The sequence below is a fragment of the Tasmannia lanceolata genome, unplaced genomic scaffold (assembly GCF_043159265.1).
Source record: "Tasmannia lanceolata isolate RefF3 unplaced genomic scaffold, GAP_Taslan_0.1 ptg000015l, whole genome shotgun sequence".
NCBI lineage: Eukaryota > Viridiplantae > Streptophyta > Magnoliopsida > Canellales > Winteraceae > Tasmannia > Tasmannia lanceolata.
This window is the reverse complement of record NW_027518692.1, coordinates 27,247,470-27,319,558: the sequence shown is the minus strand read 5'-3', so window position 1 is coordinate 27,319,558 and position 72,089 is coordinate 27,247,470. Positions and strand designations below refer to the sequence as shown.

The window sequence follows — 72,089 nt, the reverse complement described above, 5'->3', positions numbered from 1 at the left end:
AAGAAAGCATCCTTTTGGTTTTGATTGCGTCGGTTCGAGTCGGATTAGAGTTTATTTCTTTTAATGATTATGGCTATACACCATTGATGGTATTCTCTAACGTATACTTAGGTTCGACTTGTCGATATATTCTATTCATAAATTGAAATGCTAATAGTTGCCTCTCCTTTTGGATTGCAATTGTTGCATTTTTTTGCAAGTCTGCTAACTTTCTTTTCTTGTATATATTTTTCTTTTTTTACAAAGAAAATCATTTTAAAGTTACAAAGAAATTAAATTTAGTGATTCAAAGCTTGGAGAGTTTGCAATGAATTTTTATTTTCTCAACAATATTGCTCAATGTTCGTGCCGTAAGTGCTAATAATCTCTTTACATATACATATACATATACATATGTGCAATTGCTCAAACTTGATGCAAGAACTTGCTTTTACTTCTTGATACAGAGTCCAGAAAGTTTATCTGAAAGCATCTCAGTGGATAATATGGATTCGGGCAATAATGATGCTAGACCTTCTGTTGAACCATCAACCAATATCGATTCAACTATTATTGCTTCTAGACTTCTAGTTGAAGCATTCACAAACGCTGAACCATCAATCCATATGGATTCTTCCAATATTGCTCCTACACCTTTGGTTGAACCATCAACCAACTTTGCTCGTAGTGGAAATGCTCCTACATCCGTCAGGCGCATAAATTCCTCTAAAAGAAGGCGCCATACACCAATGCCACCCCCACTTGCAGTAATGCCACTTGCAGCAATGCCACCCCCACTTGGACCCACCACGATACTTTCTTCTACCATCCAATTAGAGCAGTTGGTCCCTATGCCCTCTATTGTGTTAACTGGGGCAGCAAAAATGGGGAGACCTGGACCACCAGTCGGATTGGTGAATATAGGAATCGGTAAATACGCCTATATTTTTCAAGTTGCTTTACCTGGCGTTTCCAAAGATCACAGTAAGTTGGTTTTCCTTTCTTTTTATGTTCATCTTTATTTTTGCTAAAATGCATGTAAGTTTATATGTACACTATATTTTCACTTCAATACATTTACTCCACCTTACTTTTAGAAAATATATATTTGAAAAACATAACCCGCATAGCTGAAATTTGCTATTAATTCTATGGACTTGCTAGGAAATTTTGTAGAAACCATTTTGCAGCTCACTTTTTATGGAGAACAGACACCTAAGATGAATTAAATGAATAAGACAAAATCTGCCACTACGTGTATGTTCTCTCCTGAAGAAGTGAGCCGTGAAGTGGCTTTTTGCGAAATTGCTTTGCAAGTCCCTTCTTTCTAATATTCCAAATTTCTGTTGATTTTCATTTGCCCCCTTAACCAATAAACTGCATCACTCTTCATCTAAGCAGGTCAGTTCATTTGTGAGGTCCAGAATGATGGGAAGGTCAAACTACGGGGCTGGACACTAACTGGCGAAAGAGTCCTTCGTAGAGATGTTTCTGGAGAGCCCCAAGTGTTTGAGATGAAAACACAACATCTCTGCGAGTCCGGCTCGTTCAAAGTTTCTTTCTACTTACCAGGACCGGTAGATCCTAGGCTTTTCAAAGTAGATTTCTGTGATGATGGCATCCTTCATGCCATTATTATGAAAAAAAACCAGCGAACCAACTCTCTAAGGTGCGTTCCATATACAAGGTGGAATGGGAATTCAAAGCCTTGGATTGCATCTAAATTCTCCATAAAACGGAATAATTTCAAACTTTTCTTCTCTATGGTGTACTGTAGGGTTTATTTTTATTTTTTATTATTTGAATGATACTGTTGGGTTTATTTGGACCTTTTTCCATTGCATAATTGCTTTTTTTGTTATTTTTTAGTAATAACAAACTTTTTTTTTTTGTTATTTTACGGAAAAAACGATTTGGTGCTTAAAACAGGACTTTTTGGTTTTTCCTGAAAGGCCAATGCTAAAAAGAAAGGTTGTTATTCTCCTTCACAATTAATTGAATCCTACTTCTGGCTCGTTTACGTGATCAATATCTCATGCATAGGATGTTCGTTGGGATGGGACCAAAAAAATGCCTTTTATTTCTCCTGTTAGAAGATAATTATGGTTTCCAAGTTAGAGTTGGGTCACACTTTCATTTTTCAGAGTTCGGATTGACACCAACTCTTTCCCTATTTGGATTATATCTTTAGGAGAAATTATACGGTGAATGCTCACCTTAAAAACTGCGCTGCTATTGGATCAAATATCAAGGGTGGTACACGCCTACACCAATCTACATGCGCATTCACCATATAAAATCTCTTATCTTTAGATAGATTCTCATGCAAACACGATGTATTTGAGGGCTTTTTTGGGAATGACTGATTTTATGAAAGCAAGCAAAAATGGATACAATAGGAGGGGACAAGACATTCCACTAAATGTATACCCTCCCTGCTAAGAAACACAACATGTAACACCACTAAAGAGACCCAAAAACAAACAGAAGTCATCTCCCTTAGCCAGCTTATCTGTCATAGCATTGGTTATGAGATTGAATTCCAGGTCATTGACCCCACATAAATTACGAATCTCCAAGGTCCATGGTCCACGCAGCCCATGTCAATGCATTTCTAGAGTCCCCTAAAATGATTAAAAATTAAAGGCCGGGATCTAGATTGAGTGAATCATTTTAGTCTACACAATAGACATTTGGCCTCCTCCTCGTAAGAGTTACAAATTCCGGCTGGACCCTAGAAGGGTTGAATCATGTTTCCTTTGCTATCCAATGGAGACATTTGGCTAACACCATTCTCTCCAAGAGGTGGCCACAAATAAAAGTATTTGTTAGTAGTTTTTCCTCTAAAGAAAATGTGTGCCCCGATTGTTTAGCGGGTAAACATTACTAGCTCTCCCCTTTACTTCACCATTGGATTTACAATGTTTGGAAATTTGGAGCTCATGGACATAACTAATATTTGCTTCTGGATAATTTTTGATGATTTTTGATGATTTTTCTCGATAATTTTAATATTGAATTAAAATTTTGATTAACATGGATTTTTCATCTTAAGAATCTTATTGAGTCCACTAATCAGTTTGGGGCTCAAAATCCAAAAAATAACAGGGCCTTCCCGGCAGAGAGGTTCCTTGCTGAGGGAGACTACGGTGCATGGGCAAAGCGGAAGCTGGTGCCCGGACTCACCCTTGGGCAGGTATGTTCTAACCTTTTTCTATGTCCATTCAGTTCCACTTGCTTAATTGCTTATGCCCTTTTAATTGTAATTCCTTCTTGACAGGCTCCAGCTGTCGATGTTGATAGAGATGCACCACCAGCAAAGGAGCCGGTACCAGATGATGGCCGCCTACAACCTCAAGTTGAGGGAGTTGGGAGAGGGAGATCTGCATCGCCTGCTGGGAGAGGGCGACGTAGATCCACCTCGACAGAGAAAGGGAAGAGGCCATTTGTAGAGCCAGCACCAGTTGAGAGCTTCCCTCCTTTTCACGAGGGTCCGTTCAGGATCTACGATACGGATGCTCCACGTAGGACTCCTGTTCCTCCACCATCCACTAGGCCTCTGACTACAGCTCCCACACACCAGGCTAGCTCGATCCATGTGCCTTCCACGAGCGCCAGCCAGCGACCTCCTATTGATGATACTCGCCGACCTTTTTCGGGTACTGGATGCCGCTCTTCTTCCATTCCACCACACCAGCCCATGCCAGACCGCCGTGTTTCTCTTGTCCAAGAGGGTAATTTGATGGAGGTGCCTATCCTCCTTCCAAACCCAGCTCTAGGATATCCAATCCCAAAGTCTTCACTAGGGGTAAGCTTCTTCACTCTCGAGCCTTTTCTTTTGCATTAGATATATGAGTTAATCATTCTGATCTCATCCTCTTGCACATGCAGCTTCCCCTTAGGCAGGGAAATGAGCTTCTCTTGATGGTTGAAGGCCTGAAGGCCAAGATATGTGAGATCCTTGTGGAGGTATGATATAATGTTTGCATTTCTGCTTCTATGCGTACATATTGCTTGCTTCCTGTCCATAACTCCTTTCTTCTACAGGGAGAGAGAACTAAGGCAGAGAGAGACACAGCAATGGCCCGTCTTGCAGAGGTTGTGGCGAGAGCCAAGGCGGTAGAGGATGAGGCTCGGGACCTGAGAGAGGCAGTGTCTCAGAGGGATGCGGCGATCACACTTCAAGAGATGGTACACTTTCTCTGCTTCCTTGCATTCTTCTTTGTAGATTCTGCCCTTTGTTTTATTTGATTCCTCTCTTTTTCAGCAACACCAGCTTCGCGATGAAGACTGCAACATGGGCGGAGAGGATTCTGATAGTGAGGCCACAATATCAATAAGACATGACGGGTTTGAGCTAGAGGTTTCTGATCTTGGTTATGGCGACAGTCAGGCTCAGAGAGACATCCCAACTGACACGGATGAGCAGCTCCACAATGATGACCAGGTCCTGATTGGTGATGAGATGCGGCCTGAGGATCAGTTTCCTATGAACGAGCATGTGCGCGATGATGATCTGGTCTCGGCTGATGAGCAGATACCAACTGCCAAGCTGGGACAGTTCGATGATCAGAGCGACAATCATGCTATTACTCCAGTGCCTACAAAGGAGGATACAAATCTTGATGGCTTTCCTCCGAGGAAGAAGAGGAAGATTTTGACTGTTGAGGATTTAGGGATCGACCCTTCTTGGAGATTGAGAGGCGGCGAGACTTCGGGCACTATAGAGTCTGAGCTTCCAGGCGAGATCATTCCTGCATCTACCACTGAGGAGCCTGCTTCGACCTTTATCCCCTCTACATACGGTACTGTTCCGATGACTGTTGAGGCCCTCATGACTCTAGATGACTTGTCGGATGCAGACCGAGCTTTTGCTGATTCCTTGTTGGTCCAGATGACTCCACCCTTTGACGGTCACACCCATATTTCTTCAATATCTGATGCGGTCCCTCCAGAGAGCGTGCCACCATCATCTGCTGCTGATCCACCGGTTGCTGCTACTCCATGTGCACCTCCACAGACCGATTCTCTTGCCGCACTGATAGCCTACGATGGAGGGGACTCTACAGAATATTCACCTTCCCTATGATTACATACATGTTTTTCTTTTATTTATTTTCTTGATGATTTAGCAGATTCTTTCTTTATTCTTTTTGGTTATATATACATTGGTTGATCCTCTTCTAGTGGATTTTATTTTGGTTATACACATGGTTACACATCTTTTTTATTTGATTAGTGCTAATAGTGCTCCTATACCATTGGTTAAAGCATCCACATACTCTAAACATAGTGGAAATGCTGCCATAGAAAAATGACCCTCTCAAGTCCTAATAAAATCAATTTCCTAAGAGGTAAAAGGGGTACTCTCAACTCCTAATAAAATTCTAAATTCAAAATACCATTCAAATCTTTTTTAAAATTCTAGAGAATATATATGATCTTTGGGACGTATGCCTAGCTTTTTAGAGTATAAGGTTCTATGTCCCTTAACTTAGTTGGAAACTCGATGAAATTTTTAATCTAAAGTTGGGAGATTCATAAGAGGTAACCTACAACTATATTTGATCCAATTTAAGCCAGAGGCTGTTGATTGGGGTTTACAGTTAATCCATTTGTTATCCACTGTGAAAGATTAAATATTAATTTTCATTTTGATTAGTTTCTTGACACTATAGAGGAATGATCACAAGTTAAGAATATGAGAGTGTCCATTATGTATAAATTGTGTCATTAAGTTTCAACATTATGGAGTTTGATGAAGATTTTGAAGCGAAATTTCTAGACTCGCTTAAATATATCAAGAATTGAAACGACAAAGATTCGAAGGGATAAATTGACTCCGTTAAAATTTGAATTGGTTGGCAATCATTTATGAATTTGAAAGGATAAAACCTCCAAACTTCAGGCACAATCTAGAATTGCATACAAATCGGAGCTCTCCACGAAAAATTGACACCATTACAACTCCGAATATTTGACACGACAAAGATTTGAAGGGATAAATTGACTCCATTATAATTTGAATTGATTGACAATCATTGATGAAGATTCTAAATGATGAGACCTACCAACTTACACGCACAGTCTAGGATGGCATACCAATAGGAGCTCTGTTGTGTCAAAATTACGGAAAATGAACGATCCACCCTAGCATCTACAATGACAACCGGAGAGCCCTCTATTGAACACGCACATGCACACACTCTTATTAACGAACTAAGAGAACTCTCCGAACTTCCCGGATTGACATAAACAACCCACACGTAACCAAAATAACACAACCTCATCCCTAGAAAACCCCTCGATAATTAGCGAAGTAACCTAAACTCCTAACTTCTCCAAAAAATGTAAACACTCCCCGAATAACCAAAATAACTCCATTACATATTGTATCAAAATAATAATTACTAATTAAAGTTCCACACTACATCTAATCAACATTCACATTTCAATTCTCTATACTCCTTGGGGACCACCATAAAATTTTGTATTCACATAGCAATCACTAATTGAAGTTACACAATACATGATCATCAACATTACTTCAAAGAGAGGCATATTGCCATTTTCATAAAAAGAGAGGAAGAAGTATATTGATCAATTTACTATACTCCTAGGAGATCATAATCAAATTAACAATAAGAGACATAGGGACCACCTCATAGTAATTCCTTCACCACAAGAAGGTCGTTTTGGTAATCAGCTTGCACCATCTTATCACACATCAGGTGCATTTTGGTACTTTTGACAATACACTAAATCCCCACAGGGGTGATGATAATTCGCACCCACTTTAGTATGATTTGCTCCCATGAAACGTGAATTGATGTGGCAGATTTAAACGCTTTTTCATGTTAAAGGGGTGAGAATTATCCTATAGTGGGCGCGAATTTATCTTAAGAGAAAACACGACTCGTCGCGTTTATAAAATAGAGAACAAAAAAACGTATCCAGATCCTGAAAATGCCAGAGAGAGTGAGAGTGAGAGAGAGAGAGAGAGAGAGACAGAGAGAGAGAGATACCGAGTCCTCTGAAACTTTATAGTTCCGGTCCGGTCATCAGATTCCGACGAAAAATCTGTAATTTTCTGGCAGGTGTAATCTTTTGTTCTTTTCTTCCTTTTAGCTCCCTTCCCCTTCTGCATGTCTCTTTTTATGTATTTTTACTCTCTCTCTCTCTCTCTCTCTCTCTCTCTCTCTCTCTCTCTCTCTCTCTCTCTATTAGGTTTTGTTTTCAGATTTTATTGCGATGAGTAGGATGCTTTGAGTTTTATGTTATGAAAGCCGAGAAATCTTCATTTTTACAGAAAAAATCTCGAGATCAGTTTCTCACTGCTATGTCATGTTGTTTGATTTCAAAATCTAGGGTTTGTAGCTGTCATGTTTAGTAAGATTTTTGTTTCTCCGTTAGTCTTTTTATTTTAATGTTGGTTCGAGTTTGTAGGGAGAAAATCTTGAGATTAGTTTCTTACTACTATGTCATGCTTTTTAGTTGTCTTGGTTAGTTTAATTTTGAACTCTAGTGTTTGTAGGTGTTGCATGTTTAGTAGGATTTGTATTCTTTGTTTTTTTTTTTTTTTTTTGTTCAAGTTTGCATGAGGTGTAGAAATGAGGATCTATTCATGGTTTTAAATTTCATGGATTTCGGACCGAAATTTTGGATTTCAGTTAACCCCGAAACCAAAATCGCAAGGAACAATTACCAATGGGGGACAAAAATTAGGCGGAATTATGAACAGGACCCATGCTTTTCAGAAATTATCAACAAGGGACAAAAGAGGTCTTGTCATTAAAAGTTGGACGAAAATGCCCTTTTCTTAAGCAACACGTTTTGCTTTTCCACTTTTCCCTCCTCTCTTCTTTCCCACTTTTTTTACTTCTTTCCCAACTTCCTAAACGGCAAAAAAGAAGAAGGAATTCACAGAAACAGGCTTAGTGGATCTTGTTAACAAACATCTTGAAACCTGCTTTTTTGGGATTTCTCATTCTCCGCACCCAAGAATGTAGGCGGAGAATGATTGCTGAACACAACCTAAGTTTCTAAAGTGGGACTTGTTAAATAGGGCAATTTATAACGAGTATCTAGTTTCTGAGCAGGTTGGGTCTCCAAGTTCGTAGGATTTGGTTGTTAAAAGTGAGTTTAAATAGAATGAGACATTCTTTTCTTTATAAACGTGATTGGCATGTATTCTTGTAGATAATGATTTGAATTGATGTTTCGTTAAAAAAAAAAAAAGATAAGGATCAAGTGATGTCTTTATTTAATAAAATAGAGTGTCTTAAGAAATATTGCATCAATTGTGTATGAATGTGTCTGCTATGAAAAAATATAGATGATTCTTTATTTTCTCTTTCCATTTCTTGTGGTTTTCCTTTTTTCCACTTTTCTTATCTTTTTCTTCTTTTATGTTTTTGTTTGGATTCTTGTTCGTGTCATTACAATACTATGTTTTAAAGGTCTTGCTAGTTTTGAACATAGTATTAAATAGCAACTACAACTCAACTCAACTAAGCCTTGGTCCGAAACTAGTTGGGGTTGGCTAGAGTTTGAATGGCAAGCTAGAGTATTAAATGGCAAACCAACTAAAAAATGACATTTTGCTAACTATGAGTAATACACATGCATGCATTTCACCATTTCCTTTCCTTTTTATTGCTTCTTTTCTTATCTTTTTATTCCACTTAATCAAAAGGGGTGGATATATCACTTCCCAAAATAAATAAGACTTTACAAATATGATACAACTCAACTCAGCTCAACTCAACTCAACTAAGCCGTTGTCCCAAACTAGTTGGGGTCAGCTAATGAATCCTTTCGAAAATTTTCATGAAGAAGGTGAAAGGATCAACACCGCTAAAATTGACTGAGTCTAATCCTGACACTAGTTGGGTTCATCTACATTGATCATTTTTTTCCATTCTATCCTATCCAAGGTCATGTTCTCTGTTATGTTCCTAGCCCCCAAGTCTTTCCTCATTGTTTCTACCCAAGTTGTTTTCGGTCTGCCCCTACCTCTTTTTACTCCATCAACTTGGCACGAGTCACTTCTTCTCACCGGAGCATCCAAAGGCCTACGTTAGATGTGCCCAAACAATCTTAAGAGGCGGTCTCTCATCTTCTCCTCAATTGGTGCCACCCCCACCTTTTTACGAATGTCTTCATTTTTAATTCGATCTAACCTTGTGTGGCTGCACATCCATCTAAGTATTTGCATCTCCGCTAGACTCATCTTTTGCACACGCTGCTTCTTGGTGGCCCAACATTCTGAGCCGTAAAGCATTGCTGGCCTCACAACTGTCTTATAAAACTTTTCCTTCAATTTGGTAGGTATTTTACGATCGCACAGAACTCCTGAGAGGCAGGCTTACTCTTCAACCAACTTGCTCTTCTTCTATGGTTAACATCCTCTTCAATCTCTCCTTCCTTATGTAGGATTGAACCAAGATAGTGAAAGATATCCCTCTTAGGTACCTCTTGTCCTGCCATATTTACTATGATACAATGGAAAATATTTTTTCATAGAAGGCACATTCGTACACAACTGATGCAATATTTCTCAAGACACTCTATTTTATTAAATAAAGAACATCACTTCATATCATTATACACAAGAAAACATGTCAATCACCTTTTATATTGAAAGCGTGCCTACTTCTATGTAAACTCACTTTCTAAAACCAAATCTTACGAACTTGGAGACCCTAGATGCTCAGAAACTAGATACTCGCTATAAGCAATTCTATTTAACGAGTCCCACTTTAGAAACCTATAATTCGGAGAATCATATCCAGCCACCAATTCCACAAATTATAGAATTTACTTATTATAGACAGTATGCTAAACACCGTGCAAAGTAAGGAAACACAATAAGACAGACACCTTTATAAGTTCTAGTGGAGAAGGAACACTGTTTTAAGGATATACTTGTAGTTGACACAAGGCAGATCATAGCCTCAGGATTGGAGTTATTATAATATCATGCAAACGAGCAAGTGGGCATGCATTAATGCATACACCATTAATCTACAAGATCCAAGAAAAATAGCAAAATGCCAAGGAGCCCTAGTCTTGTAGTGCAATCCGCTACCAGTGAATCCTTCCTTCTACAAGTTCTCGTAAATTGTGTGTTACCCTCATACCTGAATTCCTCAAATATTCAACGTTCCCAAAATAGATCAAGAGGAGGGGCAATTGCTTGTATTTCATTGTATGAATAGAATGTATCGATAAGTCGAACCTATGTATAAGTTATAGAATACCATCAATGGTGTATAGACATAATCATTGAAACAAATCAACTCCAACCTGACTCGAGTCGACGCAATCATTACCGAAAGGATGCTTTCTTTCGAAAATTAGAAAACTCCTAGCTTCTCTTTAATGGATGAAAGATTATTAAAACATAAATAAAAGACAATGAATATTAGACTTCTTTCGTTTCTCGATGGTGACTAGGACCAAGTTCATGAGCTTATTATCCTAGGTCGGAACAAGTTCATGATGGGATCCCCTTTTTGCGCCCCCACACCCTCCCGTGTGGTGACATGGGGTGCAAAAAGGAAAGAGAGGGATAGCTTTCTCACTTTTGGCATAGTGGGCCTCCTCGTGGTATTACTATGGTTTTAGTACTTTTTTTTTTGGAAAACGAAAGTGTTTGTTGAGAGCTCAGACACGTCACTGTGACATTTCGTCAGATGAAAACTGTGGGAAACCCTTTCCATGTTGATGCAACTAGCTTTAGTGCTTTATTACATGTTCGTTCATTTATTAATTGCAAATGCAACCTATTTTAATTGAAGTCCTATATTTTTGTCTTACATATGTGAGTTTATATTTTGTGCACATTTTTTATACCCATTTTTCTGACTCAGGACCATTATGGACACGTACTCTTGCCTGAAATATTTGTCCTTCCCTTGTGATAGGTTTTTTTTGTCTGTATATGGAGATGGAGTGAGGGAGAGGGAAAGACAGATTGCTATATCTGATTGTGAATTCTACTTATTTTAAATGAGAGAGAGAGAGAGAGAGAGAGAGAGAGAGAGAGAGAGAGAGATTTGCTATTGTTGATTAGGATTGCAACGTAGTTTAGTTGAGAGGGAGATTTGTGATTGTTTATTGCAATTACTTATTTTAATTGAAGTCCTACACTTTTTAGGGTGGGGGAGAGGGAGAGAGGGTGATGCTATTGTTGATTGGGATTGCAACTTTAATTGACAGAGAGAGGGAGACTTGCCTTCGCTAATTGCGATTGGGCCCCCGTATCCTGCACCTCGAGTTCATGATATCTACATTCAAAATTGTCTTGGAGACACGGTCGAAGCACGCATGTCCAGTGTGCTTCTTTCACGACATGGTTATTTTAATTGAAGTCCTACACTTTTTTCATATGCATATTTGTTTGTATCGCTTGCATCTTATGCATTTTTGGTACCATTTTTTCTGATGTATCTGAGGATCATATTGAACATGCACCTTTGTATGACAACATTTCCTACACTACTTTTTTTTTGTTTTTAATCAGTTTTTTCGGAGTTGTAATCTTTGTTAAACAGTTCGCTTTTGCTTGTCCTTTTTCCATTTGCTAGCTTTGGTCTTGGAGTGGATTTCTGTAGAAACATCTTCATCACATGTAAGAAAAGATGGAGCTTTCCATCAATGATACAGATCAGTTGGGAGGATGCCTGCCTATACTTTGAGAAAATGGGGTCATGTAACGTCATTGAGTTCGATGTGAAGGTCATCTTAAATTTTTTTTATTTACTTCTACAGTATATTAAGATAGAGTAGAATTTATCTAAGAAAGTACCATATTCAATAGCATATCTATGACCATCAAGCATAGTTCTTGCTTTCTAATTCTAGATTAGTCCTCCTCTTATAATAATGAGAGAAAGTAAAGACCATCTTGTGTGATTTTTTGCTATTCCACCATCCCAGATGGAGACTCTAGGAGGTCGCCGAGTTTCTTTCTTGCCAAACAGGCATGTATAAAGTCAAATGCACCATAAATATGAACAAGACAAGGGGAAAAAGTTAGAAGAAAGAAGTGTGACAATGTTAACGGTATAGGGCGGGAGTGAAAGACCACCTATCTAACTATTAAGACTCTAATACCTTATATAAAATATGTAAATGGTGTTAATGACTTTGGCTCAAGCTTCAAACCTGAATACTGGAACAGAAATTGTCATTATTAACATCCAAGAATGAGATAAGATAAGGTGAATGCCTAGAGAAACCTTCTGCAGAACCCAGAGTCTTTCCAGTTGATAAGATTTGCCATTAGTTTGTTGAAGAATCAGACATAGACCAACCCTCTTTTGTTTGACCTTGCTGTATTTGTATATAATCTTACTAGCAAAAAACCTCGTGCGATGCACGGGCCGACAAAGAATTGTACAGACCACATCATAGGTTGATCTAAACTGTTCATGTGATGGAACACAACTTAAATAGGTTGTGCCCGTAAAATAATTTCCATAGGCTGATCCTAGCCCTCCAATCTGTAGAGGTTTCCATAATTGTTGTTCCTCTTCAGGTGCCCAGAATTCGTCAATATTTTTACAGGTGTCCTGCATTCGTAATATTAAACTTTCCGTAATTTGACCCGCACATAGTGAATAAGGAAAAGTGGTTTTTTCGTCATCGTTAGGGGTGCAACTTGGGTCTCAACCCGACCCAACACGAGGAACCCATATTTTCCAACCCAACCCGATTTTCAATTCGGGTTGGGTTGGGTCGGGTTGACCCGATTTGATATGGTACCAATTGTTGACCACCTCAACTCAAGCCGGGTTGTTTTGGATTTTGAGAACCAATAGTGAGTCACCAATAATCAGTTTTTAACTCACAATCGGTTCTCAAAATCCAAACCAAACAGGGACTAACAATTAACAAAGGGAAATGTTATCCGCACTACTATATTTTGATGATCACACTCCCCACTTTATTAAAGTACGGTATGGCTCGCACCATAGGATTATCCAAACCAACCATTGTGGACTGTGGAGACTATTTCAATGTTGAAAAAGATAAACACATATACAGAACTTCTTCACATGGAACCCAAATTCGGGTTTCGGGTTGCCCGACAGCCCAACCCGACCCAACCCGATTTACGAAAAAGCTTAACCTGACCCAACCCAAATTCGGGTTGAACCCGACCCGCGTGGGAACATCCAAGTAACAACGATAGTTTCAAATTATATATAGTGCTAATGTCCTCACTACCATATTTTGTAATGGCACTACTCACCGTATTTTGATGATCGCACTCCTCACTTTATTAAAATGTACGGTATGGCCCGTACCATAGGATGATCCAAACCGTCCATTAGATGGGCCATTGCTTACATAGGTTGTGCCCCAAAAATAATTTTCATAGGTTGATTCGAACCCTCCAATCTATATAGGGTTATAGGTTGATCCAAACCGTCCTTGTGATGGAACACAGCATCAATCGGTTGTGCCCGTAAAATCATTTCCATAGGTTGATCCTAGCCCTGCAATCGATATAGGCTGATCCTAGCCCTCCAATCGATAGAGGTTCCCATAATTGTTGTTCCTCTTCAGCTGCTCGGAATCTGTCAATATTTTGCAAGTGACCTCCACGAGTAATATAAAGTAGTTTTGTCGTCATTGTCATATGTCTTTACCTCTTCTTGGTAGTTTTTTTTCATTGTCATAGACACAAGGTACCCATGTCGGTACTTTTCGTATGTAGATTAAGATTTTACCCTCAAATACATCAGCAAAGAGGTTAATGGTAAAAGAGTAATGCTGACGTGTAAATCCAAGATAAAAAGAAAAGAAATTTCTTTTTCCTCCCGCTATATTCGCTATATTGTAGTAGATATATGTAAAATGGTGTTGATGTTGAATATGATTATTTGCAAATAGTAGTTACAGTAAAGTAATTGTAAAAAATGATATGCTAACCGCTTCCACAAATAGCTTAATGTCCTATTCACAAGTAAGATATAAATTAAAATAATCCTATTTGCAAATAAGGACCAATTTTGGTGGCATCCCATGAAGCCCTAAGAAAGCTGTCTAGAATGTTGTGGCCTCTATCACCAAAAGTTTCATAACAACCAACAACTGAACAAATGATAGCGAACATAAACACTAGTGTAATATTGGGCTTTTTCTAACATGTGGGTTCTCAATCTGATTTGGGTTTGGGAATAGGGTTCATATTCTTCCAGATTTGGGTTTGGGATTAGGGTTCTTTCAGCAAGTAGTTGAGAAATTTCTTTCAATCTTCAAGTGTTTCTTCGAATAAAAAAGAACCCCCTTCTCGAATTCCTTTGAGATAAGCCACCTCCTCTCTCAACTCATTTTAGTCGTTCAACTGTTCGATTCTAAATAGTATCAGGTACACATCTTTAAATTCCTTTTTTTGCAGGCTTCTCAATCCTGATTCTTTTTTATTTTATATGTATAATTTTACCCATACATCTAAAATTTCCATGGATGGAGATTTCAGATAAGACTTTTTTTTTTTGTGTGTCTCGGAATCAGGGCTCTGGGAAGGGGTTTGGGTGGTCGATATTTCTAGGGTTTTCGTTTGATTTCCCTTTCTCTGGGATTGATTTTGATGAATTATATTGTAGATTGATGAGAATTTTACTCATTTATTATTAAAAATCAGATTGTGAAACACAATTGTGTGGAAAGGAAAAAGGATGTTTACTTTTGAAGACTTTGAGATTATTGTTTCAAATAAGAAAATTTCTGTTGGGGTGATTGGAATTAGATTGCAGAAGCATGATAGTGCGAGAGAACAATCTGCTACTGAGGTATAATGAATAATAGACTTAGGTCTTAGAATTTTGTCTTTAGATTGATTTAAAGAAATTGAAAGTTGTTGTTTGGAGTGTGGAAATCTTTTATATCTGTGATCAAAGCATGGAAAAACAATTGGATGGTTGGGTGAAACAAATAATTTATTTGGATCTGGATTTAGGTCCGAGGTTTCGTGTTTGGGATACTTTGAAGATTTTGGAGAATTATTGTTTGAATTATTGAAAATTTTACATGGTTGATTATAATTTGATTGAGATTTTGTAGAGTTACTGTTTGAATTATGTAAAATGTTATATAGCTGATTTTAAATTGCTTGCAGAAACATAGCAGCAAAAAATCATATTTGGGTGACTGAAAGATGAAAGTAGGATTTGGGGCTTAGGGTTCCTTATTTCTAAAATTTTGAAATTATATATATATATATGAGGAAAGTGTTGGTGAGCTTAAGCGCACCATTTTTTTGGTGCGCTTAAGTTGTTATAACGCCTCCCATTGGTGCACTTAAGCGGGAGCCAAACATTTAAACGAATGGGAGGCGTTATAACAACTTAAGCGCACCCAAAAAATGGTGAGCTTAAGCTCACCAACAGTTTTCTCATATATATATATATATATATATATATATATATATATATATATATATATATATATATATATATATATATTAAGAAAAATAATGTTTTGTGCGAGTTATGAAAGAATATAATCTTTGAAGTGATGGTCTCCCTTATTTATTTTACTTTCCTTTTTCGATTTAAAAATTATTTGCTCTAAATGTTTTCTTTGATGCTGCTTCAGATACTGTAAATCTCTTCCACCTGTGAGCAGGACCTATGGCATGCTCTTCCTGTCTGTTAATTTGTTAGCTCCTGTTATATGATCCTCAAAATATCTTTTTTAACTGGAACATTTTCAGGTATCTTCTTAATGCCTCTTAGGACACCTTTAAAATCTATTTGTATATAATCTTATATGCTGATGAACTTGAAGTATAAGTTAAGGCCATGTTTGTTTTGGATTTTTACAACCGATTATTAGTCCAAAATTTATTATTGGACTAAAAAATTACTCACAATCAGTTCTAAAATTCCAAAACTATCAGGGCCTTAATAATTTGCAAATAATGGTTATAATAGTGTTATAACTGATATAGCTAAAGGATTCCAAACCATTCAAAAAAAAATATAGTTAATGGCTTCCAAAGAGCCGAAAAGTCCCATTTTCAAAATAAGTTTTGGTTAATTAGAAGAAAAAATAAAGCAATTGGAGTGGAATCGATATTACTTAACACAACGTGTTGATAGACATGATATGTAGAAACTTATATTAATGGAAGGCTGTCATCTCCCTTTTCCTTTCCAGGCTTAAATTACCATCTTTAGGTCACCTTTTTTAGAGATTTGTAAATAAAAAAATCTTCTTCTTATTGAACAGGGATTGAGGGGTTTTCCCTATTTTCTGTTAAATTTAGCCCGATTTTAGGGACACATTGATTTTCGGATTGCCTCTTCTTTGGATTTTGTAATGTCAGTAGAATTTTGTGTAAATGTGTGGATTTTGCAACTTTTTTAGGAACTCATACTCCTTAGTTGTTGCAATGAAGTTATACATCTTTTCTCTGTGTGGTTGCTTTTCCTAATAACTATGCATGTACACCACCATAGGTCATCGTTTCTTCTTTCATTTTTTCTAACTCTTATCATGTTTTCTTTAAGACTACCATGTTCTATTTCTGCCTTCAGTCACTGTTTCTGATGATTTTATTTCAAAACTGTTACATTCCGCTTTTGTCTGATAGCATGTGATGTATATAAATGGATCAAAATTTTCGTAGAGTTTCTAATTTTTATGATGGAATTTAATATTTTTATGAATAAGCTAATTTTCAAGGGGAAATTGTTCGTGAGCTCGAGCTCATATAAGCTTATATGAGCTAGAGTGCCCAAACACATGGGTCTCACATTTTTTGTGGTGATCCGAACCATTCATTTGCAAGGCCCCATCATAGATAGGGTGTGTACCAAAAATCAGGTCCATTGGATCATCCTAACCCCTCCAAAATTGGAGGGCAAAAATGGGCAGATTTGTCGACGAACAGTGTCTGTCCATTTTTCCCTCCACTTTTGGATGGGTTAGGATGATTCTATGGACCTGATTTTTGGTACACACCCTATCTATGTAAAGGCCTTCCAAATGACCCATGTGATTGTGGCACTCTAGCTCATATAATCTATATGAGCTCAAGCTCACAAACAGGTTTCCCAATTTTTTTCAATATTAGTTTTTGTATCCCTCCATGTTTTTTATAGGAAGCTTATGTGTATGAAATCTCTGAGAATCAGCGGAAATATTTCTAATCCAAAATTTCATTGCTTTGCGAGGAAATCTCTGAGAATCAAGAGAAAAATTTCTGATTCGAAATTCCATTGCTTTGCGAGAAATACTGCAACTTAAGGCTGATGAAATACGGAGTCTTTGTTTGGCCTGGAGATCCAATCTTTCAGTAACAGAGAGCATTAGAATTTCAGTGGATTCTTTGTGAAGGATTGCTAATTTGGATAGTTTTTGGGAATGTTCTTATAATTTGGTCTTTGTATTAGAAATTTTATCCATCACAATAGTTCTGCTTCCATTCCTCAATAGCTGAACAACCCATAGAGAGAATGTTATACATGTGATGAATCAATTTGTCAAACCTAAGCAAGATAATTTGGGGAGAGATGAGAAAGAGAAGATCAGACCTGTAAATTTGAAAGGACTTTTGGGATGTGAAATATTTGGCTTTATGTGCTTCTCTTCGAGTTTGAGAGAATTTGGAATGGATGGATCTATCTTTAATTTTCCTTAGAATGACAACAGCTCAGTAGCTTGTATCACTATTCGTTTTTTTCATTTAGCTCATTACAATTAATTGAATTATTTTCCTGCATGGGCTTGGTTTGAGTTGGTGTGATCTGCTTTTTTGTTGAATTCTTTCTACGTCTAATCAGTGACAAAATGATTTTAGCAAGGGGAATATCTATGGCCTGTGGCCCAAGAGTTTTTGCTTCCTATTGGGTTTTACATTTGTTGTATCCCAATTCCTTTTTAAGGATTCCAAATCTGATCCAAGATACCGGGATTTTATTCCCTCTTTACCTTTTTGCTGTATGATTGAATGACTGTTTCATTCTTGGACCTTCTTTGTATTATTGAATTTTACACGAAATTGTATTTTTTATTCTTTTTCCCTGCAGACCAGATTTGTTTTACAGTGTTTTCACACTATTAGTTCAATTTAAAAAAGAAAACAGTTTTAAAGCATACTTTTTTGCTCACCCATGCCCCGTGCATCGCGCGGGGTGTCCTACTAGTGTGTGTGTGTGGGTGGATGGGTGGGGGAGAGAGAAGGGTTGTGGCGCTCGAGCACAGAAACAGGGGGGTGGGGCCATTTGGTGTGGGGGGGGGGGGTAATCCTAACCATTCATTTGGAAGGCCCCATCATGGATGGGGGGCCTACCAAAAATCAGCTCCATTGGATCACCAATGGGTGTCCATTTGTGGGGCCAAAAATGGACAGATACTGTTTGTCCACAAATCTGTCCATTTTTTGCCCCACAAATGGACACCCTAAGGTGATCCAATGGAGCTGATTTTTGGTGGACACCCTACCCATGAAAGGGCCCATCAAATGAATGCTTTGGATCCCACCCAAAATGTGGCCCCACCCTGTTTCTGTGCTCGAGCGCAGATAAGCTTATCTGCGCTCGAGCGCAGCAACTCTATTCTCATATATATATATATATATATATATGAGGAAAAGGATTGTACGCTCGAGTGCCCCAATCACATGGGTCCCACATTTTTTGTGGTGATCCAAAGCATTCATTTGCAAGGCCCTATCATAGATAGGGTGTGTACCAAAAATCAGCTCCATTGAATCATCCTAACCCCTCCAAAAGTGGAGGGCAAAAATGGGCAGATTTGTGGTCTGTCCATTTTGCCCTCCACAAATGGATGGGTTAGGATGATCCTATGGAGCTGATTTTTGGTACACACCCTATCTATGATAGGGCCTTTCAAATGAATGCTTTGGATCATCCTAACAAAGTAGGCCCATATGTGATTGGGCACTCAAGCGTACCATAAGCTTGGTACGCTCGAGCGTACAATCCTTTTCCTCTCTCTCTCTCTCTCTCTCTCTCTCTATATATATATATATATATATATATATATATGAGAGAACATTTCCTACACACTTGTGTAGGTAAGTTACCTACACACTACCTTAAAATACAGTGGGGGCCCACATTGTTTGGGTGATCCAAACAATTCATTTGAATGGTCCTCACATAGATAGGGTGTCCACAAAAAATCAGATCCATAGGATCATCCTAACCATTCAAACTATGGAGGCAAAGAATGGACTAATTTGTGAAGGTTTATACACGTCCATTTTACCTCCACAAATCGTAGGGTTGGGATGATCCTATGGATCTGATTTTTTGTGGACACCCTATCTATGTGAGGACCATTCAAATGAATTGTTTGGATCACCCAAACAATGTGGGCCCCCACTGTATTTTAAGGTAGTGTGTATGTAACTTACCTACACAAGTGTGTAGGAAATGTTCTCTCTCTCTCTCTCTCTCTCTCTCTCTCTCTCTCTCTCTCTCTCTCTCTCTCTCTCTCTCTCTATATATATATATATATATATATATATATATATATATATGAGAAAAGTGTAGCTACACATACGTGTAGCTAACTTAGCTACACCAACGGCTTAAAATACAGTGGACCCCACATTGTTTGGGTGCACATTGTTTGGGTGATGCAAACCATTTATTTGATGGGCCCTCATATAGATAGGGTGTGCCCAAAAAATCAGCTCTATAGGATCATCCCAACCCTACGATTTGTGGAGGCAAAAATGGACACGTAAAAACCTTCACAAATCTGTCCATTTTTGCCTCCACAGTCCTATGGAGCTGATTTTTTGGGCACACCCTATCAATGTGAGGGTCTATCAAATGAATAGTTTGGATCACCCAAACAATGTGGGCCCACTGTATTTTAAGCCGTTGGTGTAGCTAAGTTAGCTACACTTATGTGTAGCTTCACTTAACTCTATATATATATATATATATATATGCAGTTGCTCAAATTTGATGCAAGCATGGCTTTTACCTCTTATTTTTTGAACAGTATGAAAGCATGTTATATTTCGATCCATGAATCAAGTATGATTGTGTTATAATTAAATATCTACTTGGTTTTACTTCTTGATACAGAGTACGGAAAGTTTATGTGAAAGCATCTAACTGGTTAATATGGATTCAGCTAATATTGCCCCTGGACCATTGGTTGAAGCACCCACAAATGATGAACCATCAACCAATATGGATTCAGCTTACATTGCTCACAGACCTTTGGTTGAAGCATCCACAAACGATGAACCATCAACCAATATGGATTCAACTATTATTGATCCTAGACCTTTGGCTGAAGCATCCACAAGCTATGAACCATCAACCAATATGGATTCAGCTAATATTGCTCCTAGACTTTTAGTTGAAGCATTCACAAATGCTGAACCATCAACCCATATGGATTCAGCCAATATTGCTCAGAGACCTTTGGTTGAACCATCAACCAACTATGTTCATACTGGAAATGCTGCTACATCCGCCCAACGCAGAAATTCTTCTAAAAGAAGGCGCCTTGAAGAGATATCAATGCCACCCCCACTTGCAGCGGTTCCGTTGAGAGCTTTTGGTTTGGCTGGACCAGCCACGGTGCTTGCTTCTACCATCCAATTAGAGAAGTGGGACCCTACGCCCTCTATCGTGTTAACTGGGGCAGCAAAAGCTGGGAGAGCTGGACCACCGGTCGGATTAGTCGACATAGGCATAAGCAAATATGCCTATCTTTTTCGGGTTGCTTTACCCGGAGTTACAAAAGATAACTGTAAGTTGGTTGTCCATTCTTTTTATCCTCCTCTTTGATTGTATATGACCAAGATGCCTACTATTGGAAGTTTTTTGTTTGCCTGCTGAAAATATCATTCTTCCTTCAGTTAAACAGAAAAATTTAGACATTGTGAAATGGTATATTGTTTGTTTTCTTCTTTTCATTCAATATATACTCTTCATCTAAGCAGGTCAGTTCAGTTGTGAGGTCCAAAGTGATGGGAGGGTTGAACTTCGGGGCAGGACAATAACTGGTGAAAGAGTAATTCGTAGAGATGTTTTTGAAGGGACCCACGTGTTCGAGATGAAAACGCAGCATCTCTGCGAGTCTGGCCCGTTCACAGTTTCTTTCAGCCTACCAGGACCAGTAGATCCAAGGCTTTTTAAAGCGGACTTCTATCCTGATGGCATCCTTCAAGCCATGGTAATGAAAAAATACCAGCAAACCAACTTTCTAAGGTACGTTCCATATACAGGGTAGAATGGGAACTGAAAGCCTTGGATTGCATCTGAATTGTCCTTCAAACAGAATAAGTTCAAACTTTCCTTTTCTATGTTGTACTGTTGGGTTCATTTTTATTTATTTTGAATGGTACTCTTTGGTTTATTTTTGACCTTTTTCCATTACAAGCTTGGTTGTCTGTTTTTTGGTAATAAGAAACTTATTTCTGTGTTTTTTTTTTTTGGTGGAAAAATGGATTTGGTACTTAAATGGGACTTTTTTTTTTGTTTTTCCTGGAAGGCCAATGCTAAAAAGAAAGGGGCTGTTATGCTCCTTCCTAAAATGCAATTAATTGGGTCTTATTTCTGGCTCGTTTAAGTGATCAGTATCTCATGCATAAAATGTTCGTTTGGGATGGGACCCAAAAATTGCCTTTTATTTCTCCTGTTGAAAAGGATATGGTGTTTTCTTTTCTTGCATTTGAAGTCTCTGTTGTTACTTTTTTTTCTTATTCATATTAGAAGATGGGTAATGATGAACTGAACCTGGATCATCTCCTCCCTTAACCAGTTTTGCTTTTTTGTCTCAGCTGACATCTTGATTTATCCATGTTTCCTCCTTATCCACTCCTTTAGCCAGCTTATCTGTATCCTTGTTAGCTTGTCGCTTCGTGTGTTGGAAGGAAGGCTTGATCTGCTCCACCAGGTCTCTAATTCTCTAATTTCATTCTCTAATTTCAATCCGAAATGGGGCCCACCTCCTGAAGGCTATTTCAAACTCAATTTTGATGGAAGCTCCAAAGGTAATCCAGGTCCGGCTGGTTTTGGGGGCATCTTGAGGGATTCCGAAAGCAGAGTTCTCATGTCTTATTCGGGCCCGGCGGGCGTTTGTGATGCAAATGAAGCGGAATCAAAAGCAATTCTTTTCGGGCTGAAATGGTATGTGGACCACAACTTAGGACCATTGATAATTGAAGGAGATTCATCAAATGTTATTGCTTGGGCCTCAAATTGGTCGGGTGGACCATGGCAACTTTCCAATATTCTATCTGAAATTCGGGATTTGGTATCGGCGTTACATCCTCAACTTGTTCATAGGAGAAGATCTGCGAATTTCAAGGCAGACCTGTTAGCTAATGTTACATCCTCAACTTGTTCATAGGAGAAGATCTGCGAATTTCAAGGCAGACCTGTTAGCTAATGACGGTGTTTTTTAACCTCTATGGTTGTGTCGAGTTAGGAGCTTTTGGAAAGTGTATTGTAATTTGCTCTTTCGTTTTTGGGGGCTGTTTAAGCCTATCTTTGGGGGGACTTCTTGTCCCTGTTGTATCTCTCTCTTTCTCTGAAATAAAATGTTACTTTCTCAAAAAAAAAAAAAAAAAAACAAGAAGCTTCCATGGACGAACGGCTTTAGTGGTTGCCCATGCAATAACGTTGGAGGAGTCACCTTCAATAATGAGTAGACCCATTTGTTGTAAACCATTTCAGACCCCACAGTAATGCTTTTGCTTCAGCCTCATTTGTATCACACACGCCTACCGTCCTTGAAAAGATAGTAACTTCTGTACATTTGAATTCCTAAATAGTCCCCCAAAGCCGGCACGCCACGGGTTTCCTTCTGCACAGCCATCAAAATTTAGTTTTGTCCAAACTGGGAATGAGGAGACCACTTTGGAGTTATTTTAGTGGTCCTTCTCTTCTCACGTATTACTATTCTCCAATCTCTGAGAAACTCTCCAATGCTATAACTTGGTTCTTCTTTGCAGGTCCTCCATGGGATATTGGATTTGATGTTTTGAACAATTTCCTCACCCCTCTGATTTTCTTTGAATCTCCCATTGTTCCTCTTTCCATAGATTCCAAATCATGACAAAATGAACTAAGGGCCTGTTTGGATGCCGAGAAGATTTTGATTTGGAATTTCACATTTGCAGCCCTTTTTGCATTGACATTTGGATCCGGATCAAATCCTTGACTTTCCAAATCAGCTATTGACAGTGAAAAAAATCAGATTTCCAAATAAGCTGTGGAAAGTAATTGGAAATCCACAGATGTGGCAGTTTCCTTCAACCTCTTGGCTCCTCAACCTCTCCCAGTCTCCCCTGCAGTAGGAAGTACCCCGTTCCCTCTCTGTCTCCTTCATCATGAGCTGGCAGATCTATTCATTTTGTACTCAAAACTCAATTCCAAGTCCAAATACAAAATATGAGGCATCCAAACGGGCCCTAACTTCCACATCTCTTGGCTCATCTCGCAAATGATCCTCTGCTCCAGTCCACCAAGATATGCTTTATTGAAGGGACGATAAATTCCAAAGTTCTTGGTTATCATCATCCAAAGACCATAAGGAACATTGAACCATTAGATGTTCTAATGATTCTACGCATTTCTTACAAAGACGCATCGACTTGCTAGCTGGATTTTCCTTCTTTGTAGCCTAGCTATCATATGTGTTGATCTTTCTCTTAGCCACCATCCATGCAAATGCTACTACTCGGGGAGACGCCCGAGATTTCCATACGCGAATGCATTGAGCTTCTCTTCGAACTAATGAAGCCAACCTGTAGAAAAAATCATAGATTCCTCTCAAAAAATCAGTCATGTTGTTTTGATTTACTCTAATTGAAACAATTATCTTCTTTGGTTCTCATCCTTCTGCTATCTTCCTCTCTTATTATGAATCCGGAGTGCCTCTCATGGGAACAGGCTGATCAAACCCTCCTCAGTTGGCTCAATGCCACCATGACAGAATTGGTTTTCTCCCATAACTAGAAAACTTATTCACAGATGACAAACTTAGGGGTGTTTATATGCCCTCCATGCAAGGACGTTGTATTTAAGTGACACTTTTTAGCACTGCATTCCACACCCCTTTCATGCAAACACGATGTATTCAGGATCTAGATCGAATGAACCATTTTAGGCCACAAAGTAGAGCTTTAGCCTTTTGGCTTCGTTAGACCAAATTCCTGCTGGACCCGTGAATAGTAAGGCCCTGTTAAGATTCCAAAGTAAATGATTTTATTGAACCTAAAGATTTTATTTAGCTTTGGCCTCGGCTTACTTTGTGGCCTAAAATGGTTTCGGATAAAGATTTTATTAGGAGATAATTGTAACTCTAACAGGGCCTTAGCCTCTGGCAGGGGGATTTAAAAAAAAAAAAATCCAGAGATCAGCCCTGGTAAGTGGTAACCCTAACCCCAATGCTAAAGCGTTCTTTCTACCTTTGCGGAAAACAGGGAAATAGCAAAGCGGTCCTCTTTCCTTTCTCATTTCAGAGCTGTAGGTTGTCACTTATTATTTGTGGATACGGACACGAGTGTCGTGCGTCGAGTGTCAAAGTACATGGCAAAATCTTGAAAATTAAAATTAGAAACATAGACACGGCTAAAGTAAAAAAGTATATATTATCATGATTTGTGGACATGAATTTGTGTTGCGTGTCGACACGAATTCAAGGTGTCTAACATGGCAACCCCTAAAATCTAGAAATGATGACACGTCAATACAAGCGCATATACAAAGTTACCATTACTATCATAAGTTGCAACAATATAAATACTATATTCATTTAACAAACTAATAAATCTTTCGATTAATCAACTCTAATCTAGAACAAACATGAGACAATCAATTAACAATGGCTTCACCAAGTTAATCTAGTTCTCTTTCGTATCCAATTTGGAGCGAGAAAGAGAGACCAATATGATACACTGAATATAATATTGGATTTAGGATTTGTTAACGGTTTTAGATTTAGAGAGGGGTTATAACAACAAACATTAGTTAAAGAATAGCTAAAAAAGAGTTAATAATAAAAGAAGAGTTAATAATAAAAGAGGTAAACACAATATTCAATAATAATGGCATGGTACAAAAACGTCCTCTCGGCACACCCACATCAAGTCTGAAACTTCTAGCATTGAATTTAAAAGTGTCAAGAAGTGTTGACACGTGTGTAATGTGTTTTAATAAATACAATGTGTTGAAAACTTTGGGGTCTTTTATGTGCCTTGAACTTAGAGAAAACTTTGGGGGAGAGGATATACATCTAAAGTAATTCCCCTTAGCCATGGCTTCATGTTTGAACTCCTTAGGATTTGGCCTTGCTTGAGCATGCAACATCAAACTTGGACACTTCTTAGGGAACTCTAGCTTTTGCTTCATCGATCCTTGGTATCTTGCTTTAGCTTTGGCTTCGTTCCTTGATGAAGTAATGAGCATTGATCTTTGACTTTGGCTTACATTGATCTTCAACTTGAACTTTTGCTTCAAGCCTCCATGACTTCTTAGATCTTCCTTGAGAATACAACTTGAGCTCTCCTTGAACTAAATATGCATCACTTATACATTGAAGAGCATTAGTCCAAGTAGGGAATTTCCTTTTTGGCTATGACTTTGCTTTTAGTACATGCACAAATCTAAAACACACAAATCATTAGTACATAACGAATCATTTGTATTCAGAATCATCAAAACAAGATAAGAAGATTGCCAAGGATTGAACCATTTGGCTTATAGATGTCCATTCGGGATGCAACCAAGGCCATGTGAGTTGCTCATGATGTTCTACAAGATCAACAACCTTGATTATATATGTATATATATATATCACTATGCCTCCCTATAGAATGCACAAATTGCCCTTTACCATTGATTGTAAAAGTGACTTTATGTTGTTTTTCTTCTCTTTTGGAAATTGTAGTAGCTTTTAGTAATTAAGTAGAAAATTATAAGGAATTCTAGTAGCCTTTTGTAATTAAGGATTTCCTAGCTAAGAAATTTCGTGGAAAGCCAATTCGCAGCTCACTTTTGCATGACAGAACAGACACCTCGTAGGACTTAAATAATAAGACAAAATCTGCTAAAAAGTGAGCCTGTGTGGCCGGTCTCTCCTGCAAAAGTGAGCCGTGAAATTGCCTAGCAAATCCTTTGTAATTAATTAGAAAAGTATAAAATAAAGAAAGGGAAATGATATCAGCGACCATATTTTTATACTTTCGCTAACCCATCTTGTCTTTTAGTGGTAAAAGAGCAGTCAAAACTCAAAAAGGTTATTAAATTTCCCAAAAAGCTCTCACGAGCCAATGAAAGAAGAAAAGACAGCTGGGTTTGTGCCAATATCAACATAAGGTTGCACTGATAACATTTCCCTAATGAAAATGCCTTTTGACCCAATTAAAACAAGGGGTGTCAATACCATTTCCCTTTTGATATACACGTCAATACTGGGATAAGGATTTGGGTCTATCCTATGCCAGCCATAGTTCTTTCCAAAATAGTAAATTTAGATTTCAAATATCAAATGAAATCTGACCCAATTAAATAGTTTGTACGCGTGATTAATAGATATGCAATGTATCTGTTTAGGGGCAAAATCATTTGACACCATACCTAAATATGACGAATTGCCATACTTACTCTCCAGCTCCAAAAATTGGAGCTCTTGGTTTTGTTTATTACATTTTTGCCACTGGAAAACTCAGGTCACTCACTTTGGACTTTAGCCAAGCTAAAAAAGTGGAATAAGTTTTTACCCTTGTAATTAGAAGAAATAACTTTAAATACTGACATTTTCAAGAAGTAGAATAAAAATTTAAGCTTAATGATTATTTAATTAATCCTTATTCGAAGCAAAAGTCACCAATCATTTTAAAATTCCATTGAGATCTTTTTAAAATACCAGAGAATATATCTGACCTTGGGGACGTACGTATGCCTAGCCTTTTAGATTATAGGGTCAAATGTCCCTTAACCTAGTTGGCAACTCTATCAAATTTCCAATCTAAACTTAGAAGATTCAGAAGAGGAAACCTACAACCATATTTGATCCAAATTTAAGCTAGAGGTTGTTGATTGGGATTTACAGTTAATCCATTTTTTATCCGCTATAAATGATATATTAAATATTGATTATCAATTTGATTAGTTTGTTAAAACTATAAAGCAACAGTCACAAGTTAAAAATATTAGAGCATCAATCATGCCTAAATTGCATAATTAAGTCACAACATTAAGGAGTTTGATGAAGATTCGATGAAGATTTAGAAGCTTAATTTCTAGACTCGCATGTGAAAATCTGTCAAGAATTGACACGACAAAGATTCGAAGGGATAAATTGACTCCCTTATAATTTGAATTGATTGACAATCATTGACGAAGATTCGAAAGGATAAAACCTCCAAACTTACACGCACGATCTAGATCGCACACAAATCGGAGCTCCCTTGTGTCAAAATTACCGTAAATCATTTTAATAAAGTCATCGAGCCAATAGAATGATTCACACTAGCATCTATAATAACAACCCCCGACCCGAACACGTACGCACACACACTTATTAACAAACTAAGAGAACTCTCCGAACTTCCAGGATCGACATAAACAACCCACACGTAACGAAAATAACACCACTTCATCCCAAAAAAACCCCTAGATAATTAGCGAACTAACCTAAACTCCTAACTTCTCTGACAAACATAAACACTCCCCCGAGTAACCAAAATAAAATTGTCTCATCCATAAAACATTGTATTAACATAAAAATCACTAATTAAAGTTCAAAATCACCTCTAATCAACATTCACACTTAAAAGATAGGTCCTTTTGGTCAATTCATTATACTCCTAGTTGATCATAATCGACTTCACTAACACAGGTGACCCTATAGTAACTCCCTCCCAATATGAAGGGCATTTTGGTAATCAGGCTGCGCCAGATTAACTTATATCAGGTGCATTTTGGTACTTTTTCATAGTACAACAAATTCGGAAAGATTTGCAAGAGAAAAACATGACCCCTTGCCCTTATAAACAACGAACCAAACAAAACAAGTATTCAGACCCTGTAAATGTCATAGAGCTTTGTGAGAGAGAGAGAGAGAGAGAGAGAGAGAGATTGGAGGTTTCCATCTCGGGTCCTCTGAAACTTCATAGTTCCCGTCCGTTCATCAGATTCTGGCGATATCCGTAATTTCCAGGCATGTATACTTCTTTCGTTCTTTTCTTCCTTCTAGCTCATTTTGTTTGATTGGTTTTTAGCTCATTTTCCCCTGCTGCATGACTTTTTTTTTATATATTTTCTCTTTCGAATATTGTTGCAATGAGAAGGATTTGAGTTTTATGTTATGAGAGCTGAGAAACCTTCAATCGCGAGATCAGATTGTTATTACTATGCCTTGTTTTTTTGGAAGTCTTGATTAGTTTTGTTTCAAAATCTTGGGTTTGTAGCTGCATGTTGCATGTTTAGTAGGATTTTTTTTCTCGGTTAGACTTTTTTATTTTGATTTTAGTTCGAGTTTGCAAGGAGAAAATCTCAAGATAAGTTTCTTATTACTGTGACATGTTTTTTTAGAAGTCTTGATTAGTTTGATTTCGAAATCTTGGGTTTGTAGTTGTTGCATGTATAGTAGGATTTGTTCTCTCTATTAGATTTTTTTTTTGGATGTTGGTTCGAGTTTGAATGGCTTGTTTGAGTGGTGCTGTTTTGAAGCGATTGGGGTAGAAATTTGGATCTATTATATTTCTTTTTTATTCAATGTATTTTGTAGATTTTTATTTTTATTATTTTATTTATCATTTCTTTATTTTGCTAGGTTCCTCATTCGTGATTCTGTAGGTTATTTGACTACTATTCTTGACACGTGATTAGGTAAGAAAGAATGATCTGATGTTTTTTTCTCTCTTTCCTTTGAATCCATGTCTTGTGTTTTTTTTTCCATTTTTCTTATCTTTTTCTTCTTTTTTTGTTTTTTTGTTCGGATTCTTGTTTGTCTCTTTATATAGGGCTTACTGGGTGGGCCCACATTTTTGGGGTGATCCAAAGCATTCATTTGGAATACTCTATCATAGATAGGGTGTCCACAAAAAATCAGCTCCATTGGACCATCCTAACCCTTCCATTTGTGGACAAACAGTGTCTGTCCATTTTCCTCTCCACTATTGGATGGGTTAGGATGATCCTATGGATCTGATTTTTGGTACACACCTTATCTATGGAAGGGCCTTCCTATTTTGATGCTTTGGATCACCCCAAAAATGTGGGCCCACATGATTTATCAGCACTCAAGCGCAAGCTTTCTACGCTCGAGCTCATAAACCTTTTTCTCATATATATATATATATATATATATATATATATATATATATATATATATATATATATATATAGTTCCTGCGCAGCTGCTCAGATAGCTTATCTGAGCAGCTGCTTCAAAAATTCATGTGGCCCACATTTTTTAGGTGATCCAAAGCATTCATTTGAAAGGCCCTTCCATGGATAGGGTGTGGACAAAAAATCAGCCCTATAGGATCATCCTAACCCAATCAAAGGTGGAGGGGAAAATGGACAGACACTGTTTCTGACCATTTTTTCCCTCCACAAATGGCAGGGTTAGGATAATCCTAAAGGGCTCATTTTTTGTACACACCCTATCCATAGAAGGGCATTCTAAGTGAAAGCTTTTGATCACCCCAAAAATGTGGGCCCACCCAGTCCAAGCCTTATATATACATGGAGAGAGAGAGAGAGAGAGAGAGAGAGAGAGAGAGAGAGAGAGAGAGAGAGAGGAAAGTGCCTGCCAATCAAAAACATATGGGTCCCACCTTATGTGGGTGATGCAAAGCATTCATTTGATGGGCTTTAACATAGAGAGGGTGTCCACAAAAAATCATTCTCAAATTTGATGCAGGACTTGCTTTTGGTTGAAGTGAACAGTATGGATTCAGCAAATACTTCTCCTAGACATTCGTTTGAAGCATCCACAACCACAAACGATGAACGCAGTGATGCTAGTTCCGCCTGGAGCAGAAATTCCCCGAAAAGAAGGCATCTATTTGAAGACAAAATTCCAATGCCAATGCCAATGCTACCCCCACTAGCAGCGATTCTGTTGAGAACTATCAGCTCGGCTCGACCAGCCGCGGTGCTTCCTTCTACTCTCAGTTTAGAGCAGCAGGAACGTATGCCCTCTATTGCGTTAACTGGGGCAACAAAAGAAGGGGCAACTGGACCACCATCGGTCGACATAGGTATCAGAGAAGATGTCTATGTTTTTCAGGTTGCTTTACCTGGCGAGACAAAATATCAATGTTAGTTTTCCTTTCTTTTTATGCTCCTGTTTGATTGTATACCATGAATATAATATATATATATATATGCCTACTATTGGAATTTTTTTGTTTGCCTGCTGAAAAAATCATTCTTCCTTGAGTTAAACAGAAAATTTTAGACATTGTAAAATGTTATATTGGTTGTTTTCTTCTTTTTATTCAATATCGCACATTAAAGTTTGGGCGATGATAAATTCGCACCCCCTGTAGGATAATTTGCACTGCTTTAAAGGAGGGTACATGGCAAACTATAACACTTTTTAACGTTAAAGGGGTGCGAATTATCCTAAAGTGGGTGCGAATTTATCATTACACTAAAGTTCTTGTAATGATGATGGTTTTTGTGTTGATAGTTCTGCAATTAATATAGACTCTTCATCTAAGCAGGTCAGTTCAGCTGTAAGGTCACGAGGGATGGGGAGGTTCAACTTCGAGGGAGGATACAAACTGGTGAAACTGTCATTCGTGGAGATGAGTTCGAAATGAAAACACAGCACCCCTGCCCACCTGGCCCTTTCAAAGTTTCTTTTAGTCTCCCAGGACCAGTAGATCCGAGGATGTTCAAAGCAGAATTCTATGAAGATGGTGTCCTTCAAGGCATGGTAAAGAAATCCCAGAAAACTACCAGGAAACCCCCTTGCTAAGATACATTCGATATCCAAGGTAGAATTGGAGCTGAAAAGGCTTGGATTGGAGCTGAATTTTCCGCAAAAAATAATAATTTCAAACTTTCCTTTTCTATGTTGTACAGTTGGGTTTATTTTTGAATGATACTGTTGGGTTTATTTGGACCTTTTTGGTAATAACCAACTTGTTTTTGTTTAATGAGAAAACTTCATCACAGATGACGAACTTGGGATGTCAATATCCCCTCCATGCAAACGCGATGTTAGCACTATTTATTCGGATTTGATATAACACTCAAATATCTGATATAACAGTAGCCAATCTCCCAGGTCCGAGAGCCTTACCCGGCCCATGTCTTGTGGAGTCTCCTTTCAATGTTTAAAGACTAGGATCTAGAACAAGGGAACCATTTTAGGCCACAGAGTAGAGCTGAGCCTCAGCCTTGTTAGTCGCCTTGAAACTTAGACACGGCTAAAATAGAAAGTATATATAATCATGAATGGTGACACACCCATATTACATACACAAAATTATTGATAACTATCATAATTTGCAACAATATAAATGCTATATTCATTTAACAAACTAATAAATCTTAGAATTAATAGGTTTAATAAACTATAATCTAAAACAAATATGAGATAATCAAATAACAACGGATTCACCAAGTTAATCTAGATGCCTTCTGCCTCCAATGTGGAGCGAGAAAGGGAGACTAAGATACACTGAATATAATATTGGAATTAAAGTTTGTGTAGGGTTTTAGATTTAGGTAGGGGTTACAACAACAAACATTAGTTAAAGTGAGCTATAAAATGTTTATAACAAAAGAAAAGTTAATAATAAAAGAGAGACATGATATTCAATAATAATGACACGGTTGTCTCGGACTTTTAACATTACATTTAAAAGTCAAAGGGAGTATCTACACAATGGAAATGTGTCACAACACGACACAAGCATCAGCAATAAATTCAAAGTGTCAGCTAAATCATAGGTTGTCGCCAGTTTCGAGGTAAGGACAGCAAGGAAGTGAGGAGATGATGAAATCTCAAAAGTGAAAGTGGAGATTTCAGTATCTTCTTCGCGCTCTCTGCTTTACCAGCTATCAACTACTCCAGGAATAGGGGTGAAACTTGGATCCACAAGAATCCAACCCAAAGCACTTGCATTTAGAGTCTTCACTTGAACAAGAAAAAATAATCATGCCAAAACTGTGCCTGAAAAGGGCCTCAATGATGTTTCATGATAAAATTTAAGCATAGTCTTCATGGCTATTGTCAAGACAACCTTCAATTAAAACAGACGACCAAAAGCCCACCATCACCAATATTAACATTATCAAGGCATGTCAGAACAATGCAAACCGAAAATAGATGCAGTTGAGCAGTAGTGTACTTACATGAAGACACAAAAGGAAAACCCAACTACACCAGTGCTCGTTTTAGACTCTAGACCATAGCACCATGACAAATCGAGATCATTTACATAATTGATTGTGTGAATGGAAGTATGCCGAAGAAAACCGAACCTTTCGAAATTGAATCCAAAACAGAGATTATTTACAATGCCGTTCCTTCCATTCCTTGAGGGGAATCCAAACCAGTATATTATGCCTTAATGGGCTCATATTTTTCACCCATAGCACCCCCTTTCTGTTTCTGAAACTGAATATAACGCAATGTACTGGCAAAGAAAGCATCGGCCGATGGATCTGGTGTTGTGCTATCGCTTTGCATCTCAGTCATGATCAATTCTATCAAGCCTTGAATTACCGCACTCGTAATCTGGAGATTCTCAAAAAAGTATAGGTATCTGAGATCATGGCATGAGATGTTTGTGAAATATTCACCAATCAAATAATAAAGGAAGGGAAATTATATCATCACAACCATGTTTTGATAATTGCACAAACCTAGCTTGTCTATTATTATTTATAGAGCTGCCAAGGGTTACTATAGTTCCCAAAATAGCTCTTACAAGCCAATTAAAAGGAAAAGACAAGCTGCATTTATGCATTTATTTTTTATTTTTTTTAAACCCACATTTATGCATTTATTAAAGAATGGTCATGCTGATATCACTTCCCTAAAGGAAATATGATTCGGTCAAGTGATATTTACTTGTTCAGTATTTCGACAAATAGTGTGACAGGTCCACTACTACCGCGTGTTACACTGGCCATCTGTTGAGCAGCATTAGCAATCCTTATAGCACGCTTTAAGCAAAGCAGGACCCTGTAAATGAAGCAATGAGCACTTTTGGACTTTATAATTCAAACTGTGGTTTCCCACAACCAGCACATGCAATTACAATGATAGGTAACCTATTTGGTCCATGTGATGTGGTGGTTTCAACATGTAAATCCACATTGGAAACTGGCAATCTCTCTCCTAACATGGTATTAATAATATAACGACAGTTGAGAGCAATGAGACTGGTTATGGTCACAATCCATAGGTTGCAGGATCTTAACCATACCATATGAAACTAAACGGTGGTCAAAGTACCATTGAAGATGGAAATTGTATTAAGGGCTTGATAAATTTCATTACTCTGCCAAGTCACTGAATCTGAAGACTTAGATGATTGAACCACGAGGATCAGAATTCCAAAAACAAGTATCTGAATTAAGTTTTTACAGCTGTTTCAACATCCATCGATAGTCTGGAATATGAGATTTTTTTTTTTGAAAGGTAACAAATTTTCCTTCAAGCAAAAGGGAGGACCGAGATGGTCAACCCCAGAAATATACAAGAGCATTATAAACAAAGACAACAAAAGAAAAGAAGTAAAAAAAAATCAATCGAGTTCGAGGTTCGTGCAGTTCATCATGGAATATGAGAATGGTTAGGCCAAGTCACTGAATCAGAAGACTTAGGGCCTCTTTGGATACCACCAAAATTGGTCCTTATTTGCAACATGTTATTTTATAGTTAATCTTATTTGCGAATGGGAAATTAAGAACACTTTGGAAGCCAGTAAGTAGATAGATATAAAACTATTATAACAATTTTTGTGTACATTTGCATACAATTTTTGCGTTCAGACCCCTACCGGCTTGAAACTCTCATGGAGACCCCTAATAACAACGTTGAGTAGTAGTAACAATTTTGCATCACATTATACCTTTCTCCATCTTTGATGCCATCATGATCATCAACCCAAAAGAGATGTGAACAGGCATAAACTGCTCTGCATTGATCAGGCTTCTTTAAAAGCTTTGCAGAATACTGCCAAAGGAAAAAAAAAGAAGCATTGTCAGAGTTCCACAGAAGGAAAAACCTAAAATGTTCAATAAGGAGGCAATATATTGGATCATTACCCCTGTTGCCTTATGTGTCAGCGTATCCCTGTTCTCTACACCAAATATATTCATCCTCTGCAAAGTCCCTATTATAAGGTGTATTGCAGTGACCTGTGCTTTTGAATCCTGTCCACAAGACAGCTCCAATTGAGCAAAATCTCTATGGAATCTTAAATCTGAGAAAGGAGACACTTCAAGAAGGATTTTATGCAACCCATAAAAGAAAAAGAAAAAAGAAAAAAAGAGAAGCATGCATGTCCTAGTATCTGATCTAGGAGTGCAACTCAGGTTGGGTTGGGTCCGGTTGAGGCCAACCAGAACCCGACCCGAGTTCAAATCCGATGAGGTTCAACCCGATCCAACCCAAGCAACCCTTTTTTCCAACCCAAACCCAACCCGACCCGAGTTCCAACCCGGCTAAACCCGAGTTTTTAATTTAAAAACTAAGAAAGAAATGTTGGGTTTCATTAGGGTTGGGTTGCCCGAGCCCTCAACCGAACCCGACCCGAACTCAACCCAGGTTAGGATTTTCCAACCCGACCCGAAAAATACCCAACTGGACCCCATTTTTTCAGGTTGAAGCTGACCCGAGTTGCACCTCTAATCTGATCCCAAACATGAAAAGACTTCCAAACATAATCACGTTATATAACAAAGGGAACAATTATTCATTCAGTAGGAGATTTTCAGATTTCAATTACCACAATTTCTTCCTCGTACAGTATAAATGCTTGAGTGAAAAACTCATATGCCGCAGGTTCAAGATCACAATCATTGGCAGCCTGAACAATAAAGTCAGGAGCCACCTTAGCAAGGCAAATGGCTACCAAATGGGGAATGAGACGTTAAGCATAAAGTTTTGGAATACCTCAGCACATTGCAAGAACAACCTTAATGCCAGTTCTGGTGATGGAACAGATGATAGTGCCTCAATGGTCTGAAATAAATAGCAGGAATCATAAAATAACAAAAAGGAAGGGGTCAAAATGATTTATGAACCACAAATTAGAATATCAGAAATAACAACTGGTGTAGAAACATATAAAAATAGAATTGCATACAAAGCATAAGAATTTCATATTAACAACAAAGCAGCAAACAAAGAAAAAACGGGGGAATTTTAGCAAGGGCATAAACAGATCCATCACGTAGTAATGGGGGAATTTTAGCAAGGTCATAAACAGATCCATTACGTAGTACTTCACCTCTAATGAAACATATACTGGTAATTAAAATCCGGAAGAAGATACACTAAATAAACCACTGATAATTGTATCATGGGACTTGCTAGCCACTTTCGGAGAAAACCCATTTCGCGCCTGGCTTTTGCATGTGATGAGAGCCATGTCAGATGAATTAAATGAGTAAGACAAAATCTGCCAAAAAATCAACATGTGCAGCTGTCATCACATGCAAAAGCCGGGCGCGAAATGGCTTTCCGTGAAAGTGGCTAGCAAGTCCCTTGTATCATATATTGGTAAAGATACCAAAATTTGACCTTTCTGAAAGTCGTATGAATCTAACTTGAAAGAATGAAAGATTATTTTCTGTCATCTAACCAAACCTATTTACTAGAAAGGGAATTGATCTGACCCAGAAGACTCCGTAACTTGATCATAGGCTAAACAAAATCTGAGTCAAACCAACCCTCTCTAAACTTTTATTTAATGAATCCTGTCTTTCTTTTGTAAAGATTACCTGATGCAAAATCTGGAAAATTTTCTTTGGTGACACAGGCACCTCTTCTCCAACTACATCACCATCCTGACCTTGCAATCGCCTGACCAACTGCATGCCAATGCAATAGTTTGTAAGTTCTATAAAATCTTTTAAGAGAGAACTAGTACAACTACTGAAAGTCAGAGATTGATATAATTCAGGTGAACTTCCATAAGTTTGGTGTTTTATAAACTGAAAATTCGTTGTTAATTGTATTCAGAAAAGCCAAACATATGGAAGAAAACCAAGTTAATTTTAAAAGATAAAAAAATGAAGACTAAAAATATGCCACTATACACGACAAAATTCAACCTCTAATGAGAGTCAAGATTCGAAAAACAGCTCCTTGTTGCACTACACAGAATATAGGGATTTGCTAGCCACTTTCGTGGAAGGTCATTTCGCGCCCGGCTTTTGCATGTGATGAGAGCCATGTCAGATAAATTAAATGAGTAAGACAAAATCTGCCAAAAAGTCAACATGTGTGAATGTCATCACATGCAAAAGCCGGATGCGAAATGGATTTCCGCGAAAGTGGCTAGCAACTCCTATATATATATATATATATATATATATATATATATATATATATATATATATATATATATATATATATATAAGAGAGAGAGAGAGAGAGAGAGAGAGAGAGAGAGAGGAAATGGTTTGTGAGCAGCTACTAAGATAAGCTTATCTGACCAGAGCTCACAAATCATGGAGGGTTGGGGGGGGGGGGGGGGGGGAACATTTTTGGGGGGGTCCAAAGCATTCATTTTGAAGGCCCTTCCATGGATAGGGTGTGTACCAAAAATCAGCTCTATAGGATCATCCTAACCCTGCCATTTGTGGAGGGAAAAAATGAGCAGAAAGATGGACACACTGTGTCTGTCCATTTTCCCCTCCACCTTGATTGGGTTCAATCTCAAAAACACATGTGACCCCACATTTTCGGGGTGATCCAAAGCATTCATTAGGAAGGCCCTTCCATGGATAGGGTGTGTACCAAAAATCAGATCAATAGGAACATCCTAACCCAATCAAAGGTGGAGGGGAAAATGGACAGACACTGTGTGTCCATGTTTCTGCCCATTTTTTTCCTCTAGAAATGGCAGGGTTAGGATGATCCTATAGGGCTGATTTTTGGTACACACCCTATTCATGGAAGGGCCTTCCAAATGAATGCTTTGGATCACCCAAAAATGTGGGGCCACATGTGTTTTTGAGCTCGAGCATAGATAAGCTTATCTGAGCTCTATATATATATATATATATATATATATATATATATATATATATATATATATATATATATAGAGAGAGAGAGAGAGAGAGAGTGTATATATATATATATATATAGAGAGAGAGAGAGAAGGGTTCCTACTCCCGGGTGTAGATAACTTATCAACTCCTTAGGCTTAAAATACATGTGGAGGGAAAAAATGGGCAGATTTGTGGACAAAGAGTATCTGTCCATTTTTCCCTCCACAAATGGACACCCTAAGATGATCCAATGGAGCTGATTTTTGGTACACACCCCATCCATGATGAGGGCTTCCAAATGAATGCTTTGGATCACCCCCAAAATGTGGGCCCCCTATGGTTTGTGAGCTCTGCTCAGATAAACTTATCTGAGCAGCTGCTCACAAACCATTTCCTTATATATATATATATATATATATATATATATATATATATATATATATATATATATGAAAATTTTGAGAATGAAGGGTTGAGGCCTTAGAGTTTTTATTAAGAGATTCGAAGAAGGAAGGGGGTCGATGTTCGAGGGTCGAGCTGCTAGGGTTTTTATTAAAAGAGTACGGGTTGTGCTTTTACATTAAAAAAAAAAGTTAAGAAGAAACATTTTTAAAGGGAAAATATACAGGATTCACATTTTAAAAAGTGATAATGATGCGTCGGATTCGCCCGAAAAAATAGGATTCACGTGGGACATGGCTGCGACAAAATCTGGGTATGTCCCACGTGAATTCATGTCTGATTCACGTGTGGAAGACATGTCGACACTGATTCGGCATAGTGGGGGCACAGAATCCATGCAACACAACAGATAACAACTTTTAGTAGCCTGAAAAAACAGGATTCATGTGGGACATGGCTGCGACAAAATCCGGGTATGTCCCAAGTGAACTCATGTCCGATTCGCGTGTGGAAGACATGTCGACACTGATTCAGCATAGTGGGGGCAAAGAATCCATGCAACACAACAGATAACAACTTTTAGTAGCCCGTGACAGGAATCTTTCAGCAAAACTTTACATGAGCAAATAAAATAGATTTGAACTTTGAAGAGATGTCTTTAATCAGCAGTACACTCAACTTTTTTGGGATAATAAAGGAAATTTATTAAAGAAAAGAATTTGCAACCGGAAAGAGACGGCCCACAAAATATTTCCCAAAAGAATCCACTCTTAGTACACATTTCAGGCTGAAAATTCAACCACTAGATGTTACCACAAGGTGATTCATCTTGCTATGATATATTCTACTACATTCCTCAGCTAGACCAACATAGCCCCACCATAACTGGAAAGTTTAAGGTGCTTTAGGTTGTTATGATCCTACATATAAGCTATAGAGATTTCACAGCGAGATGAATCAAGGTCTCTAGAAAAGAGAGCAATTGTGTTCCTGGTAGACAAGTAATGAGAGCAAGTAATGAGTTCCTAGTGTTCCTGGTAGACTAAGTAATGAGAGCAATTCTTTTATGTATTTAGCCCACTTATAGAGATGTCGCTAGTCTAGACAATAGTAGCTAGAATAGGAAGCGAATGCGAGAAGCAACATGGAAAGCAAGGTCTCTAGAAAAGAGAAGCGGGAAGCACTAAGAGATGGGGAAAGCAAATAGGAAACATATAGGAAGCTTCATGCGAAATGAACATGAAGCATATGGGAAGCATCATATTTGGAAGTGAACGATGGTATATGAAGAGAAGGGGTTAGGGAGGGAGACAGAATGTAGAATAGGGTCATGAGTAAGTTAAGGAGAACTGCATCGGAAATTAGGGTTACATGCTCTAGGGGTTTATAGTTTTACATTTTGACTTCTTAGTCATTTAGATTTAATATTAACATAGGTTTATTTGAAACTTAAAATGAGTATTATTAGTTTTAAATACATTCCTAAAGGAGTGTTTTTAATCTAAAAGGAGCATTTCAAGGTTTAAATCCACTATGTTGGCATTCCCAAAAGGGGAAACGCTCCTTTAAAATACATATCACCAAAATATGAAGTGCACTCTTGATTAAGACAAAGAAGGCTCGTAATGCGCTTCTGGTAAATTTTGGAAACTAGAAGAATTTAGCTTCCGAATCGAGATTTCGAACCACCAACGGGATTTGATAACTATGAACTACACTCATATGGGGTAATTTTTTTGCGGGTGATTTTAATGAAAGAGGATTAGTCTCTTTGGGACCTACCATGTCACATCTTGTACTTTCAACAACTCGATCAAAAAACTTGCTTTCCCATTATTCTCCTTTCAAATACTAGAAATAAATTGCTTTCCCATTGTGCTCCTTTCAAATAACCTCAATTGCCGAAGTGACTTGTCACAGTTGATGTGTAACCAGGGAGTTAAATATCAGTGTAGATATATTAGATTTAAAATTAATGTTAGGAGATGAGAAACTTAAGATATGCTTTCAAAGAAATTATTATCATAGGTTTTATTTGAAACTTAAATAAGTTTTATAGGTTTTAAATACATTCTAAAGGAATGATTTTAATCTAAAAGGATAATTTAAAGTTTTAAATACACTATGTTGGCATTTCAAAAAGGGGGAAACACTCCTTTGAAAGAATTATCACCAACATATGGAGTACACATTTGATTAGGATGAAGAAGACTCGTAGTGTGCTTCTTCTAAGTTTTTGAAAACTAGAAGAATTTGGCTTCCAAAGCGAGCTTTTGAACCACCAAGGGGCTTTTGACAACTATGATCTAGACTCATCTGAGGTAGGGTGTTTTTTATTTTTTATTTTTGGCAGGCAATTTTAATGAAAGAAGATTAACCTCTCTGGGACCCACTATCAAAAACTAGACCAAAACTTGCTTTCCCATTATGCTCCTTTCAAATAACCTCAATTGCCAAAGTGCCTTATCCCAGTTGACGTGTAACCAGGGAGTCAATGTATTAGTTAAATGCATTGTAAGAGAATTTTTCCACATGAATTCATTCACTTCCAAAACTTGTTAGCATAGAAAATATGACATGGCATTTCATCATATAATTAGACATGGTCAAATACAAACCTTAAGGGCTGAAAATATTAGGGGAGGAACAGTGAAAGGAAGGCGCTTTGGACCTCCACTTAAAATATGCTTCCTCACAGTACAAATGATCTGAAATTCAGTGAACAAGACACTATGATTATATCACAGCAAGTTTGAACACTTGGAAAAAAATAAAAATTTAGAAAATCAATAGCAGTCAAGAAAGCAAGTTTCACTCATGCAACATGAAAGTGAAGATTGATCTACAACACCATGTTTCAAAGGGGCAGGTCGCTTGAAAATATTCCACATTATGTTCCTTTATAGGATCTAAGAAAATAGAATCAAACTCAATATGATGATAATTGTCTATTAAACAACAATACATGATTTAGATATGTGATTTTCCATATACAGCTAAACAATAAATAAAACTTTTCCAAAGATACGTTAGTGGTAATTAAATCAGGAAGCGGCACATTCAGTGATTAGCTATGCAATTCGAAAACCAGTGCAGTGAGGGCCCACGGACTGAACGGAACGACTAAACCAGTACGGGCACGGACACGACAACGGAGGGGGCGTGCAGCGCCTGCCGGAATAGGAAACCTGTACTTTCCGGCCATCCTCCGGAGTTGCAGATACGATCACTGCCGTCTTGTGTGCCACTTCTTCCAATTCATTGGTGTTTCCTTCCCACGATTACCCACCGTTCGGCAATAGAACTAGGCTCTACAGGAGGGAGGTGTTATCGAGTGCCCAATCCCTACAAGGGAAAAGCCTTTTACAGGAGAGGATGTAACAGCAGAACCTTCACATAGATGTTAAGAGAGATTTTAGCATCAATAAGTGGGATATTTTAGTGAAAATGTGCTTAATGAATAGCATCAAAGAAGACAAAAAAAATTCAAAAAAAATCTAATAATAAAATCAAGTTGAAGAGGAAGAGAACTAGAGTAAACCATAATAAACTCGATAGAAACGAAACAATAACAAAGAAAGTCTCCTTTTTCTCTTCTTTATTTTATATATAACCCTAGATTTGATGGCCCTCTATGTACTTTCATGCATGATTTTAAATTTTCACCGAAACAGATACGAAAAGGCATGTTTCTGTTTCCCTCCCGACCAAAACCGAAACTGGAACTGAAATGCAGACCGAAATTAAAATTAAGTCTATTAGTGGTATACTATATCAGTATGTGTTACATATTTATATATATATATATATATATATATGAATCGCATGTAAAATGTAATATATGTATTATGTATACATATTTATATGAAGTACAAGTGAAATGTGGTATGTATTGTATTATCAGACATGAACAACTAACACATGTCACTAGGTGCTCAATGTTGTTGAACTGTTATGGATGGTTTTCAAAATTCGGGGCATTGAGGGACTCAATTTACTCTGGGTCCTCTCCCCTCATTGATGTGAATCTGTTAATCAATATTTGCTCTGAATATAGGAGAATTTATATGATGGAGGGCCGTATGAACACGTAAAGGTGGGTATGATAAAGGTACCATCCTTGGGGCACGTTTGTTGCCAGGAATTTGCTTTCATGATAAATTGGGCATCTTCAAGTGGAGATTATGGTGGAGTCCCTGAAAATCAGGAAACAAGATCCCGGAAACAGCTGTCTCCATGATAAGTTGCTAAAAATTCGGAAAATGTTGATCCGGTTTTGAGCAGAGTTTTTTGTTTCTAATTTTTATCAACTTCTCATCACTGAAAACAGCTTTTTCCAGGATTTTGTTTCCAGATTTTCAGGGACTTCACCATCATCTCCACTTGAAGATGCCCTATTTATCATGAAAACAAATTCCTAGCAGCCGAAAGTGCTCTTGATATTTGATCCAACAGCAGCTCCTCAAAAAGTCAGCTGCTGTTGGATCAAATATCAAGGATGGGATGATGAATATGTGTTCATAAGGCCCTTCATCATATAATTTCTCCTGAATATAGTTATCTTTCTTAAAAAATATGGAGCAGCCCATAAGAGTGGAGTGTTTGCTCCCCTAGAGAAGAATAGGACGAGAAGGGAGACCTTGTATTTGATCCAACAGGTGGATCAGCGGAAGGGAGTGACAAACAGCTAGTGGGCATCGCCAAAGAAACACAAAATACTTTTTGATCAGTTTGCAATAATAATGTGCAAAGATGCATAAGCTACACCAGATAAGTCGACCATCGGAAAGTATTCCAATTATAAAGTATTCCATGAAAACAAGGAATCAAAAGAAAGGAGAGCACGACGATCAATATTGCTGAAGGTTTTCTTTTTGGTATTGATTGTCTTTCAAAAAACCGTATTTTAATGCCAAGCTTTAACTGGTTTTCTATTTTCCTTCTCGAGGGTTAAACAGGAAAAGAGAAACAATCTAGCGGTTGATCTCAAAGTCATGGGACCAATGAGTGGAGTTTACTTCTATGGTCTTACTAGTGATAATTGAAGCTGGATTTTTGCATTTGAATTTCAACTATTGAGAAACATGTTATATGGTTTAGGTGGTCTTTTAATTAATTTCCAAGCGGTGGGCTTTGCTTTTAGGGTCTCGGCAGAAAGAGAAATTTTGCTTTCTCAGTGGTAAAATGGTGAAGGCAGACTGGTCATCACCATCACGCCTAAACTAAGGTATTAGGAGGTGGGTGTGAAACAACCAGTTACTACAAAAGTTTAACCCGTTGGAGAAGGTGTCATTAAATCTTTCATAGTTTAACACTCCCCTTCACGTGTGGCCCCACTTTTTAGGGTCGGCCTACACGTGGCACATGTGGCTCCTCTTTTGGGTTTGGCCATTGCTTGTGGATTTTTGCTACCAAGGAGGTTTGAACTTAGGACCTTTGGCTCTGATACCATCTGAGACAACCAGTTACTCCAAAAGCTTAAGCCGTTGGAGAGGGCATTATTAAATCTTTTATACTTCAACAATGGGTTCTACTGCAAAGAGAAATTTTACTGTTTCAACGATTAAATGATGAAGACAACAAATCTACACTGGTTATCACTATCACAGCTAAAATAAGGGATAGGGAAGTGGATTCTACAGCTGGGATCTTAATCAGTGATAATAGATTGGGGTTAAAAAAAGCACCTATAGCGGGACGATTTTTTTCTGCGAGGGGTTCAATTTCAGGTTAGAACTGCCACAGTTCTGTATTCAGAAGGTTAACTTCTGTCGCAACAATTTACTTATTTATTTATTTTTAATGGATCTGTCACAACAATACGTGTATCATCATCAATAGCTAAAAAGATATATACATGAAACTCTTGCAAGCACAAAGAACTTCAACATGTTAATTACCTTTAACATCTCCTCAGAATCCTCATTAAACAGCATATGAATGAGACGGGCAACAGAATATTGTTCCTCCTTGAAGTCCTCCTCATCAAGCTAATGACAGAAAAGATGAAGAGACCATTTAAAAAGAATCACCATGTACAACAAAGAAGTAAAAATTATTAAAGTATAAAAGATTAAATAACGCCATCTCCAACAGCTTAAGCTTTTGGAGTAATTGGTTGTTTCACATGGTATGAGAGCAAAGGTCATGGGTTCAAAGCTCCTTGATATTAAAAATCCACATGTAATGGCCAACCCAAAAGAGAGGCCACATGTGCCATGTATAGGCCAACCCTAAAAAAGAAGGGTGACACGTGAGGGGGAGTGTTAATGTATAAAAGGTTAAATAACGCCATCTCCAACGCCTTAAGCTTTTAATTGTTTGTTTCACAAAAATGATAAGCAGTATCATTTTCAGAAAACCAATAGAAAAGTTTGGAAAAGGGGTATTATTTCCAGATAACTAATAGAAGAATTAAAAAAAAGCATTCTAAGCATTAAAAGAAAAAAGATTACTAATTTATCCATACAAAAAGGTAATGGAGGGAATTTCAGATCTGCACCTCATCAACAGGAGTGCCATCCATATCCTTTATGAGTCCCTTTATTAATTCAAATAGTGCTTCCACCTAAAATGTACAGTCAATTAAATTATGTGGAGAAGGAACGATATCAATTTGAAAACCCAGAATACTGAACAAAAACATACTTTATCAGCACTTGATATGCAAGTGCTGTTTTTCATGATGCTTTGAATAATAAGCACCGCCATGACTTTATTTGTTCCATTATCTAGGTGATCCATGACAAGCGGATAGTTAGAAAGTTTCAGTGCAGTCACAATATCATTGTATTTCTCTAAGGGAGCACTCAAAAGTGCAACAACTTGTTTTGTCGCTTTGCTGTCCTCAAGCTTTGCCTTGCCTGAAAGCTTCCTAACACATGCACCCTGTGGGGAAAAAAACAAGGGAAGAAGAATTGTTAGGTCAGAAAAATAGACATGGGCCAAAATGTAAGACATGAAGATCCAGTTATGGTGCCAAATTAAGTTTTACGGCTACACTTACATGCACACCAAAACATGATAATATGGGCCCACAGTTTTTGAAACTGGTCTCACATGAATATATCCTACCATGACCATGTAATATGCACATGGGTCTATGTTCTTGACAAACGAAAGAACCCTTATCATCTCATATAGACTTTTAAGGGGAGTTTTGATGAAACTATGAACCGATATGGCTTCACCGAATTAAGGAAGAAATAAAATTGATATAGCGTCTCTAGTATTCACATATACCTATACATACCCCTGTCCAGTATTTTGAAAATCTACTTGTAATCCAACAACATAGAAACATATACAAAACATAGCACACATATAATGCAACCTGGATATTATACATACCAGTACTTGATCCACATAATCAAGCCGATCAGGATGGACGTGTAGAGTAAATGTAAGGAGCGACACATATAAAGAAATAACTCCTACGACTGGCATGTCAAACTGTGCTTCTATCACCTGTCGCAAAAATAAAGATGATCAAATCTTAAATACTACAAACATTTAAAAACATAATTATGAAATTTACCTTCCCAATGGCATTGCTCAATTTGGTAAAAGCCTCTACTTGCAAGAATTCTGGTAGCACCTGAAGCAACAAATCATTAGGAACAGAACACCAAATCCTGGGCCAGGAAGCAGTATGTAGATAACTCACTTCTGTACTTGAATCAGCGTAATTTGATAATCTCTCCATTAGTTGAGATAATACTGTTTTGATGTCAACAGTCGGCTGCGAAACAAAAATTGAGGGAAAATATATCAAATTTATCGCCAAAACGTTTGCTCAAGTTTTCATAGCATTGAGATTTCATAAACTTAATTGCACACTCATAATCACAAAATCTAGAAAAAAAATGCATCTGGTGGGGTTGCTTCATCTTTGTGGTGAATTATTATCATCCATGGGAGGAGAAGCAACCCCCAAATACCAATGTTTTTATCCAACTACCGTGAAAATGAAATTTTGAATGAGAGGGAAATCAAAAGGATGGAAAATACCAAAAGGTCATAAATTATGAAAATAAACTCCTGTAAGTAACTAGTAATTAACAGGTCATAAACTATGGAAATACACTCCTGTATTTAACTAGTAGTTTTCACTGGGTATATCAAAAGCAAAAAAGCAATTCCCTGCATGACCTAACACATGAGACTCAAAGCATAGTCAAGTTCTCCATTTAGTAGATTGAGCGCCTATCATTTTTAAAAAAAAGTAGATTGAGAGCCTCTTTTTTTTAGTCAGCGATGAAGATTCAGCACCTCAGAGACAATGAATGCTGAGTTGCTGACGGTATATTTTTACAGCATGATAATAGAGTTATAGGTCTACATAAATAGTAAACTTTTAAAAATTAAAGGACTTTAATCAATAAGTACTTATGCCAATCGCCACATGATAGACTGGAAAGGACTATGCATTCAAAACTCAATTTTGTTTATGAATAAAGTTTACACCTAGTATGAACCACTCACGCACTATTATAATACAGATCTTATGAGCACTGTAATACTTGGATCCTTCAAAACAATGTAGTATGCAAGAATCCTTATTAGCCAACAAGGATACTCAAGGATGCTTCTAGTGGATCCTTCAAAATTATGTATGGGATGAGGATGATCAACCTTAGAGGATCCCCTTACTCAATCCATAAAGTATCAGATACTTTTCTAAATATTTGGGAGCATAAAAAACGTCTTAATGGTTATGATGAAATATGTCCAAGGGAAGAATTATCTGACGAATCTGGAAGCAAAGTAAGAGGCAAAATGGCCTTGGCTTCCTTCAACATTTCATAAACCTTGTGGAGATGATTCACAAGCTCGTTGAACACCATAATGTGTTTAATCTTCAGCCCGTACAACTGTCGCTCCAGATATAATTTGTTGGCCAAGCTTTTTGACATGTAAAGCTTTTCCAACATCTCCCATAACTTATGCGCTTCTTCTTCCATAACGTTATACATAACGTTATTTGCTAGACATAAACGAATTGTGTTGACCGCCTTTGACTCCATATCTTCACACTCGGCATCTGTCATCTTCTCCGACTTTCCATCCTTTCCCTTCAACGCCTTAGCCAGGCCCTATTGAACTAGGATGTCCTTTACACTCATCTGTCATAGGGTGAAACTGCCATTTCTTTCAAACCTGTCGATGTTGAATTAGGTAGAACTCGATTTTACCGCCATCTCATATCACCCTTGATGCAAAGCTCCACCTCGAATGAGAGTTTCTCAGACAACCTTTCTACTCTTCGATGATCACATTAATCGTGATCCAATCACACCACCCATGATCACTCCACCCGGCCTCAACGTCCGCTCCAGCGACAACTTTGATACCACTTATTGAGAAAATCCACTAGGCAAATCCGATCCAATCGTACACAGATAGACGAAAATGTAAAGATAAACACAAACCACAAGATGAACACCAAGATTCTACGTGGTTCGGACAAGATGCCTACGTCCATGGGCGGGAACACGATCCTCCACTATGAGAAAGAAAATAATACAAGGATTACAATGGATTATAGCCCCAAATTCACAAAATGCAACCCTTACCCTTCCTTCTCAACCAAGACCATACACAAGTGAAATTGAAGAAAAATTCCAAGAGAATTCCCAAGAGAAACCCGAGAAAAGACCAAAGAAGAACCCTCTTCCTCTTTCTCCCCCTTCTCTCTCCCTCCCTCTCTCACCTCACGCAATCATGGAAGAGAAAAACCCTCTCTTCACATTTCCACACTATGTAATCGCTACCCTAGAGAAATCACAGTCTCTCCTTTTAAATCTTATGTTTTTGCAAAACCTAAAAAACTTGACATTTTTTATTCTTGCCTTCCACGGGACAGAATCCCACTACAAATGGGAAAAAAGGCAACTTTCCCAACAGTCTACATATTTGATCTAGGCGGACTACCATGATGATGAGGCTAGTAGAGAACTTGAGGGTGAGTTCTTTTGAAGAAGGGGAAATGATGTGGATAGAAGGCCCAATAAGAGGATATTTGCCCATTTGGACTTTTAGGGATTTATTCCCATGGTATTTAGTTTCTAGGATTTTTATTTCGACATTTTTAGTTTTAAGGGCTTTTATTTTTCGTGTCATTTTATTCCCAGGTTATTTCAATTGCCTATATAAGGCCCTTGCATATTAAAGATTTTAGTTTTTGATAAAATAAGATTGATTAGAGATTCTCCCCTCTAGCCCTCCTCAGACCCCGCAATGGCTGGAGCCTCGTGCACTAGGCCGCCTTTTCTTCTTCCTCTCTTTTCCTTTCTTCCCCTCTTCCTTCTCCTCTTTTTTTTTTAATGGTAAAATCCATTGGCATTTGGGTTTCCTTCTTGTCTTTCTCCTCTTTCTTCTATTTCCCTTCCCTGGCCAACTGGCCAGAAAAGGTAAATAGAAGAAAGATAGAAAGAGAAGAGAGGGAGAAGAGAGAAAGAAGAAGAAATCTGAGGGGAGAAATTTTAGTAAATATTATTTCATCAAAATCTAATTAAAATTCAATGCAACAGGCCTATACATAGGCAATAAAATATCATGAAAAATAAAAACCCTAAAAGCTTAAAACATGGAAATAAAAAATCGTAGAAACTAAATAACCTGAAATAAATCCCTAAAAATCCTAATGGGCAAATATGCCTCTTATTGGGCCTACAATTCGCATCAGAGAGACTTTGAGGTTAGGAGGAAGGTACCAATCCCACTTCATATGTCTACAAACCAATCAAGAGAATTTTGCACCATCAGCACTCAGAAAATGAAAAAGAGAAGGGGAAGGAAAGGAGAAGAAGAACAATTGGCGCCGAACGGAATCCGACAATGAAGGTGTGGTGAGGGGCTACACGAGTTGAGGGAAGGAGTGATGGGGGGTCAGAGGGGCGGCGTAGGATAGTTTTGGTAGATGAGTGGGGGATAGAATGTGCCGCTAGTGGTGGCAGGAGGAGGTGGCTTATATGTTGAAATTAGAGGCAGAACGGGGGGCATAATGTAATAACAGTTTCTCGAGTCTGGTAGCGAGGGCAATCAGAAACAAAAAAAGTCACCAGCGGTGGGGGAGACGACACTGGATGGGGTGAAGGACACAGGATGGAGTGGCAGGGGTTGTCATCGATGTGGGTTTTCTGGTTTGTGCATGGTTCTTTCCCTTTCTTTTTCTTCTAGCTCTCTTCTTTTTTCCTAAGGAATACCAGGTGAGGCAACTTTTACCACCCCAACTCATAGAATGCCGCAAGAGGGCAAACGATGTAGTGCTATATTCCCCCACCTAAGGGGAAATTAACTTAGGTATATATGACTTTGATTCCCCTCTAAAACCATTCAAGACAGAATTGAAAAGATTTTGAATTTTGATCCATCAGTTTACAGAGATGTGGAAGACCTTGATTGGGGAACTTAGAACGTTGATGGGAGCCTAAATTATTTTCCCCTTTTAAGAAGTTTTGCCATAAGTGATGTCTCCAAGGCCCATTATCGCACATGTGACTTAAGGATATGCAATGCAACCAAGGTCCAGTAGCCACGGGGCACCAAGGATGTCAAATATTACTAGTGGTTCTTATTTCTACTCATAAAAAAGAATGTAAAAGTTGTATTCTCCTCCTAATAAAGATTGCAATATCATCCACAACAATCTAACACAAACAAGATAAATAATGACTAAGCCAAAAAGCATTTAAAATATTTACATGTTGCAAACTCAATTTACTTTGTATCATGGGACAATATGTATGGAAAACAGTGATCCAATCCTTCCAAAGATTTACTAGTTGCAAACTCAATATACTGTGTATCATGGGACAATATGTGTGGGAAAGGGTGAACCAGTCCTTCCAATATGTCGCATGTCAGCAACAAAACATAGAATAATGATTAATAGCTTTTAAGTCAAGGCGTAATCATTTCAGGTAAAAGAATCGCATTATCGTTAGTCTGCCTGGTAAATGAAAATGCCATAAAAACATGAGCAGAACTCTTGACCCCCTGTAGCTATTCAATAAAAGAGCCCCTTCCAAAAGAGTTTACAAAATGACTGCAACTATATATTTTAAATAAAAATAACACTAGTTCATTTCCAAAAAAAAAAGAAAAAGTAAACCAGTCATATCACCCACCTGAAGTTGGGGGCATGCACCCAATAATGTTTCAAGAGTTTGCAAGTGGTACTCATCAGGAAAGACTTGGATTATGCAATCCATCAGGTAATATTGGGCAAGCTCATCTTTACAGTTGACAACCTGTGCAGATTTCATCACATTAGGACTAGCGTAGTGAGTTGGCTAAGGTTTCTACAGTGTTAAGAAAAAAATAAAGAAAAGAAGGAAAGAAAAGAAAACAATAAAAAGAAGAAGTCATTTGGGCTTTTTTCTGGGCCTATTGGGGTAGCAGATGTGAGTGAAGTGGAGGTTCGAGCTGCTCATCAAGGGATTATTCGCCTCCAAAGGGATTATATGGACCGTGTGATCTTGAAAGGTGATTCCTCAATGTAATTAGATGGCTTAGAGGTGCTTCGGTTCCCCCATGGAGATTTGCTCAGTTCTTTGATGAGATCCGTGATAGATCGAAGGGTGCCTACTGCCTCTTTATCTTTGATGCATGTAAGAAGATCGGCAAATGGGATTGCGGATAGGTTAGCCATGGAAGGAGTAGATAAACAGAGTCTGGAGCTTTTTTATTTCGTTCCTCCATAATTGGAATGTATCTTTGTTTTATGGTTTTCTGCTTTGTATTTTTTGCTTTTGCTTGTTCCTTTGGGGTGTACTTTCTCAGTCTCCCTTTTATATCATTGAAATCTGATACCGTTAAAAAAAACAATTAGAAAAAGAAACAGAAAAAAAATATGACCTGCTCCAGGACCCTGGGAAGAACAGTCTCTTTGTATAATTCAAGGTCAACACCCTCTATCTGACTGAGCATGTGCAGATTTTTTCCAACCTAACAAGAAAAATCAGCCTCAGCAAAATATTTAAGTAATGCCATATGGATTCACCAAATAACCCATTGTTTTATGTCATCCATCATTTTAATCAAAAAATGATTTAGTAAAATTTAGCAACAAATGTCATAGGCTGATAGCAAGATCCTTAACCATACTCGATATTCCCATACCCAATTTTTTTCTCTGTACCAGTATCTAAGATTTCACGGTATAGAGACCAGTATCTAAGATTTCACGGTGTAGAGAATTTGCCTTAATCTTTTCCGTAACAGTGTACTCAATGCCTGTAACCATACCTGGTTACATATACTAGAATTATTAATAACTTCTTTGTAGTGCCGTTAACAAGTTTGAAGTTAGTGGTATTTACAAGGTCGCGAAGCTCGTTCCTTTCTTTCTCCCGTTTGTCTTTTTCCCGAACAGGTCCCTGCAGATCAGAAAGCCCGATTTCGAGACTCAACTCAGGATCACCTAACAGAATGAATGATCAACAATCACTATAAACACCTGCATGACCATCACATTATTTTACAGAATCATGCTCGCATGATCCATGTTTACATATATGACATGAATGTCATGGACAGTCATGCATCCAAACATGAGAGCAGGTCATGGGCAATCATGCACCCAATCATTGATGACATGCATGTCATGGGCAGTCATGCCCACATGATTCACTGATATTTCAACCAACCTGATGCTGCATGCGGACCCAGAGTTTATTCATCTCCGTGAAGTTTTGGAGTACAAACTCCACAGCATCCATAACAGTGTCAGCACCCCTGCAGGAAGACAATGGAAAAAAAAATCCTTAAATAGTAGTTATAAAACTAGGAAAAAATTACTTAAATAGTAATTATATAAAACCAAGAACAAGTAAAGTACCAAGGTTCAACTCCAAATCATCAACCTCATCATAAGTTTGTTAGCCAGATATAAAACCATGAAAAAAAATACTTAAATAGTACACAACTCAACTCAACTAAGCCTTTGTCCCAAACTAGTTGGGTCGGCTAATGAATCCTTTAGAAAATTTTCATGAAGAAGGTGAAAGAATCAACCCGGCTCAAATTGACCAAGTCTAATCCTGACACTAGTTGGTTTCGTCTACATGGATCATTTTCTTCCATTCTCTCCTATCCAAGGTCATGTTCTCTGTTATGTTCCTAGCCATCAAGTCTTTCCTCTCTATTTCTACCCAAGTTGTTTTCAATCTGCCTTATAAAACTAGGAAAAAATTACTTAAATAGTAATTATATAAAACCAAGAACAAGTAAAGTACCAAGGTTCAACTCCAAATCATCAACCTCATCATAAGTTTGTTAGCCAGATATAAAACCATGAAAAAAAAAACTTAAATAGTACTCAACTCAACTCAACTCAACTAAGCCTTTGTCCCAAACTAGTTGGGGTCGGCTAATGAATCCTTTAGAAAAATTTCATGAAGAAGGTGAAAGAATCAACCCGGCTCAAATTGACCAAGTCTAATCCTGACACTAGTTGGGTTCGTCTACATGGATCATTTTCTTCCATTCTCTCCTATCCAAGGTCATGTTCTCTGTTATGTTCGTAGCCATCAATTCTTTCCTCACTGTTTCTACCCAAGTTGTTTTCGGTCTGCCCCTACCTCTTTTTACTCCATCAACTTGGCATGAGTCACTTCTTCTCACTAGAGCATCCAAAGTCCTACGTTGGATATGCCCAAACCATCTTAAGCAGTGCTCTCTCATCTTCTCCTCAATTGGTGCCACCCCTACCTTTTTACGAATGTCTTCATTTTTAATTCTAGCTAACCTTGTGTGACAGCACATCAATCTAAGCATTCGCATCTCCGCTACACTCATCTTATGCATATGCTGCTTCTTGGTGGCCCAACCTTCTGAGCCGTACAACATGGCTGGCCTCACAGCTGTATTATAAAACTTTCCCTTCAACTTGGTAGGTATTTTACGGTGCACAGAACTCCTGAAGCATGCTTCAATTTCAACCAACCAGCTCTTATTCTGTGGTTAACATCCTCTTCAATCTCTCCTTCCTTATGTAGGATTGAACCAAGATAGCGAAAGATATCACTCTTAGGTACCTCCTATCCAGTCAAAAAAATACTTAAATAGTAATTATATAAAAAATAAAGGACTTGATTAAGTGATCTAATAGATGGAGAATAGTTTAAAGAAGTGTAAAAGTTACAGTTGAAGAAACCTAATGATTAGGCTGCCAGATATTTCTCTCTGACTCATTGAGAAATTTCAATAAATCGACTTAAACTAGACAGTTCAATATAAGGCAATTCCTTTAATTCCCCCATAATAGTCCCAGCATACTCAGAGATAATAAGTTTTTTTTTAAATGATACTCTAAGATAATTTATTAATAATCATAGGTCTGATATGTTTATCACTTCAATCCTCAAAATCATTAGTGTATTCAGTGCAGACTCCAAGCACTCAATGCGAATTGAGGCCAACAAGTAGGATATAATTTCTGATATTTGGTAACTGTCCCTAACTCGAACAATTTGAACTAGGTCTGATGGTTGGTGGAGTTTTCCAAGCTATGAACTCAATGAGTTGTTTGTGGCTTGTGGTCAGAAGGGTAAGAAATAAAGACCAAGTTGGTTCTGAATGCATTGCTCTTAAGATTGTGAAAAAGGCGGCTTTGAGAGAGCAATACTAAGTAAGATTGCCTCATGAGGAGAGGACTAGACTCAAGCAACCAATTAGTTGATAAGATACAAAACATTTGTCCCCCTCTTTAAGAGATGAGGCATCTGAATAGACAGTCACCACTACACTATCCCCAAGACTTCGGGTTGTATGGTAAAATTGTTTAAGCCACATACCTCAAGGCATGCATCAAGACAAGGAAGCACCTTATTTATTTATCATTTTTCTGAGTGATGCAAAGACTATTAAAAACAAAGAAGAACAAGCAAAGCCCAGGCGGACATGGTCACAAACCAACAACGGAAGAAAAAAGCAATTAAACAGCCTAGTCAATCAATCATGATCCTCAAAAGGAAAATGATCTCTGGCAACCAAGGACTTTTGAAACACCAGTGTGAGCGGAGGAATTCATATCTAAATTGGCCAATCGAAAAGAGTGACAAAGGAAAAATTATGCCCATCAATGTAATCCAGCACCTTCTCCAAGTCATCAGCGAATCTCCAGGGGTAGCCCTTTCACTCCTTCAGCCAACAAATAACACAATGTGGATCCTACCATCCACCACTAGAGAATCAAGAAGAGGAGAATCAACAAGAAAAATGCCACGCTTTAAAGCCAATACTTCCACTTCATTTGAATGTTACCCCAATTGGCCCCAATAATGACAATTTGACCTCCCTATCAATGCCCCCGTAGGAACCCCCCACCCCACCCCACGCCACCCACACACAAATACCAGTTGATCACTCGATCCAAATTTCATAAACTTGATCCATGAAAGTTTAGCATAAGTAAGCCAGGTGGGGGAGGAAGACATCTAGGAGAAAGAGACTCATTAGAAAGAATGCTCAATCGAATCAGCTCCATGAAAATTGTAAATCAGATTCAGAAACACCTTAGAATAGAAGACCATATGAGCTTGCCCTAGCTTAGCCACTCCCCTTAAAAATTCCGCAATTTCTTTATTTTTCACACCATCCATAGAACCACAGTCAATGCTTGACTCCACTAAACCTTACCTCTTACCAACCAATTGGAGAATGCCCATGACTCAATTAAATCTGTAATAGGCTTTGGATAGCCCTACACACCCCAAAAGAGGCTGAAAAGTCGGCAATAAGCTTTGGATAGCCGGACACACCCCAAAGTGGTGGAAAAGAAAGCCCCATATCTCGCTCACCATTTTGCATGTTTGTTCTTTGTTTCCAACATCTTTCCTCCCTAGCCCCTTCTATTAGCTATAGATAAAGAAGAAGAAAAAAGTTCGAGTATGGCTCTTAGGAGCGAGGATCATGATTTTAAATTTCCATCGAAACCTACACGAAACAACCGAAATGTTTCTGGTTCCATCCCCGAAACCGAAACCAAAACAAACGAAACATATAAACAAAAATCATAAGTGTAAGAGTAGTCTGCTATATTATGATGTATTACAAAATTATCTTTATAGAAATTGCATGTGAAATGTGATGCGTGTATTATGTAAAAATTAAAAATATTTATATGAATTATGTGAGGTTTGGTATGTACTAATTTATCAAACATATGCGACATTGCATGTCACTAGGTATTCGATGTTTTTAAACCATTATGGATGGTTGTCTTGCTTATGTGATGGTTTCTAAATGTGCATTTGTGCTTATCCATGGAAACCAAACTAAAATTTAAAACCTTGGCTAGGATCCGTTTGCCTTTTCCATTCTTAACTCAGATGTTTCCAGTTAAAAATTAAATGGGAAGGGGTTAAACTTACACCTTGATGCCTAAGGTGCTTTTTGATCAGTTTGACACTCCTTACTTTAAGCCTTGCAACATTGCTCATGGAGCAAAACTTGCGGGCCTTCATTGCCTCTTTATTGAGCTCATTTGGGTGAGAAAGTCTTCATCCAAAAAAAAAGGTGAGAAAGTTGATATTCAGGAGTCCAACATTTAAATTATTTCTTATCGAGCAAACCAATTTTAATTACTGTATCTTCACATTTGCAAAATCAAATTTAATTTTTTTTGGGGAGTCAAAAATGATTTACTAACATCACGAACAATATATGGGACTAAATTACATCCTTGAATGACAATAATTTCAACTTTCTTTCAAAAAAGCAGTCAACTAAACATTAACATATAATTTTCTCGATTTATATAAATAAAAAAATTGTGATTTGTGATTATTAATTCCAGATGATAAATTGATAGGCTCAATGGGCGTTCATTTTAAGTACAATATTGTTGAATTGTAGTTAAAATTCTAATGCCCATTAGAAGCTCCACATGATTGAATTAATGACACACTTTGGTGGCAAAATGAAAGCATAAGATGTATGACATTCAACTAATGCATAAGGAGTCTTCCACAAATAGTAAAATAAATAATGAAATAGCACTGTGATCTCCTCACCCTTCATACTCAGAACCTATATCAGGTAACTTGTCCCTACTAACTTGAGAAAGATAACTCCTTAGAAATAGCCCACGAACAGGATGTTGAATGCCGTGGCACATTTCTACAAGGTCTTTAAGAACATCCTTCGCAGGAGCCTCCTTTGATTTGATGTACACAGATCCTACTGTGCAGAGGAGATACCTGATAAATCAATAATGTGGACTTGATAAACTATGACCAAGGCAGTGCAATGTAACATAACAATAATAATTAATGCAAATTTATTTTGCCAAGCGAAAAAAACTTGGCGTAAAAAAATATGTTCGCCAAACTGTAGACAGAATAACTTGTGTGTGTGTGTGTGTGTGTGTGTGTGTGTGTGTGTGTGTGTGTGTGTGTTCTTATTCCTATAATTTAGTTAGTTTTTGCTGAAATTTTTATAGTTTTTGAAGTTTTGAGGCCCTCAAACAGACCAAAGCGATTTTAATCATTTTCTTCCTTGATCTATCTATATTCTTTCGTCTATTCTAAATTTCCATCAATTGCCTTTGAGCTTTTGTGATTGGCTGCATCAGTTTTGGTATCAAACTTTGTGTTTGTGCTCTATTTTGATCATGAGGCACAGCGATACATCAACTCATAGTAGAAATTGAGCTAGTGACATTGCCGAGAGAAATTATCAGCATGATTTTTGTGATTAAGCAGAGATCAGATATGCAAAACAAAATTGCAGACACTGTTAGCTGATTAATTTCATTGAGGGTGACATTACAAGTAAAGATGGTTGCTTTCAAGACTTTTAAGCACTTACACCATGATTATTCTCATTTCCCAGAGAATTTGGCAAAGTAGCAGCAGGGTACAAGTAAATGTTTTCTCTAGTTAATTTTTAATGACAGTTGCCTATTTTATGGAAATTCAAAACTGTGAGTAATTCATCAAAAACTCAAACACCAGAAAAACTCAATAGTTCAATTAAAGCAAATCACGTAAATGAACGCAATAGTTCAATTAAAGCAAAGAATGTAAATGATGTTAGAGAGAAATTAGAGAAAGAAGATCAAAACAATCAAATTCAGCATAAAGAGCGAACGGAAGAGATTTTCCACCTACAGCCTAGGCAAGATGTTCCCGGCATGCTGCACGAGCTCATAGAGATCAATAACAGAGCATCCACGCGTGCTCTCCTCCTTGAAGAACATCTCCAGTCTCCTCAATTCATCAAACGATCGCATATCTTCGTACAATCAAAGAGATCCAAAACAAAGATTAAAAGAAAGAAAAATTGAGAGGAATTGGTATGAAGAAGGGGGTGAGAATTACAGAGTTCGTAGTATTTGTGAGGGGAGAGTCTTGAAGTGCGGAGCTCGGAGAGCATCTGGACTGAATACTTGAGAGCGTCTCTGAGGTTGTTAGAATCCTGACAATAAGGAGAAGTGAAATGAGAAATAGAATTAGGGTTTCTAGGGTTTGAATTTGGGGGGGGGGGGGGATTATGAAGGAGAGGAAGAGAACTACCAGAGCTCGATGCATGTAGAAGGCATGGTGTTGAACACCTGCGATCCCTTCTGCCAGCCATTTTTCCTCGTCATCGCCTCCCTCCAAATGCATTCTCGCTCTCTCTCTTACCTTCTCTCGGACGGTAGTTGTCTACGTTTTTTAATGGTGTACCACATTTCGGCCGAAATTTTAGTTTCGGTGAGGGCCAAAACGCATTCCGAAAACCGAAATTTAAAACCATGGTCATGACCGATCTTTGATAATTGTTGTGCAATGTTTAGTCCGTGAGTCATTTATAACGGGCTCATCACTTGCAATCTTTACTCCGTGGGTCCCACGTACTCACCTAGTATATAGCTAGGCAGCCCCCTCCCTCTCTTACACATGTCGACCATACCAAATATTAAGTGTCTAACCAATACATCAAAAATCCTAGACTTTATGTAACACCTTAGATTAAGCCTTCTAAATATGGTATGCCCCATAGTAGGCCCCATAGTAGGCTGGGTCCTAACCAAGGTTTTAAATTTCGGTTTCGATACCGGTTTCGGACCCCACCAAAAATGAAATTTCGACCGAAATCCAGCGAAACAAAAAAAAGAGTATTTTATTTGATATAAAATTTCGGCCCAAATTACTAAAATTTCGGTAAAATATTAAAATAATTTAAAAAATAGGTTTTTTGGGTAAAATTTAGGGGAAAAATGAAATTTCGACCGAAATTCAAAATTTTCGGTTGAAAGAAAATACCATTTCAGGTAATAGTGATTTCGGTGTCGGTAATTTTGAATTTCGGTCGAAATTTAAAACTATGGTCCTAACTAGTCTGATGCCTAGGCGTGCAAGCCCCAACTTAGTACTGTAGCAATTTACGGTCCTCGAGTGTAGATGACATTATGTTAAAATTGCTCTATTCAAACCATAATCATAGAACTTGAATGTGAGTCCGTTGATTGTATTCTCTGAATATCATTGGTTGGAATAACTAGCATCATTCGCTCAATGCAATTTTTTAATTTAAGCTTATATACAAATGGGACATTTGGGCCTCTTCGAAAGCTATTACTGTATCATTTTAAAATTATTATAACAACTATTTGTAAATAATTATATTTAACTTCAAAATCATTTGCAGATAATATTATATACAATTAATTTAATTTTTGAGGTATCCAAAGAGCTATCTACTATGCATTTCATAGATGATTAAGCATGTGTATGTGGTAGAAATAAGAAACTAGGCCAATTAGATTAAAGACCAAAATATCCAAATCCTACAAATAAATACTATAAACCCATACTTACACCCAGAACAAAGTAATACCCCATCTCTGACAACCATGCGTGCAACACAGGTTGTTAGATTGTTGTACTATAAATCGTCAATGGCAAGTAAGAGATCACTACTTACGAATATTGAAATTTGGTTGGATGTTCAAATATGCAATGAAATACTGTTTTTTGTGTTAATTTTCATTGTGAACATGCTAAAATATGTTACATTGCTGCATTGATGTGTGTATAAATGAATTCATTTTTGCATTTGTGACAATATCTCAAGAGAAATCAGTTTACCAGTGTTTGAGAGAGGTTTAGAGAATTAAAGAGAGAGAGAGAGAGAGATAGAGAGAGAGAGAGAGAGAGAGATGAGAGGGCATAATTAAAAGATATGGTGAAGTTAGGGGTGCAACTCAGGTCGGGGTTTGGTAAAGGCCAACCTGAAGCCTACCCGAGGAACCATTTACTCAACCCGAACCGAACCCGACCTGAGTTACAACTTGACCCAACCTGAGAAACCCTTTTTTCCAACCCGACCTGACCTGTCAACTCGACCCAACCCAATCTAACTTTTTAAGCTTTATAAAAAAAAATGATAAAAATGTCAGGTTTCACTATGTCAGGTTGCCCAAGCCCTCAACTCGAACCTAACCCGGGTTGGGAAAACTCAACTTGAACCCGAACCGAAGGATACCCAACCCAACCTGACTTTTTTTTGGGTTGAACCATACCCTAGTTGCACCCCTTAATCAGCCAAGTGGCTGAAAAATAGAGAAAATTTGACCTTTTTCAGCCCCTACCCACCGTCGCAATTCTCCTCCTCCCTCACCTTCATTGCCTCTCTCCCACTACTTGATAAAATAATATTTTAAGGAAAAATAATTTCATGCTGCCCAACATACGTAAAATTACTATTAAGTACACTCTCATTTTCCTCTCTTAGTCTGTGAGAAGGGTGTTTTCGTCCTCGAGAGCCCCACCTAAATAAAATCCCACACATAGGATTCCTCGAGATATTAGCGGGAGAAATATACTCGATGGCCGTAGGATAAAGTAAGTAATTTACCCATAAATCTCAAACCTTATCTGGAGAAAGTAAATCTTTCGAGAGATTCTTCAAGAACCCATGTATATAAAAAAGAGGAAAGATATTGCGAGAGAGAAAAAAAATGAACAGATGCAGCATTCGATACCGCCGGAATTTCTACCGCCGGTTACCGGGAACCCGTCGGAAAAGCAGTTTTCCGGCGAGAATGTGGGGCTCTGTTAAAAGGCTAGTTGTGAAATCTGTTGGGATTGTAAGAAGGGTGGTGTGGTTTTCTTTGTATCTGAAAAGGAGAGTTATAATAAGAGTGGGAAGACCGAGGCGGACTCGGAACGGGTTAACGAGTTATGACTCGCTCAGTTATTCTCAGAATTTCGATGATGGGCGGTGGAGATTGGAGGATGAGGAGTTTTGTAGGAGTCATTCGTTTGCTTATAGGTTTGGGCAATTTGGAGGATTGGGTTTTTAATATATAAAATCTTTAGCAAAGCCATTCAGAAAAAAAAAGAGTAAGGATCTTTAACAAGTGTATCTGTGCTTGATTTTCTTCTTCTTTTTTGGGGTTTTCTTTGTCTTCCCCGGAATTTTTTTTTTCCCTGTTTCATTTTTGTCTTTGATTTGATTTTCTACAGAGAAATTAAAAGATGTATATTTGGCGAGCATTAGCTCTCTCTCTCTCTCTCTCTCTCTCTCTCTCTCTCTGTGTGTGTGATGTGTATTTTTTCAGTAGATTGTCAGAAGAGTTTCTCTACATGCAATTCTCTCTTTTAGCTCTTTTCCTTTTTCAGGTGTTTGCTATCTCATTTTATTTTCAGGGTGAGTGGGCCTAGACGGTCCAATGGATCCTTTGAAAGGATCCGAATATTAATAGACAGGATTTGGGCAGAACAGCTTGATGCGAACGTGTCCATTGGATCCATATCCTAAGGTCTGAAATTATTCTGGATCGAGGATCTTTTGGAATAAATAAATGGGTTCTTGATTGGTTTCGCCATCCCACCAAATGAATCATTAGGACTTGTTTTCAATAGAATCTTATGCAGTCATAGGTTCCTCTCTCCCATAGCTTCTCCGTCGTGGTTAAGTCTGAACTTTGCAGCAGCGGAGCTCCTAATTTCATATGTTCTCAAGTCGATCTCCTCTATTGACTCGAGGCTCTTTATTATTTTCATTTTCCCTATGAACCAGAGCTCCCAATTTCATTTGTTCCCAAGTCGATCTCCTCAGACTATTAACTCGAGCCTCTTTGTTTGCGTCCCTAAACTGCTTCTATAGCTAGCTACCAACTTGTCTTATTGTTTGAACTAAGCTATGAGCTTGACTCTTGTACCAATAAAAGTACCAAGGCACGTACTACACTAGTAAGGGAGTGATTGGGCTTGGTGCTAGAACACTTCTATGGATGGTCCCTTGTGAAATGGAATGGGAACCGGACTCAAAAGGTAGGATCTGAAAGGAACTCCTAAAAGGAGTACATGTTTTTCAATCCTGCTTTTTGAGTCTAGATCACAATCTATTTCAAATCAGACTCTCTATACCGAGTGTTCGAGGTCCTAATCACATTGTACACAGTTAGGGTGATTCCTATCGGACGAATGGTCAAGATTATAACATCAAATGGGTGTACTCGATCGCTTGTGTCTTTTACAGATGCATCTCAAAGTACCCAAAACTTGAGCTAGATTCATAATAAATTCACATTCCAACTCTTTTGCAATGGATTAATGTAATTTATAAGTTTCCATTGATCTAATTTTTAAGCTAATGTTTTTGGCAATGAAGAGCCATCTTGGCCTTTTCTTTTGCCTTCTTTGTTAAGCTAAACCATCTATACTTTAATTAAAAAACTAAACTTGTGAATTATCACATGCACTATTTTGAAGAACACTGCACAATATTTTTAGGTTGCTGATATATCTTAGAATACTTAACTCCAATATAAGGGACTCATATCTGCATTATCATCTTTTGATAATGGCACTGCTCATTTTCTTTCTTTCTTTTTTTTAACATTTTTTGTAATATTTTCACTGCTGTCAGCTCAGTATTCCTAATGTTATGAGTTAGATAATAGTTTTAATTTGGATACCTTATTGAGAATCAGTCTGTGCTTATATGCATAACTTGAGGAATGCTAAACTCAGGGCGCCCTTGCAAAAATAAGATGAAAGCACTCCCCCCCACCCCAATTGGTTGCACGTCACCAAACTGCATTTATAAAAAGAAAAAGTCCAAGAACATTAAATGCACATTGCTATGAGCTACCGATGGGGGCGCCCTTTTATCTTATTTTTGCAAAGGCGCCCTTGAGTTTAGCATTCCTCACATAACTTAGATTATAAACATATAATGAAATCAAGATAATTATGGAAGGGAGCTATCCTAATCCAACCTAGTTGCCTAATCTATGTAGGTTACGTCATCTAACTTACTTGCCTAATCTTCCACACAACGATCCAACAGTGAGATCTCAACCGAATCCAACAGTCGTCGATGATCGACTCCTCCAAACCCCCTCAGACACTGAACAAACTGCTACCAGAAGGAAGGAAAAAAAAAAAGGGTGCATTTGGAGGCGACTTGGAGCTCCACTTTGAAAAGATGTTTTTTATTTATTTATTTATTTAAAAAGTAAAGATCAAAAGTCGATCAAGTTTTCAATTGAAATTGAAAAATCATTTCTCCTAAAAATTTGAGAATTTTCTCATATAAAATGTTGGTGGGAATTTGACGAAGATAGAGATATGTAGAGTTGCTTTAAGGCGCGTAATCACTTTCCTTAAGACAAATTTTGCCCCCACTAGTTGTATGCAAAGGGGATTCGCGAATTGCCTCCACGATACAATGAAGCTTTGTAGGAAGATCCTACAAATGTTTGATGATGCTTTGCACAAGCGGAATCAAACCCAAAACGCCATTTTAAGAACTTCAAGCCTTAGAGAAAAAACACTAAAACTGTTTCCGTAGAAAACAGTCTTTAGTGCACTGTTTTTATGAACAAACTATATTGGAAACAAGAAAGTAGGAGATTGTTTGAGATAGAAAAGTACAGCAATAACTGATTTCTGTATATTCAAAAGACAGATTTATGCTCTTTTTATAGAGCATTAGATGTCAATTCATTAAGGGAAACATCCTTTCATGACACCTCTTGGATTGGTTCAAATAATGACTATTCGATCGCAACTCTTTGTGATTTAAGTGTTTTGGATCATCCACAAAGTGTCCCTTGTGTTTGAAAATCATCAATGATTGTTGGAAAGCAAAAGACATGAGGGAAGGTTGAAAAAAGGAAGTGAAAAGCCATGTCCATTTTCTCCCAACGGATAGATTTTCGAACAGCCGCGGTCGCCCGCCAACATGCTTCTGTTCTTTATTTTTTCAGATCCAAAGAACCGCGGTCGATCGGGATACCCGCGGTCGCCCGTCCACACCTTTCTGGAAATCATTTATGTTTCCAGAAACCAATCCGGGGTTGCCCGGGAACCCCCGGTCAACCGCCCTGTCTGAAAATTGTTTTTCTATTTTAAATATAACTTGTATAAATCCTTTTAATTTTCAATACCATTTTGAAAATCTCTAACAGAAAATGGCCTGGGACGTAGACAAATCTACAATATCAAATATTGGTTCAATGTCAGGTTAAGAGGTTAGAAGGTATTAGGCATCAACACCCCTGGTTAATAGTCAAGCTTTTACTTTTTTGAAATGAAGTCAACCTTTTATTTTGAATTAAAGAATTTGAGAAATGATGCGTTCAATTTCTTAATTAGGATCATGCAACAGTTCTGTCATATATGCAAAAGTCGAGATTTTATATGTTGTGAGGGCATAAAGTCCACTATTTTTCAAGAAGTATAGTGGGCTCACTTCATAGAATCATCCAAACAGTTCATTTGTTGGGCCACAACGGTAATACACAGCACCCTGAAAATCATTCTCATAAGTAAGGGTGTCAATTTTGGCTCGGGCTCGGAAGCTCGCTCGAGCTCGGCTCGAAAAAAGCTCGGCTCGAGCTCGGCTTGAATTTTTAAAGAGCCGAGCCGGCTGGCCAGGCTCGTTAAGCATAACGAGCCGAGCCTGAGGTAGGCCAGGCTCGGCTCGGCTCGTTAAGAATTTAATATATTTAAATATATATATTATATATTAATATATACACTAAAAGGGTTGTCCGGGGAGTGAAAGGGGGAGGCAAAATATGTCAGTTCTTTTTTGGAACCCCATTTGTTACTTGGACCACCCCCCCCCCGTAGTGTAAAAAGAGTAGTCAAATTACACTATATAGGGCTGTCCAGGGAAGATGAGGGGTGTGAACTTAATATAACCCGAGCTCGATAAGGCTCGCGAGCCGAGCTTTTGAGCTTAACGAGCCGAGCTGAGCCTGACCAAGCTCGGCTCGGCTCGTTTACACCTCTACTCATAAGATGATCCTAACCCTCTAATTTGTAGAGAGGATTTGAAGCTCCACTTACACTCTACTCCCCTTCCCCTTATTCACGGAAGCACTGACAAGGGCCAGCACTTTCACTGCGAAAGGCTCTCAGCCTATCCATGTGCTCATCAGGGATTGACCCAGAGATGAGAGTCATCTCAGGCACATTAGCATGGAGTACTCCTGTTCGAACCCGAGTGTGAAACTGAGCTTCTCCTTTTTATGGCTCAGTAAACTATGCCACCAAAATTGAACATTAATTATAATAACTTATCGCTATTGAAAGAATCCTTTGCATCAGTCGAAAAAACAAGTAACATTCTCTTCGGATGGCTTAAGATCACCTGTCATGGTTTTCTTTTGAACTTATAAAGAGGTCAGTTTTCTTCATTATGTTCTTGTGGACTTGAAAAAACATGGTGTTCTCCATTGTCCTCAAACATTGCCTTTGGAATTGTTGTAGCTTGAATACCTCTAGTCGGGTATGTATATTACACTACTCTTTTAACATAGCTTAACCTTGTGTAAAGTTTGAGTCATCACCAAAGCTGCATCGGAAGATGTGAGCTCTAATATCATTTGAGGTCACTAAGAGCCAGTGTGAATGCCAACTTCTAATTTTTTGAAGGTCACGAGCCTTCAAAAATGCATGGGTCAAGATATTCCCCGAGATGTTTTTTTTTAAAAGGTAATGATTTTATTAGATTCAGCACAAACAAAATTGGTCCGGAACGAGGTGTCCCCCCAACAGTAACAGCACAAATATCACAAAAAGACAATAATATAGTTCTAACTAAATGGCCCACCCCGCATCATTTCGATCCCAAATGTAAGCCCAGCTTACAACAGATTTTAAGGATCAGTGGAAACAATTGTTATCCCCTCACTATCCGATCATTCTTGAGCTAAATTATCTGCATCTTCATAAGTGGATCGTCTCATATGCTGAAATTTAGGCGCGAGAAAGAGGACTAGGTCCCTGTTTTCCATAATGATGCCAGATAGCTAGATAGCTTCCACAGCCATCACTTTGCTACTTGCCTATGCTATCATGTCTGATGAACCCCTTCTATGAGTCGGGGGCAACAACAAACCACCGCAGACCCCATAAAAGAGCCCTTGCTTCCGCATAGTTGGAATCACATACGCCGGCTGAAACTGAAAAGATAGAATTGCTCGCCTATTGGAATTGTGGAGTAGACCACTGATACGTGCACTCCCCGAAATGCGTTTTGAACTCCCGTCAAAATTCAGCTATTCAACTTGGCGGACCCATTAGGAGGCAAGCAACACCTATGCAACACTTTAAGTCTCTTTTTTTCGAACATTATCACTTTCCAATTCCTAAAAATCTCTCCCTATATCATGGAGCATTCTTACCACTTCGACTCCACGTTATGAGATCGGTTTGGATAGAAGGATGGCCCAGTGCATGAGGCTCCCGCCATTGCGGGGTCTGGGGAGGGCTAGATGTACGCAGTCTTACGCTTGCTTTGCAGAGAGGCTGTTTCCGTGACTCAAACCCATGACCACCAGGTCACAATGAAGCAACCTTATCGTTGCACCAAGGCTCACCCTCATGAGATAGGTTTGGATATCTAGAAAAATTCTTCCCAATCATTGCCTTTGATCTTTAAAGACGTGAGTGTTCCTTTCCTTACACCTATGCCAAATCAAAACATATGGCGGCACCATCTGCCATAAACACTGACCTACTTCAGCAAGCTAAGGCAATGTGTCTGTGAGCATTTCTCCTGCATCTTTATGAATTTGTGTTGAATTTTTTTTCATCAGAATGAGCTCACAAACTCACTGAATATGGAATGTGCTTTCATTCCTACATCAGTTGATAAAGGATCCTGTTACTGTTCTCTGAATTTTGCCTTTGCAATTTGTTTAAGTGTTTAGCTCCAGTTCAGAACTAGCCTTCTTGCCATCCAACCACATATTAGTTAATAAGGGATTCCATCACTGTTCTCTGAATTTTGCCTTTGCAATTTTTTAAGTGTTTACCTCCAGTTCAGAACCAGCCTTCTTCCCATCCAACCAGATATTACTCAAGTTTTCTCCATTTCCAGATCAGGGGATCGATGCAACCTTTATAGCATTAATCCATAAAGTGAAAGGAGCCTCTCTTGTAGGAGATTTCTGCCCTATTAGTCTGGCAGGCTGTTGTAACTTTGTATAAAGTCCTAGCCAAGGTGCTAGCTAATCACCTGACTTCCCAAGATCATCTCCCATAGTCAATGTGCTTTTGTCAGTGATAGACAAATTTTAGATTGTTCCTCGACTGCTAATGAGGTGGTGGACTTTCACTCAAAATCTGGAGTTAGGGGAATGGTTTACAAGCTAGACATTTAGAAATCATATGGTCGGGTTGAAAAGGTGTGTATTGATTATTTGCTGGGCAGAATGGGATTCAGTTCTAGATGGAGGATGTGGATTCAGATATGTATATCGTCAGGGTGGTTTTCTCTTCTAATTAATGGGGTTCCTAAAGGATTTTTTAAGTCCTCACTAGGGATGCAACTCGGGTCGGGTCGGGTTGAGGCCAACCCGAACCCAACCCGACTGTCCAAATCTCCAACCCTAACCTGACCCGACTCTCAACCCGAGGATGGTAAACCCGACCCAACCCGGATTTAGTTTATACTAACCCGAACCCGACCCGATTTGGTGTCTTCGTATTGATGCAAAATCCAACTCATGTCAGAGCAAGTCATCCACATGGTGCAAACCCACTGAGTTGCTACTGAACTCAATTCATCTGAAGCAGAGGGCTTCATTTCATTCCCAAACCCTCTCAACCACAAAAGAAATAAAGAGGGAGAAATACCCACATCCTATTCCCCAACCCTCTCAACCACAAAAGAAAAAAAAAGAGTTACCCACAAAGATAGAGAGATACAGAGAGAGGAGAGAAATACTGAGGGAGAGGAGAGAGAAAGGAGAGATACCCGTGGTGGTGGATGCAATCGGTGGCCGTCTACTTCTTTTTCTTCTCTTCTTCTTCCTGCAATGGCCGGTTCTTCTTTTTCTTATTATGGGGGGTTTAGGAAGGGGAGAATCAGTAGATTTTCAGAGATAAGGAAGAGGAAGATTTGACAAAGAGATGGTGAGTGGATGAAGTTAGGGTTCTCTAGTTTAGTGGCGTGGAAGAGAAAGAAAGGGGATGACGCGGGAGTTTGAAATATGCTATTAGGGTTTTCAACTTTTCATGAAAAAAGCAGCTGGCAAGAAAGTAAAATGTGTTGGGCTTTGGTGCTTGTATACCACGTGGAGCAAGAGAGGGGGTCTACTTTATTAGGAGACATTGGGAGAATAAAATAATTAAAAAATGAGAGAAAAGTGGGACGTGATGGAGACGTGACCGCTCTCAGTGCTTTCTGTCAAAGTTCAAAAGTTAATTTTGAAAACATAATGGCGCATTTTTTAAATTTCTAACCCTTATGTACAAAATCTCAGGTACAAAATTTCAACCCGAATTAAAACCGGGTCAGCATTTACTAACCCAAACCCAACCCGAGCGAAAATCGGGTTGAACCTGACCCAAGTTGCACCCCTAGTCCTCACGGGGTTTAAGGCAAGGTGATCCCCTTTCCCCGTTTCTCTTTGTCATCGTTGCGGAGACTTTAAGCAGGTTGATAGAGAAGGGAAGAGCCCTTGGGCTAATTGAAGCGTTCAAAATTGGTCGACATGGGACAGAGCTATCTCATTTATAGTTTGCAGATAACACTCTCCTATTTAGTTCCCTGAGGAGATAAAGGCGTTGAATCTTAAAGCCATTCTTCGTTGCTACGAGTTGATATTTGGCCAAAGGTCAAATCTCCATAAAGATAAAGTATTTGTCATAAATATTGCTCCCAAGGAGCTTGTTGGTCTTGCAAGGATAATGGGGTGCAGGGTGGATAGTCTCCCTTCAACCTACTTTGGGTTATCATTGGAGGTGGGTAGACCTAAGAAGATTTCTTGGGACCCAATTGTAGAGAGTGGAGAAGAGATTGGACACCTAGAAGCGTAATCTTATTTCTAGGAGGTGGCAGAATTACCCTAATTAAAGCAGTACTGGCAAACATTCCAATCTACCAACTATCCTTGTTTAAATGTTCTAAAAGCATAGTTAAGAAATTGGAACAAATCTAGAGAAGGTTTCTTTGGGAGGGGGGATCAGATGAAAAGCGAGGTATTCCCTTGGTTAGATGCGAGGAAGTTTGTAAACCTATTAAGGGAGGTGGCTTGGGCATTATAAGGATCAAGGAGGTTAATCAAGCTCTTCTGGAAAAATGGCTTTGGAGGTTCGAGGAGGAGTATCTTTGGGCTATGGTCATTGAAAGTAAGTGTGGTGCTGCTTTTGGTCATTGGGAGTGCGAGAACAGATTCAGGCAATCGGGGATAACGGTGTGGCGAGACATCTTAAGATTCAAATATAAGTTTTCAAAAGGAGAGAGATTCAAGATCTACTTTGGGGATCTAATAAGGTTTTGGCTAGATAAGCGGTGCTCGTAGCTTCCCTTGAAGTACATCTTTCTTGATCTATTTGTGACAGCAGTATCCAAGGAGGCTCTAGTGAAAGATTGTTTTGAACGAAATGGTTTTAGACTGTTGTGGACCTCGGTGTGCAGAAGAAACTTATTTGATAGAGAACTTCAGTCTGTAGCCAGATTTTTGGAGACATTGGAAGGATGCTACATCAAGTTGGTTGGTGAGGATAAACGGGTTTGGATCTGGAATTCCTTTGGGGTGTTCACTGTTAAATCATTAAATCATCACCTTGTGCCTAGTCTTATGCCTTCTAGAGTAGCTAGAGTCTGGTCCTTCTAGGCATCGCCCAGGGTATGCACTTTTGGTTGAGCTATCCTCCTCAACAGGATTTAAGCGGTTGACTTCGTGCGCAAGCGGGAGATGCTAATCATAGACCATTGTGATCTTTGCATAGAGGCCGAGGAATTGGTGGACCATATTTTTATTCACTACAGGGTGGCTAGGGAGGTTTGGAACTGTATCCTGTTAAGATTTGGGATATCCTGGGTTTTCTCCGCCAAGCTTATAGGTCTATTGGAGCATTGGCCAGATAACCTATGGAAGAAGAAAGGAAAATTCCTTTGGAACCTCTCATTTTTTGCCACCATTTGGGTCCTTTGGAAAGAGAGGAGTGCAAGAGTGTTTAAAGGATATTCAAAGAACTATTCTTTCCTTTACCGTAAAGTTGTAACTCTAGTTATTTCTTGGGTTAAGACTCTCCCCTGTTTTACGTTCGTGTCTGCTTTTGATTTATAGAAGGGGTGGTAGGATATATGTATTAGTAAAGAGCATCAACCTACGATCTTGAAGGAGTGGGAGCCTCCTTCGCTTGGCTTTTTAAAACTTAATTTTGATGGGTCCAGCATGGGAACCCTCGGGCCAACCAGTATTGGGGTGTCTTGAGAAATAATGATGGGTCTGTGATTTGGGCTTTCGCAGGCCCCATAGATATCACCGATGCTAATGAGGAGGAGGTGAGAGCTGTGCACCAGGGGATAAAACTTTTAGTGGCCGAGTGCTTGGATAAGGTAGTGGTGGAGGGTGGCTCACTCAACATGATTCGATGGCTTCGAGGTTCACATGGCTCCCCTAGGAGATTTGCACATTTTTTTTATGAGATTCAAGATTGGGTTGGGACTTGGGGCCTCAGATATCTCCTTCCATCATGTAAAGAGATCCGCCGATGGGGTAGTAGATAGGCTTGCTAGGGAAGGGGTTTCCAAAGAGGGTCTAGAGTTATATGATGATCTACCTCCTTGAGTTCCTGCTTAGCCCTCTCTCTCTATTTCTTATTGCTTGTATTTTTCTCTGTCTCCTCTATTTCTCTTTGCTATTGTACCAACCATCTCGGCCCCCCATTTCTCAATTATATGAAGCATTCGGTTATTAAAAAAAGCATAGAGGGCACCAAGCATCTCCTACCTAGTCATCCAACCTATTGTTACTTGATTCTAAATTCACAACAAGGCCATTTCACCCAATTCTTCATGAAAGCTTCAACCAAAAGAGCCCAAGGTTTTAAATTTCGGTTTTGGTTTTGGTATGCACGGAAACAGAAACATTTTAGTTTTGGTGAAAATACAGTAAAATCACGATAACGTATGGAAACATGTATAAATGGTAAAATATTTAATCTTTTAAAAAAACATATGCAAATGATGAAATGTAAAAAAAAACTTTGAGAAATGCTAGAATGAGCACAAATACATACTTAGAAACCATCACATAAGCAACAAAACCATCCACAATTGCTTAATCACATCGAAAACCTAGTGATATGCATTGTCGCACATGTCTAGAATTGTAATGTGCGACGTGTCTAGAACAGTAATGTCAATAAAGAAGTACAATGTAATGAAGTATTACAAAGTACAATGACCATTCTGCCCTGTAAGGACCCCAATTCTATGTCAATACCACATACAGTTATGAGGTATTATTGGTCCCATGTCAATATGACTTCCCATGCATAAGATACAGTTACTTTGTTGTGTAGTTCAATGTTGTTACCTACCAAATATCATTATCTACATTAATGAAATGAAATGAAATGAAATGCAAATAATTAACATGGAATCATGACCAACCAATAAATAGAAACAACTCAAGATAATGCCACCAAATCTAATCAACTGATAAAATAAAAAAAACTATATCAAATAGTAATGAGAACTAATACTTAACACAAATTAATTAACTGATAAAAAAAGTAACAACTGATAAAAAACTAATTAATGACTGTTACATAACAAACTATTTAAAACTTAGGTTCAGTTTGGGTGTGCAACCCAATACATTTTGGAGGCAATTTGTGTGCAATCTGCATTTTAAAATGCAATCTAATTCTAACGTCGGGTGTGCAATCCAATCGAATTCAGGGTGCAATTTGTATTTAAAGTTGCAATTTTAACTGCAAATTTACATACAAATTGCACACAAAATGCAATTGGATTGCACAAACAAAGTTCCATTAATCCCACAATCTAAAAGCTATTCAAGACCCCTTTCCAAAAATTTGCATAGTAATAAAGCTTAGATAATCAACAGAAAATTCCTTCAATCTAAAAGCTATAAATTCCACATCGATATAACCCTAGCAACTCAAAAACCTATGAAATTCACAACAGCAAAAAATTGCATACCAGAAAAAGAAATTTCTACTTTTCCACTTGTGGGTTTCAATCATCTTCTTATTCTGAACGAGATTTTGGAGCATTGGAAGCTCCACCTTCGTCGGGATCGCGAGTGAGATCGGATTTTTCCATGGCGTCACGGGCGCTTTCAAGGAAGGGCTTGAAACCGATTTCCAGAGTCAACCATCCGAAAGCTAGGGCACCCAACACGACCAGACCCGATTTTAGCGAGTTTGCCCTACATTCACGCCCTCCCGCCATTTTCTTCTTCACTCAAATGTAGGGCTTTGGATTTTTCTCTCACAATTTCACGTTTCTCAGTTTTGTAGCTTTCCAGCTCTCCGATACGAGAAAGTAGACCCGGCAAACGGTCGGGTCGGGTTACCCGCGGGTCATTCCTACGGGTCAGCAGCCAGGTGACACGTACCGGTGCGGGTGGGTCGGGTCGACCCGCTGGTTACCCGCAAAATTATTATTTTTGGCCTAAACAGTGTTTTTTTTGGGCGGTGATAAATTCACCCCCTAATTATCAAAATGGACAGTACAGCCTACACCATAGGATGATCCCATTTGATGGGCCACAACGTAAATAGATTGTGCCCCAAAAATCATTGGCATAGGATGATTCCAACCAACCGTCCGATCTATAGAAGTTTCCATATTGTGAGTCCCTCTTTAGATCGGAGGGTTAGAATCATCCTATGCTAATATTTTTTGGGCACAACCTATTTACAGCATGGCCCATCAAATGCACGGTTTTGATCATCCTATGGTGTGGGTTGTACCGTCCATTTTGAAAAATTAGGGGTGTATTCACGAATAGTAATGCCCTCTTTTAAAATAAAAATATTAAAAAAAAATCCAAAAAACCTGCAGGTACTAGCGGGTTGACCTGACCCATGTTTTTACAGGTTGGGTGACCCGTGGTTCGATTTTAACGGGTGACTAAAACTCCGACTTGTGCCGGCAAATTTGCGGGTGGTTGGGTCAACCCGAGGGCACGAGTCTCTTTTGCCAGGTCTACAAGAAAGAGAGAACTTTGAGGACGGTAAGAATCAAGAATCAAAA

At 38.3% G+C, this 72,089-nt stretch overlaps 3 protein-coding genes across 9 annotated transcripts; 2 read left to right on the top strand and 1 right to left on the bottom strand.

Annotated features, from left to right (window-relative positions):
* Positions 1 to 14,001: 14,001 nt before the first annotated feature.
* LOC143845953 (uncharacterized) lies at positions 14,002 to 22,586 on the top strand. 5 transcript variants are annotated; one of them, XM_077354350.1, is made up of 5 exons: positions 14,002 to 14,362; positions 15,592 to 15,709; positions 20,116 to 20,742; positions 20,936 to 21,203; positions 21,776 to 22,586. In XM_077354350.1, the coding sequence occupies exons 2-5, from the start codon at positions 15,670 to 15,672 to the stop codon at positions 21,777 to 21,779; spliced, it is 939 nt and encodes a 312-aa protein (XP_077210465.1). In that variant the 5' UTR covers positions 14,002 to 14,362; positions 15,592 to 15,669; the 3' UTR covers positions 21,780 to 22,586. The 5 variants fall into 5 exon arrangements, with proteins under 5 accessions (XP_077210465.1, XP_077210464.1, XP_077210467.1 ...); XM_077354349.1 differs by lacking the exon at positions 21,776 to 22,586 and having other exon boundaries at positions 20,936 to 21,475; XM_077354352.1 differs by lacking the exon at positions 21,776 to 22,586 and having other exon boundaries at positions 20,067 to 20,742; positions 20,936 to 21,475.
* A 5,466-nt stretch (positions 22,587 to 28,052) lies between these two features.
* LOC143847057 (increased DNA methylation 3-like) lies at positions 28,053 to 31,114 on the top strand. Its single transcript, XM_077355724.1, has 4 exons — positions 28,053 to 28,164; positions 28,780 to 28,835; positions 29,875 to 30,274; positions 30,683 to 31,114. The coding sequence occupies exons 3-4, from the start codon at positions 29,902 to 29,904 to the stop codon at positions 30,937 to 30,939; spliced, it is 630 nt and encodes a 209-aa protein (XP_077211839.1). The 5' UTR covers positions 28,053 to 28,164; positions 28,780 to 28,835; positions 29,875 to 29,901; the 3' UTR covers positions 30,940 to 31,114.
* Positions 31,115 to 32,218: 1,104 nt separating this feature from the next.
* LOC143845918 (vacuolar protein sorting-associated protein 35B-like) lies at positions 32,219 to 57,377 on the bottom strand. 3 transcript variants are annotated; one of them, XM_077354318.1, is made up of 22 exons: positions 57,131 to 57,375; positions 56,936 to 57,032; positions 56,726 to 56,849; positions 55,628 to 55,813; positions 51,260 to 51,347; positions 50,933 to 50,989; positions 50,469 to 50,558; positions 49,739 to 49,861; positions 45,274 to 45,348; positions 45,145 to 45,204; positions 44,958 to 45,074; positions 44,256 to 44,495; positions 44,110 to 44,175; positions 43,508 to 43,597; positions 40,226 to 40,315; positions 35,928 to 36,017; positions 35,098 to 35,166; positions 34,931 to 35,011; positions 34,248 to 34,355; positions 34,052 to 34,155; positions 33,046 to 33,159; positions 32,219 to 32,737 (listed from the first exon to the last, which is right to left on the bottom strand). In XM_077354318.1, the coding sequence occupies exons 1-22, from the start codon at positions 57,221 to 57,223 to the stop codon at positions 32,533 to 32,535; spliced, it is 2,367 nt and encodes a 788-aa protein (XP_077210433.1). In that variant the 5' UTR covers positions 57,224 to 57,375; the 3' UTR covers positions 32,219 to 32,532. The 3 variants fall into 3 exon arrangements, with proteins under 3 accessions (XP_077210433.1, XP_077210435.1, XP_077210434.1); XM_077354319.1 differs by having other exon boundaries at positions 32,547 to 32,709; positions 57,131 to 57,377; XM_077354320.1 differs by lacking the exons at positions 56,936 to 57,032; positions 57,131 to 57,375 and having other exon boundaries at positions 56,722 to 56,849.
* Between the last annotated feature and the right edge of the window lie 14,712 nt (positions 57,378 to 72,089).

Bases quoted from the DNA above. Each gene is read 5' to 3' on its own strand.
- LOC143847057 (XM_077355724.1), top strand. From the start codon at position 29,902: ATGGATTCAGCAAATACTTCTCCTAGACATTCGTTTGAAGCATCCACA. The intron at 30,275-30,682 runs GTTAGTTTTCCT...TCATCTAAGCAG, and splicing joins TGGCGAGACAAAATATCAAT to GTCAGTTCAGCTGTAAGGTC.
- LOC143845953 (XM_077354349.1), top strand. From the start codon at position 15,670: ATGATCCTCAAAATATCTTTTTTAACTGGAACATTTTCAG. The intron at 15,710-20,115 runs GTATCTTCTTAA...ATATGGATTCAG, and splicing joins TTTAACTGGAACATTTTCAG to CTAATATTGCCCCTGGACCA. The intron at 20,743-20,935 runs GTAAGTTGGTTG...TCATCTAAGCAG, and splicing joins CGGAGTTACAAAAGATAACT to GTCAGTTCAGTTGTGAGGTC.
- LOC143845918 (XM_077354318.1), bottom strand. From the start codon at position 57,223: ATGCATTTGGAGGGAGGCGATGACGAGGAAAAATGGCTGGCAGAAGGG. The intron at 51,348-55,627 runs GTGAGGAGATCA...GTCTTCCTGCAG, and splicing joins ATAGGTTCTGAGTATGAAGG to GGGTGCTGACACTGTTATGG. The intron at 33,160-34,051 runs GTATAATGTGAT...CTTCATTTACAG, and splicing joins GGCATCAAAGATGGAGAAAG to GGTCCTGCTTTGCTTAAAGC.